Below are 72,089 nucleotides of genomic sequence, written 5' to 3'. Positions count from 1 at the left end.
GGCAAAAATCACGTGGCAAAATCACCAATTAGTAACCCGCTCTAGGCACACACAAATAATTAGTAACCTACTCTCGGGAACCCGTGAGAACCTGCTGGATTCCACCTCTGAGCTTATCCCTAACAACACGAGAAGACTCCTTTGTCTATACATTGGCTCCTTGAACCAAACGTACTGTTGTCAATGTGTTGCTGAAACAGAATCTACCCACACACAAAAAAGTAAACAGTGATTAACTATATTTAAGAGAGCATCTAATTAGCAAGAGAGGAGGGGAAAGAGATTGAAGCTGTTTATCGCCAATCAAGGTACATGTTAATTAATGTGAAAAATATAACGTGTCATACGAATTCATCCAAAACCTGGGAACATCTTGAAGATCTCCATTAGTTACCAGTGGAAAGCCACCAGAGTCATCCTCCAATGGAGAATGCATCTGGCTCCTAACTCGCTCTTTCTGTTAATAAATCAGCTATCACATCCTTCTGACTGCTGCCTGAATGACAGCTCAAATTAATTTCATGCAGGTTCTCCGTGCAGAGGTGAGGTCAAGGTATCTTTGGCTTCGTTCCTAAATTTAAGCACCAGAAGGTATCATCCGTCTGGCTAAAAGCAATCAATATTAGTAATTTATCATAATTTGCTCTGCAGGCTCCGCGTCTTCTGTTTAATCAAGCGTCATGTGGGGGGAAAGAAGCATTAACTCAGCAAGCACAGCATATACACTAATATAAACTCAAACTGCAACACTTCTTAGGGGTCGTTGACAAGCATCCTCAATGTGAACAGCGGTACTTCTATGGGGGGGGGGGATGAGAGAAACTCTAGCTTGGGTATCTTCTTCAATGCCAAACAGCATTATATCAACATCCATCATTTTGCATAAATCTGTCCATGATCCCTGCCCCACAAGAGGTCCAGCTAGCCTCGACCTGGTGGTTGACCCAGTAAGACCCAGGCAAGACATTCTGCAATTCCACAGGGCCTATAAGACAGAGTTGTTCCACCGGGCATATGGTTGAGGCAGCTATGATTTCCATCTTTTGGCCTCCCTCTTTCTTTCCACTTTACTTCCACTTTACTTTACTTTACTTCCACTTTACTTTACTTCCACTTTCTTTCCACTTTACTTCCCTCTTGTATTTTAGCTAGTATGATGTTTGTTAACTGCGTAAATTGTTTTCTTATAAACTGTTGCGAGCTGCCCTGAGCCCGCAAGGGGAAGGGTGGCATTTAAAACTAAAAAACAATTATTATATAATAAATTATGTGAGTAAACATTACTGGTCCATAAGGGACAGGAGTCAAGGAGAGGCACTTAACCCAGTTCTTGTCTGTGTAAAATGGCTGCCTTTTTGGCTGTTTTTCTGTCTGCAGTTCCTCTTTTAGCCACAGCTGAGTGGTGGTGCAAAACGTAAAGCTGTTCTTTATGCTGTCCAGTTGCCTGCAAAAGAACATGAATCTACCTTTTGGTTGTGCATTTTTTTTCTGTTTTTGTGAGTATTTTTGATGCTATTATTCCTGACAAATTTGTTTATTTTGTACTACATTTACTCCATTTGCATTGAATTTAGCTGTTCCATTCAAACTGTTCACATGCAAGTCCAGTATCACCATAGAGTAGGAGTAATTTGGATTTACTGTAACCTACTTATCCTTGGCCACATCAATCTCCATTGGAGACTTAGGAAGTAATATATGACAGCACCCTGTGGCTTAACAAACAAATATGAAATTGCTTGAACAGATTAACAAACTTTTAATCTTAACACAACTTTCTATCACTTAAGGATAAATAATAGTGAATATATAGTGAGTATGTATATATACAGCATATATATACAACTCAATTGTACAAACTCTTCAGTGCTATTTTAAGAAAAAGCACTCAGAACAGTTACCACCACTAACAGTGTCCAGTAATGAAAGAATAGCAATAAAGTCCAAACTATTAATCAAGCAGGGCTTCTTTCTCTCATCTGGCTGTCTGCATCTGATGTAGCTGCTGCAGGTCTTCCCTCAATTTGGGCCTGTAAAAAAATAAATCGTTCCCTCAATTAATTTGTAGGCCTTCCTTCTCCTGCTGCAGGCCCGATCAATTCAGGAGGGTGGGGCTCTTGCAGTTGGTAATAAGTAAGCAAGCTTACCAACTGTACATGTTCAGTGAGCTTTTATCCCCTGGGTCCTAAGATCCAACAAAACCAAAATCCGTGCCTTTTTCTCCTGTAAGGCTATTCAAGGCAGTTTACAAACTCCTTCCCTTCCTATTTTCACAACAGATACCCATGTGAGGTAGGAGCGGCTGAGAGAGTTCTGAAGAACTGTGACTAGCCCAAGGTCACTCAGCAGGCTCTATGTGTAGGAGCAGGGAAACAAATCCAATTCACCAGAGTGGAGTCCACCACTCATGTGCAAGATTGGGGAATCAAGCATGGTTCTCCAGATTCGAGCCCACCGCTCTTAACCACTAACCAGGTTGGCTTTCCCAACAACGTTTTTGGGATACGAGCTTTCAAGAATCAAAACTCCTCTTTTCAGATATTTTGACTTTCGAAAGCTGACTCCAAATATCTTGTTGGTCTCTAAGATGCAACTGGATCCAAATCTAGCTCTTTTCCTGCAAACCAACACAGCTAGGCTCTGAAACTCTGTTTATATTGTACGTGATGTTTTTAGACTGTGCACGGGCCATTAATCTGCAAAGCAAAAATAACATGGAAATTATATACGTTTATTGGCGGGGAATTAGTGCCAAGAAAATGGCTGAAAAATAAAGACTGCCACATTTGATTTGCATATGGAGAAAGTAAAATGCAAATAGAGATATTCAGAACCAATCTCTCGTTTCTTGTTGAAATCCCACTGTGTATGCTTAAGAACTGGCACTCAAAAGGTAGAACTACATGTGAACTGTCTGTTAGCAAAAGGAGGTATATCTGAGACTTTTAAGGAAACAGCAACTGAATGGAAAACTCCTGGTGTCCTTTTACCGCTGTGCTATAGAGAGTGTCTAAAATGCTTATTCTTATACAGGCTGACCAGACATCCCGCATTTGGCGGGACAGTCCCACCTTCAAACAATTTGTTCCACGGCCCGCAGGTTATTTCAATTGTCCCACTTTTTGGGAGGCTGCCGCACTGCCTTCTGGGGCACAAGGCAGTGCGGCAGCCTCTCGTGTGCGTGTGGCCGCAGGAGCACGGCCTTCTGGGGCTTGCCGTTTCCCACCCTGTCACAGGGCAGGAAACGGCAAGCCCCAGAAGGCCGTGCACTCCTGTGGCTGCGCACGCATGCGCACACGCGCGCGTGCAGCCACCTACTCCCGTCCCGGTTCACAAAGGTGACCATGTGGTCACCTTATGCTTATAGTTTGTAGCCGATTAACTGTCAGGGATGCCGAAGGAGTGCAGAGATGAAAAGAACAAAATTCTGCATACCCAGATTGCTCAGTTGGGCCTAAGAAACCAGGCAAGTCAGTGGTGCCCCCTGCAGGTTGCCTGCTGTTCTGAGCTGATCTCAGGGCTTCAGCAAAGTTAGAGGCCCCTGTAGGAATCCATGAATGCTCACTTTAACCCTTTGCCTCATTTGAAATGCTGGCAGATATCTTCCTGTAGCAAGAGGGCACTTCCTAGGTTTTTTAGTTAAGTGTTAAATTGAGAGACTGGATCCCCGGAGAGGCTTTCTGTGTGTTGTTCCTTAAGGATTAGCATTGCCAGCTCCAGGTTGAGAAAAATTGGAAGATTTTGGGAATGGAGCCTGAGGAGAGCAGGGTATTTCTGTGTTTCCTAGGCACACATTCAAGCACACTGTCCAATTTCTGCTGTTGTAACCCCCATGCTCAGAATGGGTTGACCCAGAAAGGGGTGGAGACTCAAATCAGCAGAAGGCTGCAGACCTCATGTAGTTGGAGGAGACAAGGCTACCAGACTCGGACCTTGGTTTGTATAAGCCTTTAACACGTTAAGGATTTTTTATGTTTGTATTGGGTGAGAGTTCTCCTGGAAACCTTCATCATGTTGAATCCTGTTCATCAAGCCCTTGGAGTCTTCAGGAGCCAACCCGCTTGCAAAGAAGAATTGGACTTGGCAGTATCAGTAGACTGAAAATACAAGGACTTGAAAATGTAACCTGAACGGGACCTTGAAGTGTGATGTTAAATGTTGATGTTATATGTTATATGTTAAGAAAGCAAACCATTTTGGTTTTTTTAAAATTTGTTGTTGCAAACTCATTCCAAGTTCTGCCCCACAGAACCCACAGATAGAGGTTACACTGTCAAGGTCCAGTTCTAGGGATCAAGCAGGACAAGGTGCAAAGACTCACAGTGGTCAATCCAAGGATAAGCCAAAAGCACAAGTCCAGAAATCCAAGCCGAGGTCAAAAGGAACAATGGTGATGACTTGGGAAGCTCTTTTGATACTGTGCTGCCTCTCCAGGATTGCAACATTACAGGAGCACCAGGCCAGCCAGAGCTGGTGAGCTGCACTGGACTCAGAAGAGCAAAAATTCCGCTGTCTTGATCTAAACTGCATTCAACATTTCCTGTAAACTGTGCAGCTGCGTTGCCACCATATTGGTGCTGCGCAGATAAGCGGCTGCCCTGTAGGGGGAGCTCTCCCAGGTGACTCAGTTCCACACAGACTCTAGGAAGTTCCGCACAGCACCGGGGATGATTTAGAAAAACTATTGACTGTGTGCATTTGCAAGTAAGCACCAGAAGAGTGCCAATACCCCCCCCCACTTTTTTTAAATTTGCATTTTGGAGTACTACGAATCCTTCCACTATTGAGCTGATCCACAAGACAGAATCACTTCCTTCCTTGAATTACATCTCAATAAAGACAGAGTGAATCAGGTGGTAAGGGATTAAAACTGGAGTATTCATGATAATCGCTTTCACCAGAATCTTGCAGTAAAAGACAAAGGCACTTCAGAGAGTTTTAAAAACTCCCCAGAAACCCTTGATGATACCCTCCACCAGATGTTCATCTGCCATCTTTTTCTTTTTCTCTGTTCCCTGGAGGCGAGGACTTTGCATCCCTGTTGACGGAAATCAAAATAATATGCTTTTTCGGGACTTTTTTTTTTGAGGCAAACTCAATCTTGCTGATAACTACGAAGAAGCACTGCCCAACCCAAAAGGACTTCCCTTTCTGTACTGTTTGCATTGGAGGGGGGGGGGAGAAATTAGAAAGTTAAGGTAATAAAGATGTGCGAGAGGAAGGCCATGGCAAACCACCTCTGCTTCTCACTCGCTTTGACAGCCCCAGGCGTGCATCACCTTGCCTGTTGGAGGAAATTGTTAATCTTGCACAGCAATCGTGGAACCCAGCCAGGTGGTAGGCTACTTTCTGGAGATGCATTTTGGGCAGCACACCCAGTGGTGGGATCCAAAAATTTTAGTAACAGGTTCCCATGGTGGTGGGATTCAAACTGTGGCATAGCACCAATGGGGCTGGGCGTGGCACGACGGGGGCGTGGCCAGGCATTCCTGGGCGGGGCTGTGGCAAGGACGCAGCTGCTGTTCCGGTCCTTGGGCGGGAAACGAATGCATGCAGGCGCAGGCTGCCACGCACGCCGGTGCACCTCCTGCTAGATTGCTTCAAGTTCTGCGCGCTACTGCTGAGAGGAGGGGTGTAACTGAGGCAAAAATCACGTGGCAAAATCACCCATTAGTAACCCCCTCTCGGCACACACAAATAATTAGTAACCTACTCTCGGGAACCTGTGAGAACCTGCTGGATCCCACCTCTGAGCACACCGATAGTGGAACTCAGCTGGGCAGCGCACCATTTTTTGAAGAACCATTTTACCGCTTAGGGGTGCAAGCCACAGTAGCCCATGCCTGGGCGTCCTGATGCCTGGTTTACTCCATCCCAAACCTCTTAAGGCGGTTCTGCCAAAGAGGGTTAGTTTGCTCCGCAGCTCCTTTCACCAACAGATCAGTTCCCAATGCACCAACCACCAGCTTAGCTATGACAGTAAACACACAACCATTAACACTGTCCAAAGGGGAGAGGTGGGTGGAAAACATGTTGCCACTCCATTCCAGCAGGAGGGGCCCAGGGGCTGGGCAATAAGGCTATTGACCGCCCCTCCTGCTGATCTCATGATGTTACCGCGCTGCCTGGGTAGCTTTTATTCTCCCAGATCAACCAGCTCTTAGCAGCGCAGAGGAACAGAAACAGGACCCAACACAGCGAGAATAGTGAAAAATAAAAATGCAACTGCCTAGCAGCTTTACAACAACTTTTATACCCTTTCTCCTGCCCAGGAGTCTGGGGGGAATACAGGACAGTCTACAACTATTCATTTACAGATACACAGAAACCAATTAGAGTCCGGAGGGCAGTCCCTTCTTGAATTTCGCGGCGGAGACGGGGCGAGGCGATGATGTAGGCACAGGCGGGAAAAACACAAAAGAGTCCTTTGGGTGCTTGGGGCCAGGAAACAAAACCTAACAACGACGGCACCTTATCTGCCTGCTGGTGGGATTAAGGCAGATGGAGGCGCTTCTTAAGAACATAAGAACATAAGAACAAGCCAGCTGGATCAGACCAAAGTCCATCTAGTCCAGCTCTCTGCTACTCGCAGTGGCCCACCAGGTGCCTTTGGGAGCTCACATGTAGGATGTGAACGCAATGGCCTTCTGCGGCTGTTGCTCCCGATCACCTGGTCTGTTAAGACATTTGCAATCTCAGATCAAGGAGGATCAAGATTGGTAGCCATAAATCGACTTCTCCTCCATAGATTTGTCCAAGCCCCTTTTAAAGCTATCCAGGTTAGTGGCCATCACCACCTCCTGTGGCAGCATATTCCAAACACCAATCACACACTGCGTGAAGAAGTGTTTCCTTTTATTAGTTCTAATTCTTCCCCCCAGCATTTTCAATGTATGCCCCCTGGTCTGGGGTCTCTTTTGTCAAACGTACATTGATGGTTTTAGCAAATGAAAGGGACATGCCCATGTGGAACAGGGGTGGATTCCTGCCTTGAGCAAGGGAGGTTCCATGCAGACACAAATACAGAATACAACTTTAATTCCTACATTCTACCTAATACAACTTGTTCCTATCTAACTTATAAAGCAATAAAACATAATTTTACCTTTATTAACAACAAGATCAGAAATGGAATAATTCATTTCTGACTCCGCTATCAATGACACCAGCTGGCATCATGATGCGGTTGCCCATGATGGACATGGCTGCTGCCTGCCTTCCGCCCTTCTAAGGGAAGGTGAAGCAGGGCCTCTTTGCCTTGCCCTTCCCCAGTCGGCAATGGCGGCCGCGGCGACTCGCAGCCGCTCTTTCTTCTTCTCCAGTTGGGTGTGTGTGTATAAAGTGCCATGAAGTCACCATTGACTTATAGTAACTCCTGGTGGGGCTGTCAAGATGAGTGAGGAGCAGAGGTGGCTTGCTGTTGCCTTCTTCAGAGCCTTCCTTGGTGGTCTCCCATCTACGTACTGACTCTGCTTAGCTTCCAGGAACTGATGAGAGTGGGCTATATCATACCTCTTTCCCTTCCCCTGTTCCAGCTATGACCTCTCCATTGATAAACTGTGCTGATGGTGCAGAAGCCAGAAGACCTTCACGTGAACTTCAAGTGACTTTGTCGCAGGACAGTGTGGGGCTCATGAATAAACAAAGGTGATAAATTCTCAGCTCGCAACCCTCAAAAAATGAACTTTAAGAATAAGATTAACGCCGAGTGCCAAGTGACCCCCCTCCCCCGATGACACAGATAGGCATTCAAGTAGAACAGCATAATCGGCTTTTTATTGAATGAGAACGAGTTGTATTTTGTTCCTGTAAAGAAGGCATGGAAAGGTCAGCTGGGAACGTTATCAGTGCTGTTTAAATGAGATGCTTGCTCGGTGTGACTGCAGAAAGGGTGTTGGTTTGACCATAGGAAAATGCTCTCAAGAAAGAAAATCAGATACAGCACAGTGGTTGCTCTTTCAGTCATTTGTATACTGAATCCTTCTGTAGAGGAACAAATCATGATGCTGAATTTTATGCATATGTAACAACACTTTGGCCCTTTATGCACTGCGGAAAGGGCGACCCTGCACCGGCAGGAATCCTTCCGGTGGAGGGGTGGGGGCCGTTTGCACGGGAGCGTGTGAGCGGCCCCCGCAGAGCTCCCTCTTCCCCGTCCCCCCCACTCACCTCATTGTCCTGCGTTGCCCTGCTGGACTGCTAAGACCCACCCACGTTGCCCCCGCAGAGCCGCCTCTTCCCCGTCCCCCCCACTCACCTCATCGTCCTGCATTGCCCTGCTGGACTGTTAAGACCCGCCCATGCTGCCCTCCGACCTCCAGGGGTTGGAGGACAGCGAGGGAGGGTCTCAGCAGTCCGGCAGAGCGACGCAGGACAATGAGGTGAGGTGGGGACGATGGGGAAAACAGCGTGTTCCTGGCGGTGCAGTTCGCACCGCGCCGGCAGGAACACGCTGTTTTTCAAAAACCTCCCTCCAGGAGGGAGGTTTTTTGGGACGGCCTGACACCGCCCTGGGGGAGGTGGAGGGAAGCCAGGTCGGCGCTGCTGCATTTCAGCAGCGGCGCCTGTGCGAACGGCGCCTCAGGGACGGCATTTTTGGGCCATGCGGAAACGGCCTTTGCCTTAATACAGAAGGAATTTGATGCTTCCTCTCCCACGATATTTTGTGAAGGAAAGGTTTTCCCTGTGAAGGAAGTTTAGTAGGATTGCCAAAACTGAGCCAAATAACTATTTGGAAACTATAATAGAAAATCTGAAGCAACTAAAGTGTTTAGCAAAATATTCCAAAAAAAGAAAAGTTTAATGATTTCTGTAACTTACTTTCTTGTAATTCTGTAAATAAATATTTCAGCTTGGGTTGTGTGTTAATAAACCTCAAGAGTCATTTAAGAGGGAAAGAATCAGCTTTGGATGGAAAAGTCAAAATCCCCTCACAGAACTGTCAGTAAATTCAAGAGGTAGCTGTAAGGGTATGGTTGACTAACCTTAGGTGTGTACCCGCTTGGTCTGCACTAGCCACCATTACAGTGGTCATGAGTAAATGCTTATGATGGGAGCAGTAACCTTAGTAGGAGGAAGAATGCCAGACTACAGAGATCAGCCATCGAGATCTCTGGGAATGTCTGAACGTGGAGCTGGCAACCCTAAATGGGAGTTCCTCTTAGAAAGCATCTCATTTAGGGGCCCATATAATCTGGAGCTGGTCCTTCCTATACCTAATCGCCACACACTTTGTACCTATTTTTCACACCGTCTTTTGTTAGGGCTCTGTCTTTATGTATAGTTTGCCTGCAACTTTGAACCACACAGTGCAGTGGCACGATTCGTTCTGCCCAGGGGCATAATGCCCACTGGGCAAGGTGGGCAGCTGCCCAGGGCATCACCTTGTGGGGGGCATCAAAATGCAGGGTTAATTTTTGAGTATTTTTAGTGGTTTTCCATTTTTGGCCTGCAGGGGGCGCAGTTTTAGGCTAGCGGCACCAAATTTTCAGCGTATCATCAGGAGACTGTCCTTATGCTTACGCTGAAATTTTGGTGCTTATATGTCTAAAAATGCACCCCCTGCAGGCACCAACGTCCTGGTGCAAAAAAAAATTGGTCGTGGTGGAGTGGCCGCCGATGGGGGGGCATCCAACTCAGGTTTTGCCCAGGGCTACAGTTTGCCTCATTACGCCCCTGGTTCTGCCATCTCAGTCTTCGGCAGTTGCAGTCTAGGGCTGATGGTTACTTGAACAGAAACTGAATGAGGTCCAGAGAGTTTGACGGATCAATCGAACCACAAATCACAACCATACTAGAGTTACAGGCCTTGGCTCCGGGTGTCCCCCGGCATCGCGTTTTGATCCTCTCCGCAGTGTAGCCTGCGGGGAGGCATTGTAAATAAGTTGCTGTCGCGTTGGGAAGATGCAAGGAAACAGGATGTTGTGGGAGGCTGGGCATTGTTGCTGGGGCACACTTTGCCGGGAGTCTTTGGAGGATTCAAAGTCAAAGAAGCAGAGCTCTCTGTAAAGCCAGCTTTTCTCGCTGAAACACAATGCCCTCTGCGTTCCTCATGACAGCTCTTCTGAACGGTCCTTTTTTGTACGTCTGAAAATGCCCTGCAGGGTGAAGCTAGGAACATGCTATCGAGTGATGGTTTACAGAAACTGAAGCACATAGACGGGCTTGTTCCCTTCCTGCAGACTATTGTTCTTTTTCTAATTCTGGACATCATACTTCAAGTACAAAAGGGTCTGAGCAGGGGCGTACCACCTAAGGGACCATATAGGGTCAAATGTCCCCAGGCTGAGGCCATTTAGTCACGTGGGGGCCAGAAAATCACCCCCACCCCTCGTCCTTCTCCCCAGGTCCATACGTTGACCATACACAATGCACTGGTGAGGGAGGGCAGCTGCGCATGGGGTAGGGGTGGAAAACTCAGGCCCCTTCCGCACACGCAAAATAATGTGTTTTCAAACCACTTTCACAACTGTTTGCAAGTGGATTTTGCCATTCCGCACAGCTTCAAAGAGCACTGAAAGCAGTTTGAAAGTGCATTATTCTGCATGTGCGGAATGAGCCTCAGATTTTCCACCGGGCTACATTTTCCCTAGATACCCTTCTGGGTCTGAGAGTTATATTATGGATTAACCACATTTCATTTATGAACAAAGATGACCCATGCCTTTTGAGCTAAGGCCACAATCCTGCCAGAGTTAAGGCCAGGACGGACAAAAGGAAATGCTTGGTTGCACAGTGGGTGATTCCAGGGTGGCATTTACTCCAGAGGACTCGGCGATGGCCACAATCATACATGGCTTTACAAGGAGATTAGACAGACTCTTGGAGAGGAGGGCTATCAGTGCCTATTAGCCATGATTACAAAAAGGAGCCTCTACATTCAGAGGCAGTCAACCTTTGAATCCTGGTGCCAAGCTTTGGAGGTTACCGCACAGAGAAGCCGCTAACACACTCATTAACAGCGTTTAGGATAGCAAAGAGGGAGAGAGAGCATGTCTTAATACATCAACCTTTATTAGGCATATTAAAATAGGCTCCAGAGCGTTACAGACATTTCTGAAGTACAAATCAAAAGTACATTCAAAACACAGACAGAGAAACTGTATCTAGCATTGGACATTACTTAGAAAGTTCTGTCACTTGTAAAAGAAATTTTGCTACTTTTTCCAAGAGCATGGCCTCTGTATTATTTAACAAAAGCTCCTCAACAGAGTTGTCAGAGTCTCCTTCAGGTTTGTCTAAGACCAGCCCAGGAGAGAAATTCCTAATACCCGCATATCTTGGACAGTCGAGTATAATGTGAGCAAGAGTCTCCACTTGGTTTTTACAGTGTGGACAGACCCGATCCTGGAGAGGGATAGATAGGTAGTGACCCTTTGTAATGGCCGATGGAAAAGTATTGCATCTGGCCCTTGTAATAATCCATCTCTGTTAGGCTTCAGTTAATAGTTCAAGATATTTGGCTATGTGCCCCTGTTCTGGTGCTATTCCGACAGAAAGGGGTGAGCAGAGCTTGCTAGTTCTCTTGCTAGCTAGGAAGAATCTCTGCATCTGACTTGTGAGAAGAAGCAGGCTATTAGACTTGAGATTATCAGTCTAAGGATAGACAAGAGGTGACACAAAAGTGATAGCGGAGCCAGAAGAGAATCCCACTCCTGGATTATGTTCGAACTAAAGATTAGAAATTTGTCTTGTTTTTGTGTTAGCTAGGTAGAAACTAACTGTATTAGATAGGAAATAGGATTTGTAAGTTTCCTTGCATTTGTGACTGTATGGAGCCTCCTTGGCCCAAGGCAGAGAGCCATCTCCGCTCCACCTGGGCCCATCCTATTCACGTGTAAAGGTTCCTGATACACGCGGACAAAAGGAGACCTCAGCCGAAGCGCCTCGCCCTGCCTAATCCCGTCAGCAGGCAGATAAGGAAGCTCTCGTCATCACTCTCTGCTTCCTGACCCCGGACACCTGGGGAAGCCTTTGTGTTTTCCCCGCCAGTGGACACGTCATCGCCTCGCCCTACTCTGGCGCGAAACCCAAGAAGGGGATGCCTATCGGACTCTGATTGGTTCCTGCATGTTGCAAATGAATGATTGGCGGTTTTGAATTTTGTTAATGAATGGTGGTGGGCCGTCTTGGATTCTCCCGGGCTCCCAACAGGAGAAAATGTACTTAAGGTGCTGTAAGGCTGCTAGGCGGCGCAGTTGTTGTGTGGAATGGAGGTGCTGACACTTAGGTCAGCATCTCAATAAATCACTTTATTTATCCGAGCCGTGTCGGGTCTTGCTTGGGTTCCTGGGCGCTGCCGAGAGTGGGATACTTCTGAGTAAGGAAAGTGTTTCCCAGAGCAGCACGGTAACAAAAGGACGGTGGGGTCACTAACTGTACAGGTCTCTCACTTGCTCGCCCCCTGCTGGGTCATCTTCTCAGTACCTTTGCGCATTAGACAGTGCAACGTCAAGGGAAAGCAGCTTCCGGCCCTGGGAGAGGCACACCAAGTAACCCCTTGTTTTTCCACCTCCCCCCACCTTAGAGTTCTCATTTTGCTTTTTGCAGCACCCTCCCTTTTCTGCCAGCTTCAGCAGCCGCCGTTCTTTTGCCACCAGTTGCCGAATATTCCCAGGAGTTTCCTCTGCTTGCAGCTCATCCAGTGGCCATTTCATTGTGACAAGTTGATTAATAAAGTTTGTTTTCCCTGACGATCCCACACATGTGTTGTTTTCCCCTTTTTTGTTTTTTGTTTTATTTTGAGGGAGGTATCTTCGTAGTTACAAAGACACTCACAACCACTTGGAGGGCTGGTTTACCTCCCATTAAGACTCATTAGATCAGTGGTGGCGAACCTATGGCATGGGTGCCAGAGGTGGCACTCAGAGCCCTCTCTGTGGGCATGCATAAACAAGTCCCCCCCCCCCCCGTCCCACATATCTAGGCTGGCCTGGGCCACTGAACTCAATTATTAGTATTAAACCTAAGACCTAGTTTTGGGGAAGCAGTGTAGGTAACCCTGTTAAGTGCTGTTAAACCCCACAGATTTTCATGTGAAGAAGTAAAGCACAATCCTTTACCTGGGAGTAAGCTCGGTTGCTGGCAATGGGGCTTGCTTCTGAGTTAACCCCTCCTAGGGCCGTGATTCACCCGTTGGAAGAGTTGCACGGTTGCTTCAAAGCAAAGCCACCGACTACCACCAAGCTTACTCCTGTAAGGAATTCCATAGAAGCAGAAATAAAAGGCTTTTTTGGTGTAAAAGGCAGTTTGTAGAACATCCTAGAAAGCTCACGCATTACCACAGGCGGTGGCAGGAATAGAGATCTCCCATAGAAGCGCATTGTTGTAACCATCTGTCCATGCCATCCTCTCCGGTTCCTATGGGACGCGGAGTTCTCATCTCTCGCATGAGATAAGGTCTCCGCCAGAGTCTCCGCCGCAGATGCTGGCCTATCGCCCGGGTTATGGAATGCAGTCAAGGCCAGGCGGCTGTCCCGCTCATCAACACCATTGAATCCTTTACACTCTGCCTCCCTTAAAAGACTTCTCCCCCAGGTTTGTCGCGGAAGGTCGCGATGGAAAAGCAGAAATGAGGGCAGGGCTAGTCAATTATTTTCGAATAAACTCCGTTGATTATGCCCAGAGGAATATCCCACCTAAGAGACTAAATATTGCGAACGCTATGCGATTAAAAGCGAGAGTCCAGGATGAAGCGTCAATTTAAGTGAATGCTTGTGGCCATTACCAATTGCATAGTCGGTGGGAGTCTCTCGGTAGTCGTGCCAGGCTTTATCGAGGAAAGCAGGGAGCCTCAGCAGAGCAAACTGGAATGGAAGACCAGGATGGATATTACTTAGAGAATTAGAGCAAGTCCAATCGGGCAGTGACATCATTAATCACTTTAGTAATCTAGAAAAGGTCCCACCTAATCTTTGCCCGGATTTTGAAAATTTATGCACGCTCTCTGAGATTTTTGGTAGATAAATACGCAGAAGCCTACTAATCGTAAAGGGAAATCGGCGCGTAGCTTATCGGCAAGAAGTTTTGGGAGATCTTTAGCCTGCTGTGAAGCATGGTCTGGACCATTTTCCAACCCTCGGTAGAGATGAAATCCACTGTTGAAACTCCGAGGATTCAAGCTTCCGCTCTTGAGGTAGTTGCGGCAACGGAGGAAAGGATCGAATTGGAGCACAATTTGAAGGGGTTTTTTTGTACTCCTATGAACCGCATTATTATAGGCGTATTCTGCAAACGGAATTAACTCTCTAATTCAATTGTCTTGGTGGTAGTTGGTGCTGGCTGCTTGTCATACTGCTCCAAGGTTGGGTCCCTATTCGTTCTCTGACCTGACTCGTCACTTTGAACGCGTGGTAGGCGGCGAATTGCGAAGTGCGCCCTCAACAAACCCAGAAAAACTTTCCAGAACTTTGAAATGAATTGGGGCCCGCGGGCTCGGAGACCACCTTAATGGCCAGGAAATTCTTAGGCGATAAATATGCTACGAATGAACAGGCGCAGCTTAACTTAGGAGGCCCGAGAGGATGGAAGCACATGGGATGAAATGGGCTTTGTTTAGAAAATAAGTCCACCACCCCCCCACAAGACTGTGTTGCCTTGACTTTCCTGGCAAATCCATAATAAAAATCCATGGGAGATGACTTCCCAGAGGCGAGAGGCCACCGGGAGAGGCTTCCAACAGACCATGGGGTTTTCTCTCCGGAGCGGTTTTGGCTCTCCGCATCAAACAGAGCAACCTTTAATAATATATGTCTCAATGTCGTCCTTAAGCATCGCTGCCACCAAAATTGGACGGCCGGGCCGTCTGCAGAGTTTTTAGGAAGCCAAAATGTCCAGCCAGTGGGCATCATGACAGGCTCCTCGAGAACCTTAGCTACCCCGGAGGCATGTACCAACAATCCCCCCTCGGCTACAAGCACCATTACCTCCAGAACAGTGTGCACTGGGAGTCACCTTCCTCGGCTGGGGGCTCGGCGCGGCCCCGCCTCCTCGAGGTTCACAAGTAGGAAAGGAGAGACCAGGCTGGGAATGGGTGGAGAAGAAGGAGTGGGACGCTCTGAGATCGAAAGTGACAGCCAGCCCCAATTGGGAGGAAGGAGAGAACAGTCGCGCTTGAATATCCGTGAAGGCAGCTCCACCCCTCGGGCGAAGCGAGGCGCATCAGCCAGTTTATTGGTTTTTTTCGAGGAAAAAATGGACAGTGAAAGAGAAGCGAAAAGAAATCGGCCCAGCGGAGTTGTTTGCTTATGGACATCTTGAGGGGGGTGGAGAGGCTGACCAAATTCTTGTGATCCCCACCAGGCAGAAAGGGGTGTTTAGCCTCCAGCCAGAGTAAGCCAAGTGGAAAGATGCTACTTTGATAGGTCGCAGTCTCTTTATCCCCTACAGTCCAGTTAGGCTCATACCGGAGAATTTCTTTGATAACAATAAGCACGGAACCAGCCTATCATCTTTTATTTCTCTGCAACAGGGCTGCTCAAAGCGCTTTGTCCGAGGGCATCCACGTGAACCACAAGCGGAAAGATCTGGGTCAGGGTGTTTTAGGATTAGGTTCGATTGGTAAAGCTGCTTTAAAAGCTGAAAAGGCTGTCTGACATTCTTGAGTCCAGGAAAAGGGGCCCGGCTTGGCAGCAGCCTGTGGATCTTTACCCTTAGTGCGTCACAGAAGGTCTGTGAGTGGGAGAGTCAGTTCAGTGAATTGGGGTATAAAATCACGATAGAAATTAGCAAACCCTAGGAAAGATTGGAGTTCCTTTTCGATTGGTAGGGGCGAGCCATTGGAGTGACTGCTTCAGCAGGATCATTTTTAGCCCCTCGGAGAGATCCGGTAAACCCAAATAGTCGATAGAGGTTTGGTGGTAACAACATTTAGAAAGTTTGGCAAAGAGGAGTTGTTGAGCAAAGCGCTTTCAATACTTCCAGACAATGCTTCATGCTCTTTCCATGGTTTGTAGAATAAATTAAAAGCGTCATCTAAGTACACCACTACTCCCTTGTATAATAGATCATGTAGAACTTCGTTGATAAGGGCCATAAAGCTCCGAGAGGCCCCACTTAGCCCAAATGGCATTATTAAGTATTCATACTGTCCAAATTTAGGTGTTAAATGCGGTCAAATGTTCATAGCCTTCCGCCAATCCTGACCCTGTAGTAAGCTTCTCTTAAGTCCAACTTAGTAAAAAAATGCGTCCTTGCCCAATGCATCTAAAAGGTCATTGATTAATGGCAAAGGGTATTTATTGGACAGGGAAACCGTGACATTGAGTCCTCGGTAATCCGTGCAGAGCCTTATAAGACCCATCCTTTTTTTAACAAACAATACAGGAGCAGCATGTGTGTGTTTGGTAGCCCGTCGTATGAACCAGCGGTGAAATCTTGTCCTAAGAAGGCACGTTCCTTCTCCTCATTGGGACTCATGCGGTAGATTCTACCTTTGGGCAGTTGCTCTGGCTCAACATATCACGATTTTGCAGTCAGTGATGTCTCTATGGGGTGGCTTGTCGATGCAGCATTCTTGCTCCTGAAATACTCTGGCTAAATCTTGGTAAGCCGGTGGAATGCCGGGTAGAATCGGGAACAATTAAATTCACGCTGATGAAGCCAGGGGGGGGGGTATGTCGAAGGTGAAGTTTTCCCCAATTCATGTGTTCTCCGCGAGGAGTGGGTCAGGGTGAATTCTAAAGATCCTTTCTTTCAAATGAATTTTGGTTCATGCAACAACAACCCGCAGCATGCCCAGAACTATGGAGTGTTTGGCCACCCGGCCAGAATAAAACTAATTTTCTCCCCAATGGTCGAAGCGAGCGGAGGAGGACCGATTCGCGTTTTGAACGCTGGGTCAACTTCGGTCCAGCCCGGCTCGAGAGGACTGCCGTCCATTTGGGTGAGAGCGGTATGGAAGCCTTCGCCAGGGGACTTCGGTCTAGTCCAGAGTTCCTCCGCCACCTGGGGCTCGCATTAAACAATGGGAGCACCCAGAATCTACAAAGAATGAAGGCTATAATAATTTCTGAAACCTTGGCCCGGGTTGGCCAGAAAGCGGCAGATAAGTGAATGGGGCGCTGCCTTCACTCACCGCGATCTGGAGTCGAACCCATATCCATAGGGGCTGAAGAGAGGCAAACAGCTGCTTCCCCTCCTCTGGAGTGCGCCAGGTAATCACGCCTTAGACAAGCCCGTCCGGAAGGCCGGATTCATGCGGGTGGCTTGGCAGATGGGGTCTTGTAGCGGCGAGGCGGTTGGCTTCTGTTTACGAGGGCAGTTGGCAGCTAGATGACCGGTCCTCCGCGATAAAGGAACACAATCCCAGGCGGCGACGGCGCCGGTATTTCAGTGGTTTCGGTAGAGGCTGCTGGGCTTGGCTTGGGAATTCGAACGGTGGTGAAGCGGCGGGTTTTGAAGTAGGCCCCCCGCACGCAGCGTAATCCAGCGAGCGCCACTTGAGATCCCCGTCGATCCAATCAGCAATAGTAGCGGGGATCCGGAATAAAGAAACACCGCTTCCGCGCCAGTTTGCCGTCGACAGCATCCGAGAAGTATTCACATTTCATGCGCTCAGGCTGCACTCAGAGAGAGTCGAGCAGCCGCGACTGAAATTCACGCAGGCAAATCTTCTGCAAGCGAAGCGGTTGCCTTGCTGAATAGGTTTTCCATGAATGCGGATGGCTTCATTTCTAAAAGCACCGGATCTTGAGGCGAACCCTTAAGGCTTGGAGGAACGCCGGGCTTCGCGTGCGCAGTATCCTCACCTTACCAGATCAAAAGAGTCACTAAACCAGTCGGCTGCACCCTCCATCTAAAGCCGGAACCGATGTCCCGTATTTTTTCAAGGCGTTCAGACGGTACAAATAGATGCCATAGTCCTCCATGTGGGCATCGAGGCTGTAGGATGAAGTAGGGAAGTTTGAGGCGGTCCCATCCCGAAGCGGGCGAGTATTGGAGGTCTAGCAATATCCTCTCTCACGGCCCTTGGCTAAAGCCCGGCTGGCGGCGTTAGCAAAGAGTTGAGCATTACAGCGGCGCGGGGAGGGCGGAGATGATTGAGTGGGGGTACCTGCCCGGTGCCGCTGGTGTTCTGGTGGGAGCCGGTCCTTGGAAGGTGCTTGAATCTTGGCGAGTAGCAGGACCCAACGCGGCGTAAGCCCCTCTGGCGTTAGCTGTACCAGTGACAGCGTAGACTCCAACAGGGCATCTTGTCCTGCTGCTTCTTCGATTCCCTCTCCAAAGTGGCTAAATCTCTCTCCTTAAGAGTAAAGGCATCACAGGTCGCGCGTAAAGCTGCTTTCTCTCGTTCCGGATTTGGCCGCTAATTCGTCTCAGTTGAACAGCCGCAGTTAGTTCACTTTATGCGTCATAAGGCCTTATGCGCTTTCGGCGTTGGCGCTGTAAGTCCAGTTTGGAGTGTTCCAGGACTTTATCATGGACTGATAGGTTCTGCACATATTGCCGCTTGCAGCGCCATCTTTGGCACGGTCAATTGGAAGTTGGATTTCTTTGCTTCGCTGTTCCCGGTCTCTTTGCAGGTTTCGCTCTTGCTGCAGCTAAGTCTCGTTCCTCTTCCCATAGCTGCTAGTGCGAGACCCGTAAGCTTCCTGGGCATCACCAGCGAAGTCGACCCACTTCACTCATCCCAGCTCTCTTTTGATGGGAGGGTAATAGATCGGATAAGGAAGGCGAGCTTTCTTGATTCCTCTTCATCAGAATGTAGAGACCTCGGTGCCCACACCCGGCTCCACGGGCACCTCATGGGTGCAACTGCTGATCCGGGATCTGCAGGGGTCCGATCGGAAGCTGAATACGGATACCCCTCCTAACTCCTCGTATATAGTCCCGGTTTCAGCGGTGGTCTTCGGACGGGCCCCAGTGCTATGCCACGGTGGGATTCTTGGGAACATCACCAAAATCACGAGTCCAGGAATCGTTCAATGGACTCCCCTGTGTTTGCGGCTGCTGAAAGGTGGTCAGACCCGTCTCTTCCGTGACAGGAGTTGGCCACATCTGGAGGTTTGTAATCCACACCGGCTTGGGCAGATATCCGAATCCATTGCAGGCTCGATCCATAGACAGCGCCCCAGCTTGACTCCATGCAAGTCCACATGATCGTCTTCTGCGTCCCTCGTCCCAACGGAGTAAAGGAAGGAGCTTCGTGTTGTCACGAGGGGCCGGGAAAAGAGTTACCAGCGAAGACCCGCTTCTCGCCCGGTTCCTCCAAATCCATAAGGGGAAAGCCGGAGCCCTTTCTTTGGAGGCTGCTACGCGCACCTTCCACAGATTCAGGAATGTTCAGCCTTCCATGCCAAAACACCAGAGGTCCGGGCTGCACTGGGAAGATAGATGAATTATGATTCGTGCCTCAATGGGAGGAATTCCATAGAGGCAGAAATAAAAGGCTTTGGTTGCTAAAAGACCGTTTATTCAGACATCCTAGAAAAGCTTCACGCATACACTGACGTGGCAGGAATAAGAGTCTCCGCCAGAAGCATGGTTATAACTCTGTCCATCCCATCCCCCCTCCCGATTCCCATGGGAACGAGTTCTCATCTCTCTCGCAGAGATAAGGTCTCCGCCAGAGTCTCCGCCGCAGATGCTGGCCTATCGCCCGGGTTATGGAATGCAGTCAAGGCCAGGCGGCTGTCCCGCTCATCAACACCATTGAATCCTTTACAACTCCCAATTAACGCACGCCTTGGAGCCAACCATTTTTCTAAACTTAAACCTCAGTATCCAGGTTAAATTGCCATGTTGGCACTTTGCGATAAATAAGTGGGTTTTGCATTGCAGTTTGGGCACTCGGTCTCGAAAAGGTTCACTATCACTGCATTAGATAGACCTAGCCTCTGCAGAGGCCAGGTCTCCCCATTACTTTCAATTGCAGGTAGACCAGCCCTCCAGAGCTTTGCTGGCAGATAGCCACGGGGTTGATATGGCCGTATCCTCTATTGACAGAGTGCCATGGTCCGACCATTATGCCCTGAAGGTACGGGTGGACATGCCCCACCGCCCCTGTCTAGGCAACTGACTGATTTATGTCCGCCCGCGGAGACTTATGGATCCAATTGGTTTCCTGAATGCTCTGCGGGAACCTGAATCTGCCGGCACACTCGATGAGCAGGTGGCTGACTGGAATTCCCGTTTAGCCGATGCCATCGAGGTAGTTGCTCCCCGGTGACCTCTGCGTCCACGTTCCCGGCTGGCCCCTTGGTATACTGAGGAGCTACGCCGGATGAAACTGGAAGTCAGGCGATCTACTAAGAAGGCGAAAGTGGAGGAAAACTTCGTGAAGGAGTAGGCGCGAACATCTTATGGGGCGTTTATGAAGGCCTATGAGTTGTAAAGCGATGAAGGGAGGGCAAAGAGAGTTTTCTTTTCCTCCTCTCTCGCGTCTGCTAGCTCGCCCGGCACAATTGTTTTACGTGTGATTAGATCTTTGACCTCCCATTACCTCAGAAGTCTGCAAATGACCAATTGGCTATAGGGCTGTGAGGGGCATTTATGAGCTTTTTCGCGGCAGATAAAGTCAGCGTCACTCCGCCATGGAACCTCCCTTCTATTTCAACTACAATTAGTGGCAAACTGGAGGCTCCCTTGCCGTCTTCAGGCCCTTTGTTTGGCCCGGGTTTGCCCTGCTCTCTGAGGCCGCTAGTCGACAGGGCCCTGGCTGCTGTTAGACCTACTACCTGTCCTTCTGGATCCGTGCCCCTCCTGGCTTGTCCAAAGTCTGCTGGGAGGAGCTACTGACCCCACCTAAGTTGAATATCATCAATGGCTCCCTTTGAGCAAGGAGTCTTTCCAGGTGGGTTGAAGGAGGCGATGGTCCGCTTCCACTCTTAAAAAAAAGACCATCGTTAGATCCTGGAGATCTGGCCCAATTACCGCCTTCCGTCACCGAGATCTTCGTTTCTGGGGAAGGTAATTGCCAGGAAAGTGGTGTTGGAGCAGCTTCCAGGGTTTCCCTGGAGGGACACATCGACCTTGGACCCCTTCCAGATCCGGCTTCCGTGCTGAGCATGGGGCCGGAGACCGTTCTTCCTTCGCCGTCTACGGAGAATGCGCTCGTGTATGCAGCTTGACCGAGGCGGATCGGCGCTGCTGGTGTTAGCACTAGATCTCACCGCAGCATTTTGATGTCAGTCGCACCACGATCTTTTGACCCACCCGCAGCCTGGCTGTTTCCGAAGTGCGGGGCACTGTCCTTCAGTGGATTGTCTCGTTTTCTCCGGGACGGACTCAGCAAGTGAAGATGCGGAGATCAGAGCCTCCCAGCGGGTGCCAGCTTCAGTCGCGGTGTGCCCCAGAAGTGCGCTTCTATCTCCGGGCTTATTATTTAATATCTATATGCGACCCCTTGCTCAGGTTGGTGGGAGACTTTGGGCTGATCTGTCACCAATGCGCTGATGACACTCAGCTCATTCTGTTGATGGAGGGGCGGCCATACGCCAGCCTGCAGCTCTACAGCACTGTTTGGGGGCGGTCGGCTGGTTGGTTGCAACAGAGCAGGTTAAAACTAAACCCATCGAAGGCGGAGATCCTCTGGCTAGGACGCTTGAAGGGGAGGGTTGGGGATTTCCAGCCGCGGTGTGGGGAGGAGCCTCTGTTCGCAGCCTGGGGTCCACCTGGATTCGTCTCTTTCAATGGAGACCCAGGTGGCCCATACAACTTCCGGGCTGCATTTTTCCACGCTTCGTCAGGCCGGCCAGCTGGCCCCTTCCTCTCCCAAGCTGACCTGGCCACTGTGATCCATGCAGCGGTCACCTCTCCAGGTTAGACTATTATAATTCGATTCTACAGCTGGCTGCCCTTGTGCCTGATCCCGGAAGTTGAAGCTGGTCCAGCATGCAGCAGCGTGCCTACTTACAGGAGGTGCCTACCGTGATCACATCCAGCCTGTATTGCACCAGCTGCACTGGCTCCCAGTGGAGTTCCGGATCATCCACAAGGTTTGGGTATTAACCTTTAAGGCTTTGCGCGGCCTGGGGCCCTGACCGTACCCGAGGACGCCTTACCCACATGTATGTCCCTGCACAGCCTCTGCTAAGCTCAGCAGGCGAAGCCAATTACCTAGTGGTCCCGTCCCCTCAATGATACGGCCCCTCAATGATACCTTTACGGCCCTGGCCCCAGCCTGGTGGAACACTCTCCCACCATCTGTCCGGGCCCTGCGGGATCTTGGAGAGATTCCGCGGAGAGACCTGTGCAAGACGGAATTGTTCCACCGGGCCTTTGGGAGGCCAGCCGGCTGATAGTGTCGCCCCTCCTGCCCTCCCTATTACCACTCTGGGAGCTACAACATCTATACACGCCACTCTCTCGCCGGGAGGGTTCTTATTGTTAGTCTAATACTGGGCCGCCATATGGTTTTATGGTTTTATCACCGAAGCTGTAATTTTATGTAATTTTATGTAATCTCTATATTTAATAATGCTATTGATTTTAAATGATATTGTTATTGCCATATTGTCGATAATTCTTGTTGTTCACCGCCCAGAGCCCTTAGGGGATGGGGCGGTTTTATAAATATAATTATAAATAAATAAAATAAATAAATAAAGATAGGACCTTATAATTGGCCCCTAAGCAAAGAGAGAAAGGTCTCCACTCAAAATATGTTAACATTTTTCCCCCTATAACAACATTCAGAGTCAAGACAGAGTTACCTTCTTAGGCAATACTTTTAAATAACTTTTAAATAATTTTTAAAAAAATTAAAAAAACCGAACTACTTTAATTTCTCAAGGGTATATCCAAAACAAAACTTACCCCAGGTCTTTTCAGCTTTAATTTTTAAATATATTATAGCCGCCATTTTGGGAAATGAAGATCTCTTTTATACCTAGAAACAATGACTTCTGGTTGCGGCATTTCTAGCTGACTAGCACACAATAGAATGAAGACAGGAAAATGGAGCAGTCAGTCCCTTGGACTACAGTGTCTCTGTAGAATAAACTGACCCGGGCTAAAGGGGAGGAAAAGTGTGTGAAGACTTTGGAGAAGAAGAAAGCAAGCAAGAGCTTTCTGAAACAGCAGGAAAGGAGATCTGAAATAGTAGGGAAATTGCTCTTCAAACATTGTCTAGCCCGTGGCGTCGCAATCTTTGAAAAGGCCAATTGCTTCAGACTTTGTGCCTTCAGGTTGGAGAGTGAAAAGGTCCTTTTCATTAGAATCAGCAGGAAGGAGTTTGCCGTGGGAGAGTGTCACAAAAGCCTACACCCTGGAGTCTCCAGTGTGCGTGTGAGGCAGCTTCTGGCACACAATTACGCCGCATTAAAAGGGATACAGAGCAAAACAAGGATCAGAGAGACAGAAAGGGAGAGATTTGAGATATCAGTGCGCTGAGTGAGCTGCACGTGAGTTTGAGGAGAGCGTTTGAGGAGAGTTGGTTGGGGTTTGAGGTAGGGTTACTGTGCCAACCTCCAGGTGGGGGCTGGAGATCTCCTGGAATACAACCAACCTCCAAGTGACAGAGACCAGTTCACATGGTGAACATGGCTGCTTGGGAAGGTGGACTCTACAGCATTATAGCCAGAGGTGGGATCCAGCAGGTTCTCACAGGTTCCCGAGAGTAGGTTACTAATTATTTGTGTGTGCCGAGAGGGGGTTACTAATCGGTGATTTTGCCACATGATTTTTGACTTAGTTACGCCCCTCCTCTCAGCAGTAGCGCGCAGAACTGCGTGCATTCGTTTCCCACCCAAGGACTGGCGCAGCGGCTGCAACCTTGCCACAATGAATTTGCCACAACCTTGCCACAATGAATTAATGAATTTCGCAGGGCCTGCAAGACGGAGCTGTTCCAGTGGGCCTTTGGGAAGTCCAGCCGCTGATGCCCCCCTCCTTTTTATAACATCTGTGGACCCTGCCATCCTCCCCCTCCCTCCCTTTCCCCTTCTCTCTCAGGGGATTATTAGTAGGACGCCATCGGTACATTTGATATTAAGATGCTGCATTTTAATGGGGTTGATTTTAACATATAGAGCCATATCTAATGATTATTTAAACCTTGATACTATGGATTTTATTTGTGCTCTATCTATTTGCCTGTTCACCGCCCTGAGCCCTCCAGGGGAGGGCGGTTTATAAATATTATAACAACAACAACAACAACAACAACAACAACAACAACAACAACAACAACAACAACAACAACAACAACAACCTTGCCCCCCGGAATGCCCAGCCACGCCCCAGTTGTGCCCCGCCCAGCACCATTGGCACTATGCCACAGTTTGAATCCCACCACCATGGGAACCTGTTACTAAAACTTTTGGAACCCACCACTGATTATAGCCTACTGAGATGCCTCCACAAACCTCACTTTCATTAGGCTCTACCCCCAATATCCCCAGGTATTTCTCAACCCACAGCTGATATCCCTAGTTTGAGGTCAGTTTGCCAACTCTGAGTTGGGTAATTCCTGGAGAACTGGGGGTAGAATCTGGGGATGGCAAATTTCATAAGTGACGGGACCTCAGCAAGGGATAAATAACATAGCGTCCTCCTTCCAAAGCTGATAGAAGATCTGACACCACCCAGTTCTTTAGCAGAGAAAATGCAGCAGAGTTGTATAAAAAGGAGTTTTAATAAAGTTCTAAATGTAAACATCCAGGCTACAAAAATGCATTCACAAAAAGAGGAAGACAAAATAGTCAAGGGCTAAAAGGCGCCTGTGAATTACCACGAGGCGGAGTAGCTGATCATGGTGGGGGATTGGAACGAGCCCAGCTGGCACTGCCCAGGCGAGGCTGGAACTGGAAAGGGAGCCACCATGGGAAGGGGCAGCGTCACCGGAGGAAAGGAGGAGCGAGCCGAGGCTTTAAAGGGACTTGCCCTCCTTTGTTCAGGCCATGTGCTTGCCAGCCAATGATTTGCCCACCCATCTCACCCTGCTTTTATATGTTAATGCATGCTGTTATGTCATAGCCTAGTTCGCGGCGGTTTGGTGCAAGGGTATTGATCTGGAAGGGGAAGGGGGTTAGGGAGCCGCGCCTTCCCCTTGGGAACAGCAACAGTGACAAGAGGCGACCGCCATGTCGAACCGGGCCAAAAGGGGGAACATCTCTGGCCAGGAGCAGCCGCCCGACAGAGCCCCACAGTAGATCGAAGCTCGGGACCGGGCACCCACCCTGCTGAGCTGTAGCATGTACCCGCATGACCAGATCCAGACCCATGCTTAGCCTCACGCTTCTGCTCAAAAAAATGGCTATGGCCAATTTATTACCCCAGCAATGGTGTGATGTGTATCATTATAGAGAGGCCTCACACAAGAAGTGATCCACCCTCGGGCAGCAAAAAGCACTGGCAAGCAAAGAAGCTTACACAAATAAGTTAACAAGGAAAGAATATAGCAACGCAGCACAGCATACAATGATACAACGTAAGGACAGGGAGCAAAAGGTAGAGGAGAGGAGGAGAGGTAAGGAGCATGGAAAAGCTACTCCATAAAATGCAGCATTGAAGGTCATCCTCAATCAACCAATAAACTGCCCAGCTGCATTAATATACAGCAACCAAATGGTGCAACTATCTTGCTCCTGCAATTACTTACACGAGGGATGGCAAATATTCTAACGAAAGCATCCATTTTCTCTTGGGAGAAGTGATCTCTGATGTCTGAGGATCAGTTGTAATTCCAGATCTCCAGAAGTTGGAGATCTCCAGACCTTAATTTGAGGGGAATTGTCGATTTAGCTGAATTGAATGAGTTTAGCTCCTTTGATGGATTCCAAACCAAACCAAAACGTAAACCCTCCTAATCTGCAGATCAGCAAAGTGGTATATTGATTCATGGGTTAAAAGATTGGTTGAAGTTAATTTCTTTTCATGAAAAAAAGGTGTTTGAGTTGGAGCAATTATCTGTTTAGTGCAATATACTGTTTGATTATATATTGCCACCAAGATTGTTCTTTTAATGGGCACTTTATATGTGGCTTATGCATTATGTTTAATTTTTAAAAAATACTGTAATCTTGAGGATTAGCAAGTTCTCTTGCACAGTGGAAAATTAGTTTTGGAAGCATATCTGTGTTGGTCAGTAGTAAAAATTATGCCGGTGGAGGGGGGAGGCATTCGTACGGGAGCATGCGAGTGGCCCTGCAGAAGCCGGTGCAGAAAAGGTGACTTCGCACGGAGCTGCCTCTTCTGCATCCCCCCCACTCACCTCGTCCTCCAGCGTTGCTCTGGAGGCCATCAGGGACCCGCCCACGCTGCCCTCCAACCCCTGGAGGTCAGAGGGCAGCGTGGGCAGGTCCCAGACGGCCTCCAGAGCACGCTGGAGGACGAGGTGAGTTGAGGGGATGGGGAAAGCGCCGTCTTCCCAGTGGTGCGATTTGCACCACGCCAATGGGAAGACGGCGTTTTAGAATAACCTCGCTCAACGAGCAAGGTTATTAGGAGCGGCTTCACGCGATCCAGCAGCACCTCCTGTGCGAACAGCTTCCCAGGCACGGCATTTTTGCCGTCCCTGGGCCACTGTAAATGGCCCGTGCGGAAAGGGCCTAAGATTCAAGTCAGTAGTGCTTTAGCAACCAACAAAATTATCAGGGTATAAGATTTTGAAAGTCAAAGCTCCCTCTATCATTAATTCATATTTGAATCTGACAATAGAGGTGTGCAATTGAGGAAAAACCCCTCAAAATACCTTAGTGATGTTTTTATGGGGAGGGGGAGTTCCTGTGAAAAAGGTGGCAGTTTAAAGGTATCTGAAAAGTGGATCCCAAATCTTGTCCAAAAATTCAGCATGATGTGGGCTGCCTTGACTCACTGCTAATGCTGCTATCTTCCAGCTCCACAGAGACCTTGGAGGCACCAAGGATTTTTCAGGTCTAAAAAACCCCAAAAATTTTCAAACAACCTGAAAAAGCCAATATTGGGATTTGGCTTTTTCGGCTTTTTCGAAAACTTCCGAATCTACTGATCTAAAACCTGAAAAATACTGATTAAAAAGGTGCACACCCCTATCGAACAAGATGAGCTTTCACTGTTGAAAGTTTATGCTATTGCATAGTGGTTAAGAAGGGTAGACTCCAATTTGGAGAACTGGGTTCGATTCCCTGCTCCTCCACATGAGTGGCAGACTTGTATCTATTTCCCTGTCCCTTTCTATTCTCCTGCTGGTGGGGGGCATCTCGGGTGGGTCTTTCCACCCGAGATGCCCACTCTATTGCTAGGAGTCAGGAACTTTAAAATCAATCACTTCCTGTGCCGTCCTCCTCCATTTTTCTCCAGTGTAGTTCCTGACTCTAGTAGGAGTGCAAGGATTTTTCCAGGGCTCCTTCACTTTTGGTGATTTGGGGAGTTCTTTTTTACTGTCCTCCGTGTTCATCCCATTGTGTGTGTGTGTGTGTGTGTGGGTGTTGTTTTGCTTCATCCGTCGTGGTCATTGTGTGCTCGTCTTCTTTTGCATCTCTGCTCTCCTCCCCCCCTTCACTTTCAATTCGGCCGGAAGTGTTTTTTCCTGCTCTCGCAGGGCACGGGCGCCATTTTGGGGGCTTGTTTTTGGCGCGCACAGCTCCTTTTGGCGGTTCTAGTCCTGTTCACATATTGTAGCGATCAGATGTACATCTGTTTGACCACCAGAGTGGTATAGTGACTAAAGGCTCGGATTGGGAGGTGGGAGACCCAGGCTCAAGTTGTAAGGAACCAGTAAAGTCCAGGCCAAAAGTAAATTTTCAAGTTCTTTATTGAGCTGGCATTCTAAGTCGATCACAAGCAATGCAGCAACTGACCCCCCAACGTTCGAACAGCCTCTTTTATGGGCTCCCCACCAGTTCCCGCCAAAGTTAGATAAACACCTTTAGTTCCCATCCGAAAACCTCCTTGAAACAGTTTCACACAGACAGGCAAAAGAAACAGGAGATACAGATACTAGAAACACTCCCCATTTTACTCTTTTAAAAAATAAGAAATTGTCTCTTTTTTAACTTACATGTTATTTTAATGAGCGCGTGAAAAACTGAGCCCACATGAAAAAAGATGTACGTGTAACCTCTAACTGTGGGTTCTGTGGGGCAGAACTTGGAAGGAGTTGCAAAGAACTAAATATAAAACAAAATGGTTTACTTCCTTAACAAAAAACACTTTTAACATTAACATTTAACATTAACAATTTACAGTCCTTTTTGGTTGCATTTCAAGTCCTTATATTTACAGTCTGCTGATAATGCCAAGTCCAATTCTTCCTGCTGGTGGTTGGCTTATGAAGACTTCAGAGGCTTGGTGAATGGGATCCAAGATGATGAAGGTCCCCAAATGAACTCCCATCAATTACATACATAGCAAGCCCGGAAACAATAAATTCTAACATTTACAAATATAGCAAAAATAAACAACTCCCTTCCCACTAGTTCCTAACAACTTTGCAGTTACCTGAAACAAGGTGTTAAGAGCTTATAAAGGATTAAATCAAGGTCCCAGCCTGGTAGCCTTGCTTCCTCCAACTTCACCAGTTTTTGCAGCCTTCTGCTGCTTTGAGTCTCCACCCCTTTCTGTGTCAATCCATTCTGAACATAGGGGTTACATACGCACCCAATAACACCTATCGTGACTTGAATCCAGTGATGCACAAACAAAAACATAAATGGACTTACAGTCGCACAGTTCTACTTGAGCAACATTTGGGTACTGCTTTCCACCCCATGTATTATAGTGCCCAGAAATTGGTTGCACAAGATCTTCCTCAAGCAGAACTTTGTGCATGTTTTCTTCTGGCAGACATAAATCCATCGATTACATATTGGGTTGTCTCTTTTATGTATTTGGCGTAGGAGGTTAAGAGCTCGTGTATCTAATCTGGAGGAACCGGGTTTGATTCCCTGCTCTGCCGCCTGAGCTGTGGAGGCTTATCTGGGGGATTCAGATTAGCCTGTGCACTCCCACACACGCCAGCTGGGTGACCTTGGGCTAGTCACAGCTTCTCGGAGCTCTCTCAGCCCCACCCACCTCACAAGGTGTTTGTTGTGAGGGGGGAAGGGCAAGGAGATTGTAAGCCCCTTTGAGTCTCCTGCAGGAGAGAAAGGGGGGGATATAAATCCAAACTCTTCTTCTTCTTCTTCTATTTATGGATTAAATTAAGGAAACGGTTGGCACATGTCAACCCTGAAAAATAGATTTACCAGTTTTCTGTTCATGGAGTTGATTATTGTGTTTTATTTTATTGTACATTTTATATTATTGTTTCTGTTTTATTAATATGATTTTATGTTAACATCATAACATAAAATCATATTAATAAAACAGAAACAATAATATAGTCCTGTGGCTATAACACTTGATAAATATAGTCCTGTGGCTATAACACTTGATAAATACTAATTACTGAGAAAGTTGCGTAAAATGTATTTTTATGTACTCTGTTTTATGTATTTTATTTAAATTGTAAAGCACCTTGAGCTCCTAAAGGAAGAAAGAGAGATAATAAATGTTTTCAATGGATAAAATAAAGTTTTTTTTAAAAAAAAACACTAGGGAAAGTTATGTGTGAAATTTCCTCCCTTCCAGTGAATTCAAAGGCTAATATTTCTCATAAGAAGTCAAAATGCCACTGTTTTTACCTACAAGGCAACCATTCTCCATTTTCTAAGCTACTGCAAGAGTGGGTTTTTCTTCTAATAAGCCTAGAGCTGCTTTTAAAATAGAGGAACTCTTTATTTTTTATTTTTTCCCCCTGAGTATTATCAAAGTGCTGGCATATCTTGTGGTGTTATTCGGAACTCCAAAGGATTTTTTGGGGACTTTTTTTTTCAAAATCTCAGGTGAGGGCTTACGGCTGTTTGAGGAGATTTGCATTTAATTTTCCTTTCAGAAACCTTTGTGGAAGGTGGCGGGGGGAGGAGAGTGGGAATTCTGTAACACACAGTTTATCCATCAGACAAAACCTTGCTTTGAAACAGTCCATCATCTGAATATTAAACACATTTTCCTGGCAGAATATCCCTGGGCAGATGGCTAAATGTAAAACCACAGAGTTTCTGGTGATTCCTAGAACTACCTGTGTCACAGGCTTTTAAATTTATTAATTTATTTAGGTATGTATACATACATACTTACATGCGTACCAAGTGGGGGACTTGGGATCAGGGCCGTTGACCCTGTGCAGATGGCTAAGTGTAAAACCATAGAGTTTCTGGTGATTCCTAGAACTACCTATGCCAGTGATGACGAACCTTCTTGAGACCGAGTGCCCAAATTGCAACCAAAACCCCACTTATTTATCGCGAAGTGCCAACCTGGCAATTAACCCGAATACTGAGGTTTTAATTTAGAAAAAAAGGTTGGCTCCCTCTTCCTCCGCCCCACCTGCTCGATCAGGGGCCAGCCTGCTCTAGCCTCCAGCAAGTCCCACGCGCACCGGTCTGTGCCTCTCTAGCATCTCTTGCCTCCCTTCTTATGCCAACCCCTCCAGACGTAGCCACCGGGAACTACAGGGCACCAGGCCTGCCAGCCAAGTCCTCCCTGCTCACCGCAGTGCGTGCACGACATACTCAGCCTAGATGTGTGTCTGGGGGAGGTGATTTTCTGCCCCCCACATGACAAACTCCGTGTGGGCATGCCCACAGAGAGGGCTTCGAGTGCCACCTTTGGCATTGTGCCATAGGTTCGCCATCACTGACCTATGCCACTGGCTTTTAAAATATATTTATTTATTTATTCATTTATTTGCTTTGTACCAGTGCCTTAATACGTTACCTTACAGCAATACACACATACATACATACATACATACATACATACACATATATACATACATACATACATACACATACATACATACATACACACACACATACATACATACATACACATACATACATACATACATACATACATACATACATACATACATACATACCAAGTGGGGGACTTGGGATCAGGGCCATTGACCCTGTGCAGATGGCTAAGTGTAACACCATAGAGTTTCTGGTGATTCCTAGAACTACCTATGTCACTGGCTTTTTAATTTTATTTATTTATACCAAGCAGGGGGACTTGGTTTTTTTTTTTTAAAATATTTTTATTGATATTTCGGAATTATTACAAATTTATAATGTATACTTTATATACATCCTCCATATCTTTTTTCCCCCTTTTTCCCCTCCCCCTCCTTCTTCTTCTCTTCTTTAGATGCGCAGCAGCAGGTCCATTCTTTTCAATCTTCTTGTCCATTTTTCTTCTGTAATTCCAATTTCGTTTAGCCAGTCTTTGAATTCCATCCAAATCTCCCTCATGTCCTTTTGTTTTCCTTTCTTGCCATATTTGATTTCTTGACATTGTATTCGAAAATTTCTAATTCTGTATTTGCTCCCATATATGTTCAACCATTTCTGCATTGTTCAGGGATTTTTTTGTCCTTCCCACTTTAATGCTATTACTGCATGGGGCGGCTTTGATCATGAATCTGAAAAGTTTTCTTTTTTCTTTGTCTTCTATTATAATATAATCCCACTATGCCTATAAATAGTGTAAATGCAAATATATTTATCTTTATTCTTACTCCTTTACATATGTTTCTAAGTGTATTTTGTCACATTTTCCCACATGCACTTCTATACATTTTCAGCCACATATGGGTATGTATATATTGCATTTTTATCTCCACAATGCCAACATTTCGGACTGAGTCCACTTATCATATATGCCAACTGTTTCGGTGTTCTATACCATTTTAATATTAATTTCTTCTCTAGTTCTGCATATTTATCTATTTTTATTTTATTTATATTGTCTATAGTCCTTTTAATAAGATCTATGTCTTTCACTCCATCTTGTTGCCATTTTTTCCATTGTGATTCTTATCATAAATCCCTTGATCTTCTATCATCGTTTTGTATGAAAAGCACCTACAGATTTATCACCTTTTCCTCATATATTTTTATACAACTTTTCATTATACACTCTTCCTCCCTCCTGGAGGCTTTAGTAGGGGGACTTGGGATCAGGGCCCAGCCTGTGCACGATTTGCAGCCTGAGCATCAAACATAAGTGCTGGTATGTTTTTGTATAAAACACCTAAGATTTATCCTTTCTTTTCCTCATATATTTTTATACAACTTTTCATTATACACTCTTCCTCCCTCCTGGAGGCTTTAGTAGGGGGACTTGGGATCAGGGCCCAGCCTGCATATTTGCAGTGCCTGACATCAAACATAAGTGTTTTGCAGTCTTTGAGATGAACTGCTGTATGTTAGCCTGGCAGACAAATTTCAGAATTTCCCCTTTGGTTCTTGTTAGGTCTCAAACCTTACACCAATAAACGAACTCTGTATTGTCGACTAAGCCCTTTATGGCTGGATCATCTCGGCTAGCTGTATTGGGGTTCTCGAGCTTTATATCAGAATTTAACCAGATAAAGCCCCTGACATTTCACCTGGGTTTCCTGTCCGGACAGGCAAAAAGATCCTCTAATAGATGGTAAGAAATGTCAGGAGAAAAATTGCTGGCGAACATCACATGGGAGTGTTGTGTGGTTTCGGTTCTATTGTGCTGCCGTGTTCTAGTAGCATTCTCTCCTGACATTTCACCTTGCTCTAGCTGTGGCTGGCAAAGGACATCCTCCATAACCAGAAATACGGGCCACAGGTATAGCCTTGCAGGTGGAAATGTCGGGAGAAGAACATGGGAATCTCCACAACATCCACAAGCAGGACTCTAAGTATGATGTTGCATCTGAGTAGTGTTGATTCATGAGCTGCATCAAGCCCAGGGTACTCTGTGTTGATCAGTAGTGTTGATTCCTTGGGGCATCGAAGCGCAAAGCTTGGAACCCAAAGCCCAGTTATTGGAAAAGCCAGTTTACTGACAAACCTGGCCTTTACCAGCATCCCGTTTACTCCCTGGTAAGTGGACATGACAGAACCTGGCCTTTGCACATCCCGTTTGCATCCCTGAGTGAGTCCTCTGGCTCCCATTTCCCAAGAGCTGTGAAGAACAGTCCCCGGGCTAAGGCACCCCAAGGTTGGTGGCAGATAGTATGAGAGGGCAGCAGTGGTAGGAGGTTAAGTAGCTCATGTATCTAAAGAAGCCTGTGAGGAACAGCTCCGATTCACCCTGAGCTCTAAGGCACTCCCCAAGGTTGGTGGCAGATAGCATGAGAGAGGAGGCAGTGGCGAGGAGGCGTAAGAGCCCTGGGCTGTGGAGAGCTTATCTGGGGGGGAATTCAGTAATTAGCCTGGGCACTCCACACACAGCCAGCTAGGTGACCTATGGAGGCTGGTCAGGAAGTGTATCTAACTGGTAGAGAACTGGGCTGACTTTGAGATGTTCAGGAACTACAATTCCCATCAGCCCCTGCCTGCATGGCCAATTGGGCCATAAGTTATCTGGGGAAGGAGTCCTACTGATTAGCCTGAGACACTCCCCACTGACAAAACATCGGAAACTGGAACTTGTTAGTCCAGGGTGGGAATCTGTGTTTCCAGATAAATTAGATGGAGCATCCTGATCAGTCTTCGCCAGCATGGCCAAGTTACGGCTGGGTAGGGGCTTTGACAACTGTAGTTCCTGAACATCTGGAGAGCTGCAGGTTCCCTACCCCTGGGCTAGTCACAGCTTCTCGGAGCTCTCTCAGCCCCACCCACCTCACAGGGTGTTTGTTGTGAGGGGGGAAGGGCAAGGAGTTGTAAGCCCCTTTGAGTCTCCTGCAGGAGAGAAAGGGGGGATATAAATCCAGACTCTTCTTCTTCTTCTTCTTCCTGCCCCCACGAGATAACGGATGCAATTCTATTTCCCATGGGACCTGGGTTCCAGGGGAAGCCTAATTATCTACAAAGCATGTGAAGCCATAAAGTAAACATCAAGGAAAGAATGCTCCAAATTGCAGTGGCTACCTACGACAGGCTGGTTACATGTATTTTTAGCAGCATTGGTTAATTGTTGCAAGCAGTTAAACGGAGGTAGAATGCATCTCAATCACATGGATACTATCTCCCTGACACTCTCCCCACTCCCTCAGGATCCTGGTTTTAATTTTGCTTCTCCTTTGTGCAGCTCAAACCCATGATGCTTTATTGTTGTGCCATCTTCTGTTTCCCCATATCCTGTTCTGCCCCTCAAAGGCCATTTTTTCAATGTTGTGTTGTGCATCCAAGTTTCGTTAAGTGCTGTCAAGGCACAGCTGGATGTATAGTGACCTGTGCAGATAAACTTGTAAGGGCAACAGCAAAACCCAGAGAAGTGAAAGTGTCGGCCAAAAATACAAAAACTCATCAAAAAACAAAACAAAATGGTGAATGTTCACCCACTGTGGTTCATGTCATAAGAACATAAGAACATAAGAACATAAGAACAAGCCAGCTGGATCAGACCAGAGTCCATCTAGTCCAGCTCTCTGCTACTCGCAGTGGCCCACCAGGTGCCTTTGGGAGCTCACATGCAGGATGTGAAAGCAATGGCCTTCTGCTGCTGCTGCTCCCGAGCACCTGGTCTGCTAAGGCATTTGCAATCTGAGATCAAGGAGGATCAAGATTGGTAGCCAGAGATCAACTTCTCCTCCATAAATCTGTCCAAGCCCTTTTTAAAGCTACCCAGGTTAGTGGCCATCACCACCGCCTGTGGCAGCATATTCCAAACACCAATCACACGTTGCGTGAAGAAGTGTTTCCTTTTATTAGTCCTAATTCTTCCCCCCAGCATTTTCAATGAATGCCCCCTGGTTCTAGTATTGTGAGAAAGAGAGAAAAATTTCTCTCTGTCAACATTTTCTACCCCATGCATAATTTTATAGACTTCAATCATATCCCTCCTCAGCCATCTCCTCTCCAAACTAAAGAGTCCCAAACGCTGCAGCCTCTCCTCATAAGGAAGGTGCTCCAGTCCCTCAATCAGTGGGTTATTCCTCCAGATGTTTAACCAGATCCACAAAGACTGGAGCGGCAGCTGTTGAATCTCTACCCACGGTGCATCAGCACTCGCCAGGACATGAATCCATAGCCTTAAACTTTATTGTGAGGGATCTGGACAAGGATTTAGACTAAACATCACCAACACGTTCAGCACGAAGGTGGATAATCTGCTGAAACAGCAAAGAAGGCTTTGAACAGCAAATAATAGACTGGCCGAGTCCTACGATGAACTCCATCCCCTACGAAAACGTCTAGTTCACTCTTTCTGTCTACTCTGAGCAGCTACTCTGTATGCTGCTCTTCTTCCCTACCTGGGCTTCACACAGTTACTGTTTCTGTACTCACAGGATCTGACAGAGTTTGAAGACCATCGCCAGCACCACCGCCTGTTGTTGTCCCGATGACCTCTCTGCGACTTGCTGATGCATGAACAATTATTTGGCAGCACCCTGGGAAACTGCCTTCAGCAACTTCCTGTGTTTCCATTTGATCAGTGTGAAATCCTCTTGACTGAAAAAAAAAAGGGAGAGAATTCTTGTTCTTGAGAAGAAGCCAAAAGGCAGCACAAAAGCACCGTTGGGTAGGGTTGCCAACTCCACGTGGGAAATTCCTGGAGATCCCGGTGGGGGGGGGGGTGGAGCCTCAGGAGAACAGGTTTTGTGAGTGTGGGATCCTCTGGACTATAAAGTACTGGTTCTCAAGTCCATTTGGCAGAGACAAGCTAGTCCAAAACAACTGATTTTTATCTGCAAGAAAGGAGCGGCCATGACTTAGAAGAGAGAAGAAGAGTTTGGATTTATATCCCCCCTTTCTCTCCTGTAGGAGACTCAAAGGGGCTGACAATCTCCTTGCCCTTCCGCCCTCACAACAAACGCCCTGTGAGGTAGGTGGGGCTGAGAGAGCTCCGAGAAGCTGTGACTAGCCCAAGGTCACCCAGCTGGCGTGTGAGGGACTGTACAGGCTAATCTGAATTCCCCAGATAAGCCTCCACAGCTCAGGCGGCAGAGCTGGGAATCAAAACCAGTTCCTCCAGATAAGAGTGCACCTGCTCTTAGCCACTACGCCACTGCTGCTCCTTAGCGCAGCCGCCACTGCCGGCTGGGAAAGGACACAGTGAGGGGAAGCCAGGAAAGGGCGGAAGCAGGAGAAGGGACATGCTGATTGAGGGCAAAGGAGGTGACATTGTGAAGTCGTAATGTCACTAAGGTGGGGCAGGGCCGGGGCACCTTCTGTGGGGCCCAGGACCGATGTTCCGCTCAGAAGCCCCTGGGGGTGCCTTTAAGGGAGGGCTAGGGCTCAGTGGTAGAACATAAGAACTAGCCTGCTGGATCAGACCAGAGTCCATCTAGTCCAGCACTCTGCTACTCGCAGTGGCCCACCAGGTGCCTTTGGGAGCTCACGTGCAGGATGTGAAAGCAATGGCCTTCTGCTGCTGCTGCTGCTCCCGAGCACCTGGTCTGCTAAGGCATTTGCAACCTGAGATCAAGGAGGATCAAGATTGGTAGCCATAGATCGACTTCTCCTCCATAAATCTGTCCAAGCCCTTTTTAAAGCTATCCAGGTGAGTGAAGCTTATCACCACCTCCTGTGGCAGCATATTCCAAACACCGTAATCACACGCTATGGAAGAAAGCGTTTCCTTTTATTAGTCCTAACTCACCCCCCCCCCAGCATTTTCAATGAATGCCCCCTGGTTCTAGTATTGTGAGAAAGAGAGAAAAAATTTCTCTCTGTCAACCTTTTCTACCCCATGCATAATTTTATAGACTTCAATCACACCTCCCCTCAGACGTCTCCTCTCCAAACTAAAGAGTCCCAAACGCTGCAGCCTCTCCTCATAAGGAAGGTGCTCCAATCCTTCAATCATCCTCCTTGCCCTTCTCTTCCTGTAAATAAATAAAGATCCCTTGCAAAACATCAGTTCCCAGGGTTACCTGGAGTAAGGGAAGAATTACCAAAGCTGTCTATGGAATGAGCTGTCCTCATCGGGTTTTTTTGTGGCAGCGAACTGCTGAGTCAGATGCGCATACAGAAGGAAACCAGATATGAAAAGTGCATCGTTAGCTTCTGAAAATTCATGATCCGGTCATACAAAATCTGAGAGGGTATTGACATTTAACACTCCCTCTTTCTCGATTCAGTTTTAAAGTCGGTAGCACCAAACATCAATTTTGTATCGCTTTAAAGTTACCCCCCCAAAGGTCAACTTGGTGATGCTGTGTGAGGCAACAGAGAAGGCTGTAGGCTTCTTCTGAACAGACACCCGTTTTAATGGTTGATCAGGACGAAAGGAAAGAGAGTCATAGCGAGCGCTTGATAATGCGATTCAATTACCACCAGAGAGGGCCTGAAGTCCCCAGAGAGACCCATCTTCTGCTTACTGTAAGCAAACCCAAACAAATCTTCCCAAGTGTAACATGCTACTCAGCCATTCTCAGCCTCCGTTCTCTTGTATTGTGTCGGCTTTTGGGTGGGGGGGGGGGGAAGAAGCCAGATCTAATAAAAATCACAGGGGTTTTTATTCATGCTTTCTTTTTTTACTTTTGTTACATTGTTGAGTCGGGCTATGGTTTAACATTGGAATCGCAATCTGAATGCATTGCTCCTGTGTGTGTGTGCTCATGTGTGAAGTGCCTTTAAGTCGCAGCTGACTTATGGTGCCCCAGCAAGGGGTTTTTGAGGCAAGTGAGAACCAGATGTGGTTTGCCTTCCTCTGCCACTGCCTTCTTCTGCAGAGTCTTTTTTTCCAAGTACTTCTTACTTACCATCTGAGATCTGAGAAGATCAGGCTATAGAAGAAGAAGAGTTTGGATTTATATCCCCCCTTTCTCTCCTGCAGGAGACTCAAAGGGGCTTACAATCTCCTTGCCCTTCCCCCCTCACAACAAACACCCTGTGAGGTAGGTGGGGCTGAGAGAGCTCCGAGAAGCTGTGACTAGCCCAAGGTCACCCAACTGGCGTGTGTGGGAGTGTACAGGCTAATCTGAATTCCCCAGATAAGCCTCTACAGCTCAGGCGGCAGAGCTGGGAATCAAACCCGGTTCCTCCAGATTAGATACACGAGCTCTTAACCTCCTACGCCACTGCTGGTCCCAGTGCTATATCATACCACCTTCCCTGCATTGCCCTCTAAGTACAGTTCTGGACTCCACAATTCAAGAAGGATATTGACAAGCTGGAACAGGTCCAGAGGAGGGCAACCAAAATGGTAAAAGGTCTGGAATCCATGCCGTACAAGGAGAGGCTTAGGGAGCTGGGGATGTTTGGTTTGGGGAAGAGAAGGTTAAGAGGTGACATGATAGCCATGTTTAGATATTTGAAAGGATGTCATGTCGGTAAGGGAGCAAGTTTGTTTTCTGCTGCTCCAGAGACTAGGACCAGGAGTCATGGGTTCAAGGTGAAGGAAAAGAGATTCCTTCTGGGATGGGGCGGTATAGAAATTTAATCAATCAATCAATCAATCAATCAATCAATCAAGGATCAAGAGAGCTTACTCAGGTCAAATAGTGCATGGGCTCTTGTTCTGAAGCAAACACCTCACACATGAGGACTTAAAATATTTTTTTAAAATTTTATTTAATTATATTTAAAAAGGAAAATAGTTTTTTCAGCGCACCATCGGGGAGAATCTGCCCACCTGCCATTTTGTGCAGGTCACCAAGCAGGTTGGGGGTAGATTCTCTGAGCGCCCGGCAGGGTACAAAGTCCCCCAAGAACGTTTTCTCCCCATGGCAGTGCGTATGACCCATCTACAGCAACATGTTCACTATTGCTAAGCCGTTGGCAGGGAAGACCTTTGTTCTTTCTTTTTCTTCTGTGTGTTGCACATGCACAGCTATGCAGGTGCAGCCAATCAGATTGTGGGACAGTCAGCATGGCTGTGGGGGTTTCTTTCTGTATGCCGGCACAGCTACACATATGTAGCAGGAATTTTTTTTTTTTTAAAAAAAAGACAAAGGTCCCCGTGTGAAGGGGCAAAAGCAACCCGGATTGTTTCTATGGGCTCCAATTCACTCGCTCTGAAACGGGTAAAGGTTACAGACCTCTATGAACAGTGGAAAGGAAAAACGGGTTCCTTTTATAATTAATCTGAAAACCTCCGCTTTCATACAATGTGATGCTGTGTGAGGAATCCGCCATTATCTACTCTGAGGGCCCTTCTGCACATGCAGAATAATGCACTTTCAATCCACTTTCGGCCAGTTATTGTTTCGCAAGCTGATTCTTTTGCTATTCCTAGCATAGTAAAATCCTAAAGCCGGAACATTGAGCGATTGGTCAACTTCATCGACTGATTTGAAGCCTAGTTAGGTTTCAGGTGAAACACAAACAACCTCAAACCTGGTTAGTTTGTGTTCTGAAACCTGGCTAAGACAGTAGTGGGGATTCGACCATTGAAAGTGGATTGAAAGTGGATTATTCTGCATGTGCGGAAGGAACCTGACAGGCAGTGACTCTGTATCAGATCCCCCCCCCCCAAAAAAAAACCCAAATTCTTGAACTGAAGATGCTGGGGATTGAACCGGGAGATGTTCTTCATGCAAAGCGGGTGCTCTACCACTGAACCACAGCCCCTCTACCTTCTAAACATTACTCTTTGAAAAAGACATTTCCCCGTACAAGTATACCTTTCGAACATTTAATACGTTGCTGTGTGCCTGGTGCTACTTCTGCAAAGATCCCAAATGAGGTAGCTTTTTGACAGATTCTCAAAATCCTCCTCCTCTCCAGCCCTGCGATAAAGGCGCAGAGAACTCCTGCTTCCAGGCTGCTTCACAAAAGTGTCTTCGAGTGTAAAGAAACACCTCCTGGTGTCCGCAGAGAGAGGCAAAGTGTGAAAAGCTGCTCCGAGCAGTTAAAAGATGCACGCCTCGTGGACATCCTCGAAATTAGTCATTTTAAGCCCCTGAAGCGTGAAACAACATCTGCATGGGCTGTGATCAAACACAAATGCAAAAATTAAAAATGAAACGCGCCGCTATTGAGTTCGGATAAAGCCCAGCGCGCAATAAACAGAATGCGGCTTCCTTCCAGTCTTTTCATCTTCGTTCTGCTTCTGTCGGTCTATTAAATTTTCTCTCCCCGCCACCCCCAGCTGTGTTCCATTTCCCTGACTCTTGGTACCTTTTCTCTCCACAAAGCCTGCAGCGTGCTTTTATTTCTGACTCTCGCCAAGCACGTTACTGGCTCTAGCCTTAAGTACAGTTCGTTGCTCTGGGCCTAACGCAAGCTGGTTTCAGCCCACATGCTACTGAGGAGCCGAGAGAGAGACTTCCGCAGCAACGGATTGCAATTTTTTAATATTTTCTTTCTGTATTGCATTTTTACCCCGCCAATCTCCCGAAGGACTCAAGGTGGCTTACAAGTAAATATATATAAAAACAATACAATAATATGAATAGTAGAAAAATATAAATATTATAAACATTTTTTAAAAATGGCTTAATGGTTCAGGGCTGGATACAGTACGAACAGCGGTGCCATCTTGTGAGGCGGTTGAGAGCTAACTGTGGAGTTGCTGACGAGTCCCACCACACGAAGAAGGGCCTTGATCTGAGTTTCCCAAATTTCAGGTAGGAATACTGAGGAAGGATAATGGCTGCTAGCTTCGCCTTAAAAGTTAGGGGAACAACAAAAAGAGATGTCAAATGACGTTACTATGGTAAAACCATAGAGTTTTCAGTGATTCATATCCTTGGAAGTGACAAAAGATAATTCTAGGATTAGCTAAAAACTCTGTGGTAAAACTGTGCAGCTTTTTGGTGATTTTTGGAGCTAGCCTCTGTCGCTTCCAGTAAGAATGTCTGATAAGTACATGAGGCTGCATTTTTTAAAGAAAAAAGATCTGCTCGGAGCAACCAATGGGCCCTGGGGTGGGGGCAGGGATTCTCCTGCCCCCCACTGGGGGCTTAACAGTTCCAGACTTTAGTCATACAAATTGGCCCCAGGTCAATTGCTGACAACAGTGTTGGTGCAGTACAATTCTATAGTATGTGCTTGGATGGCAACCTTTGTGGAAACACCCTGCTTGGATTCCTATATAGAGCCCTGTTTGGATTCCATTATATAAGGTGGGATATATATGTCACAATGTATTCAGTTGGGGTGCTGTCTGGTTTCTGGGCTGTATGGCCGTGTTTTAGCAGCATTCTCTCCTGAAGTTTCGCCTGCATCTGTGGCTGGCATCTTCAGAGGATCAAGATGCCAGCCACAGATGGAGGCGAAACGTCAGGAGAGAATGCTGCTAGAACACGGCCACACAGCACCCCAGTGATTCCGGCCGTGAAAGCCTTCGACAATACAATGTATTCAGTTTTTTTCAACAAATGGTGGCAATCCCTAGTTTTAAAAGCTTTTCAGTTTAGTGCCTTCTAAGTAAAAAATCTCCTTTGGGGACTGACTTCTCCTTTTTTGCTGATAATTTATTTATTTATTTATTTATTAATTCGGCTTTTATACCGCCCGATCCCCGAATCTGCAAAACGAGAACCTAACAGTAGTGGCAGTAGTGGTTAAGAGCAGGTGCACTCTAATCTGGAGGAACCAGGTTTGATTCCCTGCTCTGCTGCTCGAGCTGTGGAGGCTTATCTGGGAAATTCAGATTAGCCTGAGCACTCCCACACACGCCAGCTGGGTGACCTTGGGCTAGTCACAGTTTTTTGAAGCTCTCTCAGCCCCACCTACCTCACAGGGTGTTTGCTGTGGGGAAGGGGGAAGGGGAAAGAGATTGTCAGCCCCTTTGAGTCTCCTTATAGAAGAGAAAGGGGGGATATAAATCCAACTCTTCTTCTAATAACGTGGTCAGTGGGGTCTGAGTAGGTCAATTCCCCCACCTCTTCCTGTTTCTTCTTTCTCTCCTTTGATGTAGTGGTGTAGTGGTGGATTCTAATCTAGAGAACTGGGCTTGATTCCCCACTCCTCCACCTGAGTGGCAGAGGCTTATCTGGCGAACCAGACGTGTTTCCACACTCCAGCATTCCTGCTGGGTGACCTTGGGCTAGTCACAGTTCTCTCTGAACTCTTTCAGCCCCACCTACCTAATCCCCACTTGGCCATGGAAGCAGTTGGGTGATCTTGAGCCAGACGCATAGATGCAAATTCATATCATCTGTCAAGGTATCTCTTTGTGTGCTGAAAACTGCAGTACCAAGAACACTTTCCTGGGAGCAATCCCTGTTGAATGAAATGGGACTTACTTCTGAGTAGGGCTGCTTAGGACTGCTGCTTGAATCTTATGTGTCAGGTTAAAAAAAAGCTAGTAAAGTGTGGACTAGATGAGGCTACTGTGAGATGGATTTGTAATTGGTTGACCAACTGAACCCACAGAGTACTCATCGATTGCTCGTCTTCATCCTAAAAGGAAGAGACTCGGAGGGTACCACTGGGTTCTGTCTTAGGCCCAGGGCTATTCAATATTTTTTATCAATGATTTGTATGATGGAATAGAGGACATGCTAATCATAAGAACATAAGAACATAAGAACTAGCCTGCTGGATCAGATCAGAGTCCATCTAGTCCAGCACTCTGCTACTTGCAGTGGGCCACCAGGTCCCTTTGGGAGCTCACATGCAGGATGTGAAAGCAATGGCCTTCTGCTGCTGCTGCTGCTCCCGAGCACCTGGTCTGCTAAGGCATTTGCAATCTGAGATCAAGGAGGATCAAGATTGGTAGCCATAGATCAACTTCTCCTCCATAAATCTGTCCAAGCCCTTTTTAAAGCTATCCAGGTTAGTGGCCATCACCACCTCCTGTGGCAGCATATTCCAAACACCAATCACACGTTGTGTGAATAAGTGTTTCCTTTTATCAGTCCTAATTCTTCCCCCTAGCAAATCAAATTTCCAGATGACACTAAATTAAGCAGGGTAGCTAGTACCCCAGAGGACAAGGTCAGAATTCAAAATGACCTAGATACATCAGAGAGTTGGGCCAAAACCAAGAACGTGAATTTCAACAAAGAGAAATGTAAGATACTCCACTTAGGCAGGAAAAAAATTGAAATGCAGAAATGTAAGATAGGTGACACTGGGCTTGGATTACAGCACTTGTGAAAAGGATCTAGGAGTCTTGGTAGACCGTAAACTAAGCATGAGTCAACAGCGTGCTAAGGCAATCAATTCAATTTTGGGCTGCATCAATAGCAGTATAGTGTCTAGTAATAGTACCACTCTACATTGTGTTGGTCGGCCTCACCTGGAATACTGTGTCCAGTTCTGAACACCACAATTCAAGAAGGATGTTGGCAAGCTGGAGCGAGTCCAGAGGAGCGAGACCAAAATGCTCAAAGGTCTGTAATCCATGCCTTATGACAGTGGTGGTGAACCTATGGCACGCATGCCAGAGGGGGCACTCAGAGCCCTCTCTGTGGGCACGTGCGCACAGAGTTCATTATGTGGGGGGAGCAGAAAATGCCCCCCCCACATCTCGGCTGACCTTGCTTCTGAGTAAACCCTCCTAGAGTCATGATTCACCTGTTCGAAGTGTTGCACGGTTGCTTCACAAAGCTTACTCCCGAGAAACGTGTGCCTCAGAGCAACCTGTTTTTTCCTAAAGCAAAACCTCAGTATTCAGGTTAAATTGCCGTGTTGGCACTTTGCGATAAATAAGCGGGTTTTCGGTTGCAATTTGGGCACTCGGTCTCGAAAAGGTTTGCCATCACTGCCTTATGAGGAGAGACTTTGACCCCTTCCACACATGCAGAATCATGCTCTTCCAATACACTTCCAATCCACTTTGTAGCAGTGCGGAATAGCAAAATCCACTTGCAAACAATTGTGAAAGTGGATTGAAAGTGCATTATTCTGTGTGTGCAGAAGAGGGCTTAGAAATCCATGCCCTATTAGGGAGACTTGGGCATGTTTGGTCTGGAGAAGAGAAGGTCAGGGGTTGACATGATAGCCATGTTTAAATATTTGAAGAGATGTCGTGTTGAAGAGGGAGCAAGCTTATTTTCTGCGGCACAAGACTAGGACAAGAAGTAATGTGTTCAAACTACAGGAAAAGAGATTCCACTAAACCTTAGGAAGAACTTCCTGATAATGAAGGCTGTTCAACAGGGGAATATGCTGCCTCGGAGGGTGGTGGAGTCTCCTTCTTTGGAGGTTTTAACAGAGGCTGGGTGGCCATCTGTCAAAAGTGCTTTGATTGTGTGTTCCTGCGTGGCAGGGGATTGGACTTGATAGCCCTTGTGGTCTCTTCCAAATGTATGATTCAATGAGTCTATGTTTGGGAGATAATTAATTCATAGGATCCCTATGAGTCTGTAGTGACTTGATAGCACTTAAAACACACATATGTGCGTATGTCCAGAGGTGGGATCCAGCAGGTTCTCACCAGTTCCCGAGAGTGGGTTACTAATTATTTGTGTGTGCCGAGAGGGCTTTTCCGTTAGAAATTCCATTAGGTCCAAAAATCATAAAGTCCTGTTATTTCCTATGTGGCTGGTTAGCGAAGGTAGAAAACGGGATAATTTTCCCCTTTGGGCTGTTTTAAAAACATGTTTTAGTAATATGGTAAAGTTCCTTGTTTAAGGAAAGTATCCTTCTTTTGATTTCTAGAAACAAAATTAAGTATTTGAAAGTATTAAGTATTTGACAGGCAGCCAATTAGAGGAGAAGTAGTTGACGATAGGACTTGCTATAATGAGTTTAAATTATGGACAGAAAGATACCAGCTGGAAATTAGGAACTTTTTTTTTTACAGTAAGAGTTTCTTACAGTAACAGAGAAGCTATTAATGCCCCGCCCCCGGAATGCCTGGCCACGCCCCCGTCGTGCCCCGCCCAGCCCCATTGGCGCTACGTCACTGTTTGAATCCCACCACCATAGGAACCTGTTACTAAAATGTTTGGATCCCACCACTGTGTGTGTGTGTGTGTGTGTGTGTGTGTGTGTGGATGTGGATGGACGAATGGAAAGACAGGTATATCCATGCATTTGGCTGACTTTGTTGAGTTTTGGGGAGGGGTTACCTAAGAGGGTTTTTCTCCCCAACCCCCAACAGTAGCGTACTTTCCTCTGTTTTGTTGGATTTAAGTGATAAACAGTTTTTACATGTTGTCTGCTATTTTGTTTCCAATTACAGGGTTTGATGATGTCCCACACTTCTGATTTTCTCTGGTTGCTACCTGCCCTTGGAACCTTTTGCTGAGAGGCAGCATATACATTCTATAAATAAATAATACAGAGCTCTGAAATGAAAGCTCTCATCTGACCTTTTTTCGAATTCTTCCTAGAGACTCCTCGAGGCAATGTCTGATTTGGAGAGATGCTGCCTGAATCCCCACACCATAGGGGGAAAAAAAATTAGTGGGATGTCTGATTTGAAGGAACCGTCTCCTTCCCACGTATTTAAAGCAGAGATGCTCAAACAGCCACCAGTTCAGCCCATGTTCTCTTCTCCAGTCATACACAAATTATAGTTTTTCATCAACAGTTCATCTCTTCACAAATCCATCAAGACTCTTTGGCAGATTAGTGGTGGAAAGTGTCATACAGTTGCAACCAAATCATGGAGAGCCATTGAAGTTGAGGTCCCATGCACACTGTTAGAATTCTGACACAATTGGCTCCAGCTGCAAAATGGCCACCACAGGAGGTGCAGTGGGCTAAAAAATGGCCGCCGCAGTGAAGCGTCTTGTGTCATGGTGGCATTGCTGTAAAAGCAACATTTTAAAAATCTGTATAGCCAATCATATCTCCAATGGCCTATCAGAAGCCTTGCTGGGCAAAATCCTCACCTAGCCCATCCCACTTTCTAGGACAAGCACCAGACAAGGTGTTGGTGACCTCCAGTGGTGGGTTCCAAAAATTTTAGTAACAGGTTCCCATGGTGGTGGGATTCAAACTGTGGCGTAGCGCCAATGGGGCTGGGCGGGGCATGATGGGGGCATGGCCGGGCATTCCAAGGACGGGGCATTCCTGGGCGGGGCTGTGGCAAGGACACAGCCACTGCGCCGGTCCTTGGGCGGGAAACGAATGCACGCAGGCGCAGGCTGCCACGCGGGCCGGGGCACCTCCTGCTAGACTGCTTCAAGTTCTGCGCGCTACTGCTGAGAGGAGGGGCGTAACTAAGGCAAAAATCACGTGGCAAAATCACCAATTAGTAACCCCCTCTCGGCACACACAAATAATTAGTAACCTACTCTCGGGAACCTGTGAGAACCTGCAGGATCCCACCTCTGGTGACCTCCACGGTGCCCGTTGGGGTCATGCTAGGGATCCCTGCCATAGATTTTTCAAGGCAAGAAACTTAATAGAGAGGTTGTCTGCCTTAGCATAGCAATACTAGGCCCCTTCCGCACATGCAGAATAATGCACTTTCAATCCACTTTCACAATTGTTTGCAAGTGGATTTTGCTATTCCACACACCTGCAAAGTGCACTGAAAGTGGATTGAATTATTCTGCGTGGGTGGAAGGGACCCTAGACTTTCTTGGTGGCTTCCCATCCAATTATCAGCTGGTTGACTTTGGACTAGCTAGTTTTTTCAGAACTCACACATGTCCACCTACTTCACAAGAGGTGTCTGTTGTGGGGAGGGGAAAGGAAAGCATTTGTAAGTCACTTTGAGACTCCTTATGACTGAGAAAAGTGGGGTATAAATCCAAACTCTTCCTCCTTTGTATTGTCAAAGGCTTTCACGGACAGATTCAACTGGTTGTAGTGGGCTTTCCAGGCTGTGTGGCCGTGGTCTGGTAGATCTTGTTCCTAACGTTTCACCTGCATCTGTGGCTGGCATCTTCAGAGGTGTATCACAGAGGGAAGTGTGTTCAGAGGGAACAGTGTGTAACAGACTTCCCTCTGTGATACCCATCGGAAGATGCCAGCCACAGATACAGGCGAAATGTTAGGAACAAGATCTACCAGACCATGGCCACACAGCCCGGAAAACCCACAACAACCAGTCTTCCTCATTTCCTCCTCCTCCTCCTCCTCCTCCTCCTCCTCCTCCTCCTCCTCCTCCTCCTCCTCCTCCTCCTCCTCTCCTCCTCCTCCTCTCCTCCTCCTCCTCCTCTTCTTCTCCTCCTCCTCCTCCTCCTCTTCTACTAACTAGGGCCAATATTGCTTACTTTCTGAGTATTTAGATCAGGGTTCTTTGCATGCATTCAAATAGTTCAGTAAACTTGAGGGTAGTTAGCAGCATTTTCTAGAGCGGCATTTTCACACAGTCTGATAGGAGCTCTAGATGTTTGTCTCCTCCACAAGTCCGTCATTATGGCCCACCCCTCGGCAGCCAGTTGTACCCATAAACAATTGACGGAAAAAAATCAATGGGTGTACAGGTTTAAAGAAACAGGTGTTTTTAACGAAGCCTGATCGTTCCTTGCTCTTTCAATCTAAGTTACGCAGGTTCCTTCAGGCATGAACATTTTTGAACAGCCAAAAGGGTGACGTAGTTTCTCTTCCCACATCATTAAATTATACAACCTGACCATCCATGACCCTGGGAGAAAATCGATTTTACCTACTGTGTGAACACAAAAAAGACCCCTGAAAAGCAAGGAAATAAAACTCAGCGCCGGACCACCACTGAGCTCCGAAGGTGGTGATCTGAAAAGATCCAAGGCTTTGCTCCTGAGCGATCACAGCTGTCAGACATGGTATATTCGATTGCTTGTGAAATTTGTGGCGTTCTTATTCAAAAAACACAGCCCAGAAAAATAATCCTGTTTCTCTAACCTTATTTGGAACGAAGGAGGAATACATGATTTCTCTAGTCCTGGTGCATGGCCTTGATATAACTATACAGTGTTGTTGTTGTGACTTGCCAAATCTCCTCCTTCTCTGCCACTGCAGGAAAATTTCCCTGGTTTCTAAAGGCCAAATTTGTAGTCGGACATATTGCATAGTTTAATCCTAAGGGTGTGTGTGTATCTCTCTCTCTCTCTCTCTCTGTGTGTGTGTGTGTGTGTGTGTGTGTGTGTGTGTGTGTGTGTGTGTGTGTGTTAAAGTCACTGTAGTCCAGCATTGTCCTCGCTGGACTTCAGTGACTTTAGCAATCATATGGAACTAAAAAAATGGTACCAAATTTTTATGGCAACTCTGGATTGACTTTTATGTTTTGGTGTTGCTTTTTTTTAACTTTTACTTTGGTTTTACTTTTACTTCCGAATGAGAAATTTGTCAAATTTGTCAAAGCAAATAGGCACATAATTTCTGTGTTCATTGTTTGTCTGCACATTTATGTGCATCTCCAAACAAGGCCAAATGTTAGTTTAATGGTAGGTAATACTGCTTTATTTTTATATTTATTTATTTATTTATTTATTTTATTAGACTTTTATACCACCCCATCCCCGAAGGGCTCTGGGAGGTGTACAACATACAAAAATACAATATAAAATAAGTAACCATTTAAAGCAGCGATAATTTTTTTTCAGTTCCTGTTCCAATTATATAAAAAACTCAGCAAGTTAAAGTGGCATCCAGCATTCCAGTAATAAAAATCCCTCCCCCCTCAGAAAGGGAGGCATGGCGAGTCTCATTAGATGACATGTGGCCCAGTTGTCAAGGGCCGAAGGAAGGGGGCACCACTAGCGGCTGGTTCCTCCAAAGGCGGCTGGTTCCTCCAAATATATCATACTACGTCGTGTAGTGGTTAAGAGCAGGTAGATGCTAATCTGGAGAACTGGGTTTGATTTCCCACTCCTCCATCTGAATGGCACAGGCTTATCTGGAAAACCAGATGTGTTTCTGCACTCTTTACAATCCTGCTGGGTGACCTTGGGCTAGTCACAGTTCTTCGGAACTCTCTTAGCCCCACCTGCCTCAGAAGGTGTCTGTTGTGGGGAGAGGAAGAGAAAGGAGCTTGTAAGCCACCTTGAGTCTCCTCACAGGAGAGAAAAGTGGGATATAAATTCGGTCTCTTCTTCAGATAGATGAACTGTGCCAATTTTCAAATAAGGCAACAACATCCATTTTAGAGAAAGGAAATACGGTGTTGTCAAATAAATGAACAAGTAACTTTACAATGCTGTTTTCTCGAACAGTTTCCATTACAACTTTTTAATAAGCTCGCAGTATCACCTCATAGATGAGCGAGTGTGAACCAGTCGAGAACATGACGTCTTCACAAACAAGCAAACGGTTCCAGCGAGGTTCGGGAAACGACAACGCACCGTTCTAAATAAGCTGTTATCGGTTCCGCTTCAGAAGGTGGATCCAGGTGCCACTGTACGGCATGCCTTTAACGCTTCATTTTTAAAAGCACCTGACAGTTTAGTACAAAACGGTATTCATGGCTTGCAAAACTCACAAGAGAACAATTAGCCAAAGTAGGGCAAATTATCTCTGACAGTTGTGTGATAATACAAACTCTGAAGAGTTGCGTGCGGAAAAAAAAATTACGAGGAAGAAAAAAAAAACAAAGGCTTTATATTTGTTAGTTCTTTTGTCTGGTTCCTCAGAGATTACTTTCTTTTTCCCACAATGAAGTTATTAATTAGTTGTTCTACAATTTACCCCGCGGTGGGAGAAGACTGGAAGTATCGCGGAAGAGACCGCCGACAAAATTATAACAAAGGATCTTAAAATGTCACCGCGGAAACAGCCCAGGACATTTTGACGCCTGAGGCAAAAAAAAAAAAAATGTAAATTGAGCTCTTTCTCCTGGTGGTAAAAATGTAATAATAAATTAAGATAATTGACAATTCGCCGCACTTTCATGAATTTGTCAAGTTTTTGATTTTTAAGGGCTCGTGCATAGTTGGGGCAGACATTTTGGATCCATCTTCTCTCTCTGGCACCTTTCCTGTTTTGCTTCCATTCAGGCTATTTCTCTGCCACTTTGAATAATGCTTCAACAATTAATGCAAAAAAACTGGAGTCCGTTTTTATGGCAACAATTGTATTGATTTCATTTGTGTTGTCGATTGCAAAACCGGTGACTGCTACTTTGTTCGGAATTGGGCGGACCAATATCAGAAATTGGCATTTCCATACTGGAATGGTCTGATCACCAACTCCGGTAGCTGCTCTAGACACTCTCCTATAACTCAGGTGGATTCCGCATGAGCTAAAAATAGCACTGAGCTAAAAATAGCAGTGTGAAAACTATTTTCACACAGCTGTTTTTGGCCCAGGCGGAATCCGCCTTAGTGAGGAGACAATTCTCTCATCCCAGGCTGAAAAGTGAATGCCACCAAGTGTGTGGACTCAGAACCCACCAACCAGATCATCTGTGGCCAGTGGTGGGATCCAAAAATTTTAGTAACAGGTTCCCATGGTGGTGGGATTCAAACAGTGGCGTAGCGCCAATGGGGCTGGGAGGGGCACAACGGGGGCGTGGCCGGGCATTCCAGGGGAGGGGCATTCCTGGGCGGGGCTGTGGCAAGGACGCAGCCGCTGCGCCGGTCCTTGGGCGGGAAACGAATGCACGTCGGCGCAGGTTGCCACGCACAGCGGTGCACCTCCTGCTAGACTGCTTCAAGTTCTGCGCGCTACTGCTGAGAGGAGGGGCGTAACTAAGGCAAAAATTAGTAACCCCCTCTCGGCACACACAAATAATGAGTAACCTACTCTCGGGAACCTGTGAGAACCTGCTGGATCCCACCTCTGTCTGGCCCTTTCCGCACATGCAGAACAATAGATTTTCAATCCGCTTTCACAATTGTTTGCTATTCCGCACAGTAAAATCCAGCTGAAAAGTGCAATGAAAGTGGATTGAAAGTGCATTATTCTGCATGTGCGGAAGGGACCCAGGAATGCACACTTCTGAATTAACTGAACTATTCCATACTTTCAACCATGGTTGACAGCAGAAATGACCTATAAAATCATTACACAGGCAGGTTGTTAACTACGAGTAGGGAAAGTTGGGGGTATGGCTTCCCTGGGGGCAGTGGAAACATCAAGGGGGTGGTGAGGAATTTTGGAGCAGTGTGGGGGGGGAGTAGAGAATTTTGGGATGGTAGGCAGCAGTGGGATTCAGCAGGTTCGCACCACTTCAGCAGAACCGGTTGTTAAAATGGTGCTTGTAAACAACCAGTTGTTATGTATTGTCGAAGGCTTTCACAGCTGGAATCACTGGGGTGCTGTGTGGTTTCCGGGCTGTATGGCCGTGTTCCAGCAGCATTCTCTCCTGACGTTTCGTCTGCATCTGTGGCTGGCATCTTCAGAGGAGAAACGTCAGGAGAGAATGCTGCTGGAACACGGCCATACAGCCCGGAAACCACACAGCACCCCAATCAGTTGTTAAATTATTTGAATTCCCACCACCGGAACCGGTTGTTAAATTATTTGAATCCCACCACTGACGGTAGGGCAGCAGGGATTCCTGGACCAGATGTGGGGGGGAAAGTCTTGTCCTATCCTTACCATGTGGTGACTGGTGAGTTTTCAAGGAAAAGCAGTGGCACTCTCCTCACTGTGTAGTTGTGTGTGTGTGTGTGTGTGTGTGTGTGGTGTGGTGTGGTGTGGTGTGGTGTGGTGTGGTGAGCCAAGGCAAAGAGCCCTGTCACAGCTGCTTTGCAAGGTAAGAGTTATTTTGCAGAAGAGCTCTCCTTGCTGTGTAGCCCGAGGGGGGGGGGAGAGCCAAGGCAAAGAGGAGCCCCATCACCACTGCTTAGCAAGGAAATAGTTTTTTAAAAAGAAAAAGCAGCGGCTCTCTCCTCTCTGTGTAGCCTGTGGGACAAGGGGTGCACGTGGCACTATGAGCGTGTGTAGCTGAGGGAGAGGCTGGCCAAGTGGAGGACGGCTGCAGGGTCAGGGTGGCCTTACTGGCTGGCTGCTTTGTGAGGCAAGATGTATTATTTAAAGGGAAAGCAGCGGTGCTCTCCTTGCTGGGTAGCCACGAGGTGGGGGAGTCAAGGCAAAGGGCCCCATTGCCGTTGCTTTGCGAGGCAAGATTTTTTTAAAAAGAAAAGAAAAGCAGCAGCACTCTCGTCACTGTTGTTTTGAATTTGAAGTAGCCCCAACACCAAGAAAGAGTTATTCATATGTACGTGGGGGGGGGGCACTAGGGAAGTGGCCTGGGAGCCAGGAAGGCAGTACCCCAAAAGTGTTTGGGAACCATTGTCTAAGAGGGTAGCAACCATTTGTTAATTTTTTTTTACTTATCTAATCTGGAGGAACCGGGTTTGATTCCCAGCTCTGCCGCCTGAGCTGTGGAGGCTTATCTGGGGAATTCAGATTAGCCTGTGCACTGCCACACAAGCCAGCTGAGTGACCTTGGGCTAGTCCAGGGGTAGGGAACCTGCGGCTCTCCCGATGTTCAGGAACTACAATTCCCATCAGCCCCAACCAGCATGGCCAATTGGCCCCAACCAGCATGGCCAATTAGCCCCAACCAGCATGGCCAATTGGCCCTACCCCTGGGCTAGTCACAGCTTCTCGGAGCTCTCTCAGCCCCACCTACCTCACAGGGTGTTTGTTGTGAGGGGGGAAGGGCGAGGAGATTGTAAGCTCCCCTTCCTAGCAGTCTCCCCTGCAGGAGCAGGGGGGGGGATAAGAAATCCCAAACTCCCTCCCTCCCTCCCTCCCTCCTCCTCCTCCTCCTCCTCCTCCTCCTCCTCCTCCTCCTCCTCCTCCTTCTTCTTCTTCATCATTGATTTGGGGTGCCAGGCTAAGCCTGAGAACCAGCAGAGCTTCATGGGTGGGAAGTTAAGGGGTAAAACCATAGAGTTCCCAGTGATTCCTAGAGTCATCCTAAATTTCCTCTGGGTTTTACCTGACTGTGGTGTCATGGTACACACAATGGCAACGTATTTTTAACGTTTTCTCCCATTGTATCCTCCGGCTGGAGATCTCTCCCTACAGTGAGATACATGGCTGCCCTGGGGGTCAATAAACACAGTTTTTAGGTTCCCTTTTATTTTTTAATTTTTGGAATTTATACCCTGCACTATACAGAGCAACTCACAAAATTAAAAGCAGTACATTTTAGAAGAAGAGTAGTAGGTTGTTACAAGCTTACAAGCTTACAAGCTCCTTCCCTTCCTCTCCCCACAACAGGCACCTTGTAGGTAGGTGGGGCTGAGAGAGTTCTGAGAGAACTGTGACTGGCCAAAGGTCATCCAGCAAACTTCATGTGGAGGAATGGGGAACTGAACTAGATTTTCTGAATTAGAGTCCATTGCTTGTGGAGAGTGGGATTCACGTCCAGTTTTCTGATTAGAGTTAACCAGTCATGTGCAGGAGTAGGGAAACAAACCCAGTTCTTCAGATTAGAGTCTGCCACTCTTAACCACTCCACTACGCTGGCTTTATTCTTCTGCTTGCTGACACGGTTCATGTCGTGAATTTGTATGCAGAGTTTATTAGTCCAATTTAAATTGTCATATTCCGAAAGCAAACCTGAGCTGAAATATGTCCCCATTTCCTCTGCAATTGGTCATTTAGACCGGGCTCTGCCCTTGTGTAGCAGAAGTGGAATAGGCAGATTTTACAGCTACAGCAGAATGGCATCTGCCAGAACCGGCTGCCATTTGGGGACTCAATCAAAATTTGAGATCAATTTAGACTTTTCTGTTCCAGCAAAGTACGAACAAGAATTTCAAAAAAATGCTATATTACTTTCAATATGTTTGGCTCGAGTTCTCAGGTTGGGGAAGATGTGTCTCTAAATCACCATCTTGTTTCCCCCCATAATTTCTTGAGAGGGTGAAATATTCGCAGCAACGTCAAAGGCAATTATTGCAATTATTTAAATAAGATTTGTGAAATATCCTCAGGAAGTGTGACAAGCTGGAACGGGTCCAGAGGAGGGCAACAGAAATGGTAAAAGGTCTGGAATCCTAGGCAGGCCTACAAGGTTGCCGGGATGGGTAGGAGAACAACTTCTAAAGTAGAACCCCCTATCCACCCACCATGGGCCTGTCTGGTAACCCGTTGTGAGTTTTCTGGGTGGTGTTGCTATGGTCTGTATGACGACTGAGGCTGAGATTAAGCTTGGGAGAGCCACTCTTATCTCACCTCGATCTCGGGTTCTTTTCCCTCCTATTAAACTCCAGACCAGCTGATTGTTCAAGGATTTATTGTAAAAGTTCAAAACAAAGAAATAAAACATAAAGGCATTTAGAGATTGCTCAACTGGTTACATTCCTTTTGGTTCTTTGTCCCCATTCCGGGAACCCATGGCCCAGAGATGCTTCCCTGACCACATCTCAAGATGGAATTCTAAAACCTTTGTTTTCCCCTTCTCAGGAAAACTCTGTTCAGGCCACGAGGTAACTTAGGCCTTTGAAGTTTCATCCTAGCACCTCTGCATAGTTTCCTGTCCTCCCTTCAGGAGATCAAAAGGCAAAGATGCTTTTCACAGTCATATGTGACTTCCCTTTACTGTAGTGATAGCATCTTCCATGACAGTCTGGTAGTTTTTGCTGCTAACTTTTCACTCGCCTCTATGGCGGGCATATTCAGAGGCATGTCACATATGTTTCTCTCCATGGCACTTTGGTATCTTTGGTGCATGGAGAGAAACACATGTTGTTGCGACATGCCTCTGAAGATGCCAGCCACAGATGCAGGTGAAATGTCAGGAGCAAAAACTACCAGACTACAGCCACACAGCCTGGAAAACCCACAACAGCCTATTGATTCTGGCTGTGAAAGCCTTTGACAGCATAAAGAAGAACTTCTTCTGACCCTTTCTTGACTGTTGGCTCCTTCTGCATGGTGGTGGCTAAGGCTAAGGCTGCCTGGTTGCCCACTATGGCAACCAACTGTCAGGCTCTCGAACGTGGAAATAACAGAGACCGTAGGAAAGTCCTAAAGCAGTTTATTTCTACAACGCGTAGAGTAACAGAGAAAGCTGAATCTAAGCTCTCCCACTTAGATCCAGCGATTATATCCTTCAATCCCTCCCCCATTTGATTCCCACCAAATGTGTTTCACAAAGTGTATAACATTTGCACTACAGAGCTTCAAGAAACCTGGGAACGTTCGCACCTTCCCGCAGGAGGGCTGGCGCCAGGGAATTGCCAGGGAGGGGTGAAGGAAACAGGAAAGCATTTACAGGAAACATTTGCAATTCCCACACAGCAAGACATCTAAGCACTGACAGGCATGGACCTGACACCAACCATCCCTAGCGTCCATGTTCCTGCTATGGCTCACTAGACCAGAGGGCGCAAAATAGAGGGGCAGGTACTTCACAATACCTTGACATTAATTCTAGTTTTGGGTCCAGAACTGACACTACAGTATTGCATAACAGTTCAGGAATTCCCCAAAACTCTTTAACGAAACATACAGACATTAAGGAAATTCATAGATCAACATTGGAACCATGACTTCACTTCCAGGCCCGACACTGGAAGGGATTTCATGGCATCAGAAAATGCTAGCTTACAAAATCTCTGCCCTCACATTGCTCCTAATGGGTTGCCAGCCAGGGCAACCCTAGTGGTGATTGTCACATCTGGCAACCATCCCCAGCTGCTTTTTGGGTAGGCAACCACCAGTGGTTACATCAAGTAGTAACGGCCACCATGACTTACTGTCTGAATGGGAAGGGGGACGAGAAAGAGGCAGTGGAAACAGTAGTATACTTAGTAGTGAAGGGCCCCCCAGAAGATATCTTGGCTAGACTTTGAAGACAGCCCTGCTCATGCCTTGTGATCCACCACTAAGCCACATATGGCCCACCCAAACCATGTAGAGACCCACCAGGTGTTCCATTCTTCACCTGACCGTGCTACCTGTCAAAGTCTGAGAAAGAAAAGGGTTTGGGTGCTGTGTGGTTTCCGGGCTGTATGGCCGTGTTGCCAGCCACAGATGCAGGCAAAACGTCAGGAGAGAATGCTGCTAGAACACGGCCATACAGCCCGGAAACCACACAGCACCCCAGTGATTCCGGCCGTGAAAGCCTTCGACAATACAAGAAAAGGGTTGTCAGGCTCCCAGAAGAACACAGTATGTGACTTGTCTGTGTTCAGCTTGATAAGTTACATATTACAAAGACAAATGTAATATGAGCCCTCCGGGGGAGGCCGGTATATAAATAAATAAATAAATAAATAAATAAATAAATAAATAAATGAATGAATGAATGAATGAATGAATGAATGAATGAATGAATGAATGAATGAATGAATGAATAAATGAATAAATAAATAAATAAATAAATAAAATTTGGTGTGACATGATTGTATGAAATCATTCATGGATGTGTAGCTTGAATATTTATTTATTTATTTATTTATTTATTTATTTATTTATTTATTTATTTATTAGGTTTATAGGCAACCCTGAGGGCTCCAGAGGCGGTGAACAATAATATAAAAGAAGCACAATCAATTAAAATACAATATAAATATAGTTAGGATGGCTCTGATAAAAATAAACCTTACTCTATTAAAATGCAGCATTAAAACTTTAGTTCCAGATGGCGCCTGCTATCATTCCCACAAAAGCCCCAGAGTGGGGGTTTATAGGTCTTCATGAAGAAGAACAAGAAGGGAGGGAGGGAGGGAGGGAGGGAGGGAGGGAGGGGGCCCCTGTCAACGGCTAGTCTCCCCAAAGGCTATATGTCATATGTCATATATTTCTTTGATAAAACATGAGTCACATGTTTTTACAGTGTCTCTACCCCATTGTACACCAAAATTGTACACCGGCATTATTCCCATGTAAATAAACGGCCAGCTAATGTGCCCTTATCTTGGGCACCTGCATTTTTGTGACTCACAGTCATATTCTTGGATCTTCTGCTTTCACACTGGCCCATGCATCAAGTCTTGGAGTCTCAAGCAGCACATTTCTATCATCTGGTGCGACCTCACCTCTCTTGTCTCTTGTTTTCTGTAAAAATACTCTCATCTGGTGCAAATTGCTTCATCTATATATCTAAGGGACAGAGTCAGCAAGCCATAAAGGATTCCTAATTGTGTCCTTTAATGGTAACCTCACTACAAAAAGCAGCCATGGGGTGTGATATGGATCAGAGGTATGGCACTGGCTTTATCCCTGCATCACTTGCCCGATCAAAATTGCGGCTATTTCTCCACGCTGCATTTACTCTTGCTAGGGAAAAAACACAGGCAACCAATATGGATGCCAGTCTTTTTCTATCTACCAGGGCTAGAGAAAAAAGGCAGGCAACCAATATGGATGTCTGTCTATTTCTATTCTATTCTACCAGAGCTAACAGCATACCAGAGAAGCCACTTTGAACATGGCAATAGTGCAGGGGCAGGGAAAGTTAAAACCTCCATCCTCAGAGTCACGTCCCAATCCATATTGGGCTTGACTGCTTTTTGTAGCTTAATTATACATAGAATCATAATAGAACTTTGGGACCGCATTACCCCATATGCCCCTACTCTGCTGAGCGCAGAGGCCAATTTGCTGGTGGTTCCTGGCCCCTCAATGATGCAGCTGGCCTCCACCCGGGCCAGGGCCTTTTCAGCCCTGGCCCCTGCCTGGTGGAACTCTCTCCCTCCAGCTGTCCGGGCCCTGCAGGATCTTGATGAATTCCGCAGGGCCTGTAAGACTAAGTTGTTCCGCCGGGCCTTTGGAGTGTCAGTGTTGCTGATTGAAGTGCCCCTTTTATTCCTCCGGTTCGGAGTTCCCATTGTCATCTACGGGATCCACTTTTCTGTTTTGTTTCCCCCCTCTCTGGGAGGGTTTTAATTGGGGTTATTGTGTGACGTCATCTTTGTTAATCTTATCGCTGTGTTTTAATTTTAATTTTAATGGGGTTTGTTTGTATGGGTTGTAAGAGGAAATTATGTTGTACACCACTCAGAATCCTCTGGGGGTAGGGCGGTATATAAAACAAAAACAAAACAAAAACAAACAAACTGGAAGGGGCCATGTAGGCCCATCTGGTTCAGAATGAAGGGAGACATTCATTCATTCATTCATTCATTCATTCATTCATTCATTCATTCATTCATTCATTCATTGGACGTCTAACCTACCCTTTCTTGGCCAAGTCAAGCTCCGTTCTTCTCCTTCTTAGTTTCTCCTTCCTCTCTCTCCCCCCTCTCTATCTCTTCTCCGTCCCTTGTGACCCTACTGCCTCCTCCTTCCACGCTTCTCCCTCTCATTCCTTCCACTTTCCCACCCGTCCTCCATTCTCCACCTCCCAGCTTCCACAATGCCCTCCCACGTCCCGTTGTGCAAAGCCTCACCCACCCAGCTCTCTCCTCCTCATAAGGCCTCCCAGGGGTTCTGGGACGTTCCCTGACCCGCCCCCGCCCTCCGCTGAAGGCCCGACGAACTCCAGCTGAGCTGCGTCATGGCCACTTCGCTGCTCTTCCTGTGGCCTGTTGACGGTCCCTCACGTGGGCGTGCCCTTGCCGGGTCCAGCCGCCGGCTCGCAGCAGGCCCCGCCCCCCTGCTGAAAGAGTCTGGGTCGAGCCGTTGCGGTGACCCCCGGACAATACCTAAATAGAACATTTCAGGGCACTTCCGCACATGCAGAATGATGCACTTTCAATCCACTTTGCAGCTGGATTTTACTGTGCAAAATAGCAAAATCCACTTGCAAACAATTGTGAAAGTGGGTTGAAAGTGCATTATTCTGCATGTGTGAAAGTGCCCTCAGTCTTACAGGTTTGCAGAATAGCATCAAATCCTGCAGGCCCACGTCTCACTTGGAGGAGAATTCCATCAGACTGGATCTAGAGCTGAAAGTAGGTGCCATACAGTCTGGGCTTTGACTCTGCTACTAGGGTTGGAGATTCGGCCAGTCCAAATCCGAATTTTTACCGAATCTGCACTGATTCGGACGGATTCGGACGAGGAGGGGCCGAATCTGAACTGTCCGAATCCTAACAGATCCGAATCCATGGGATTCGGATCACCAGCCGTAATCATGCTTTTATTTTTTTGGGGTTTTTTCGACAGCTTGGGCCTGCAGGGGGGGCGCATTTTATATCATATCTGTAATTAGGGTTATCAGGAGACTGTCCTTATGATACCTCCTCCATGCTTGGTGAGGTTTGCTTGGGTTAGTTATGGACCCCCTCAAAAGGGTGTCCCTATCTCCCATTCTTTTCCAATGGGAACTAAGGGAGATGAGGGCTACCTTTGAGGGGTCCATAACTTTTGCCCTCCTGAACCAAACTGCACCAGTCTTGAGGTCATCAGGACAGTCTCCTGATGATACACTGAAATATTGGTACCGGGATACATCTACAAATGCACTCTGCAGGCACCCCCAGAAATTTGCACAAGATTCTTTGTTCTGCAGTGACTTAGCTGCATTAAGCTGTCAATAGGGAAATTCTGATAGAGTGGCTGTGGAGTGCACATTTTTTCATGGTAACCCACAAAACTTTCTGTGGTATCTTCAGGGAGAGTCTCTGGATGACACCATCCAGGTTTGGGGAACTTTACCAGGGCAGTGAGATGATCCCCACCTTTGGGTCCCATAGACTAAACCCCTGAGCAAAATTCCCAAACCTGGATGGTGTCATCCAGAGACTCTCCTGAAGATGTGACCATACCTTCAGAAATGTGCACCTCACAGCCCCTCTCACCAAAAAATTCCCCCCCCATTGACAGCAATACAGCCAAGTCAAATTGCAGAACAAAGAATCTTGGGCAAATTTCTGGGGGGGTGCCTGCAGGGGACCTGATTTTGAGATGTATCGCACCAAATTATTTCAGTGGGTATCATCAGGACTGTCCCGATGTTGCCCACCAAGTTTGGTGCAGTTTGTCTAAAGGGACCCTCAGTAAGTGCAACTATCCCCATTACCTAGTAGCTGATAGGTACACTCTTGAGAGTCCTTCCTTCTGAATTAGAACTGCAACTGAATCTCTTGGGGCACTCATCAGACAGTCTCCTGATGATACCCCTGAGGTCGGCCTAGTTTTAAAATGCTGGTTTGCGTGTTTCACCGCTCACTCTCACTCCAGCAGGCTCTCATGTGCAGGAGCGGTGAAACATGAAACCGGAATTTTGAAGTTAGTGGCACTAAATTTCAGGGTATCATCAGGGAGATCACTGTCCCACCCCCTGTTTGGTGCATTGGTTCAGGGGGGGCAGTTATGGACCCCTCGTGGGCCTCTATCCCCATTGTTTCCAATGAGAGCTAAGGAGATGGTGGCTACCATCTTTGAGGGTCCATAACTTTGGCCCCCCAAACCAAACCCCACCAAGTTTAGTGCTTACTGTGACAACCTGATGATACCCTGATACTTTGGTGCTGGATATGTCTAAAAAATGCGCCCTCAGAGTATACCCCCCAAAATTCTGCTCCAAGATTCTTTTTTCAGAAAGTGACTTCTGCATTGTTACCAATGGGGTTTTCAGTGGGAGCTGGGTGCACATTTATCACAGGCCAACACACAGCTCAGGGTATCTCTGTGAGTTGATGACACCATCCAGGCTTGAGGAACTTGCTTATGGGGGCAGTGGAGATGGACCCTACCCATAACATTGGAACCCCTTGGAAGCAACGGTCACTAAAACCTGATGGTGTCATGAAGAGACCTCCTGAAGACACCCCAAGTTTTGTGGGCTTCTACCATGAGAAATGTGTGCACTCCACAGCCTCCCACAGAATTTCCCATTGGCTGCAATGGAGCCAGCCAGCCACTACAGAGAACAGAATCTGGGAAATTGTTTGTGACTATGAGGGGGTGGCTCAGAGCTACCATCACCAGAATTACAGGGTATCATACTAGTACTGTCCCTATGATCAATAAACAGAAGTTTGTTCAGGGGTTCAAAGCTATGACCTTAAAAGTGTAGCCCCCATTTCCCGTTAGCTTCCATTGTCAATGGGGATGGGGCACCCCTTTTGAGGGTCAATAACTTTGCCCCCCCTGAACCAAACTGCACCAAACTTGGGGAGAATCATCAGGACAGTCTCCAGATGATATCCTGAAAGTTTAGTGCTGCTAGCTTTAAAATTGCACCCCCTGCAGGCCAAAACGTGTAAAACAATCTTCAAAAAATTCAAAAAAATAATAAAATGGACCCGAATTTTTCGGATTTACCCGAATTTTCGGGCATATCCGAATCGGCTATGATTCGGATTCGGGCATACAAATCATTTTATGCCCCAAAATACCCAAATCCGAATTTTACCGAATTTTTTTAGTATTGACCAACCCTATCTGCTACTTCTATCAGGAAAGCTTCTCTTTGTAGTCTGGAGATCAGATACAACTTGGGAAGAACGCCAACCCCTCTGTAGAGTTCGTTAACCCTAAAATTTGGGTGAGAAAAACTAGAAGAAGGGATCTAAACCATCCTCCATGTAATTTTATTGATTGGTTGGTTGGTTGATTGACTGACCACTCTTCTCCATGGTGGGCAGCTTACAACAAATTAAAACATCAGTCCTTGGCATGGCATCCCAATGGCATTATAGCCAGCCAATTAAGAGAGGTGGGGGAAAAGAAAGGAAGGAAGGAAGGAAGGGAAGGAAGGAAGGAAGGAAGGAAGGAAGGAAGGAAGGAAGGAAGGAAGGAAGGAAGGAAGGAAGGAAGGAAGGAAGGAAGGAAGGAAGGAAGGAAGGAAGGAAGGAGGGAGGCAGGCAGGCAGGCAGGCAGGCAGGCAGGCAGGCAGGCAGGCAGGCAGGCAGGAAGGAAGGAAGGAAGGAAGGAAGGAAGGAAGGAAGGAAGGAAGGAAGGAAGGAAGGAAGGAAGGAAGCAAGGCAGGCATCCAGGCAATAGCATTATAGGCCAGCCATGATTAAGCAGGCAGGTATAGAGGGAGAAGGAAGGAAGGAAGGAAGGAGGGAAGGAAGGAGGAAGGAAGGAAGGAAGGAAGGAAGGAAGGAAGGAAGGAAGGAAGGAAGGAAGGAAGGAAGGAAGGAAGGAAGGAAGGAAGGAAGGAAGGAAGGGCATCCCAATAGCATTATAGCCAGCCAATTAAGAGAGATAGGGGAAAAGAAAGGAAGGAAGGAAGGAAGGAAGGAAGGAAGGAAGGAAGGAAGGAAGGAAGGAAGGAAGGAAGGAAGGAAGGAAGGAAGGCAGGAAGGCAGGAAGGCAGGAAGGCAGGAAGGCAGGAAGGCAGGCAGGCAGGCAGGCAGGCAGGCAGGCAGGAAGGAAGGAAGGAAGGAAGGAAGGAAGGAAGGAAGGAAGGAAGGAAGGAAGGAAGGAAGGAAGGAAGGAAGGAAGGAAGGAAGGAAGGGCATCCCAATAGCATTATAGCCAGCCAATTAAGAGAGGTAGGGGAAAAGGAAGGAAGGAAGGAAGGAAGGAAGGAAGGAAGGAAGGAAGGAAGGAAGGAAGGAAGGAAGGAAGGAAGGAAGGAAGGAAGGAAGGAAGGAAGGAAGGAAGGAAGGAAGGAAGGAAGGAAGGGCATCCCAATAGCATTATAGCCAGCCAATTAAGAGAGGTAGGGGAAAAGGAAGGAAGGAAGGAAGGAAGGAAGGAAGGAAGGAAGGAAGGAAGGAAGGAAGGAAGGAAGGAAGGAAGGAAGGAAGGAAGGAAGGAAGGAAGGGGATAGGAGAAAGAACAGGAATCCAGCTCTACTGGAAATGTCCTTCTTGCCCTCGACCACAAGTCTGGTGGAATAGCTCCATTTTTCAGGCATTGCGGAACCGTACCAGATTCACAGTATTGGAAGAGAAGGACTTTTGCACTGTTTCCTGCCTCATCGACAGAGGGGGGTTTACTAGTAAGCCAGATGCTAGATAGGGACCTGGGGATTGTCACCTTTACTCTATCATGCTGGCACTATCTCTTTGATGTTAGACTGATACTCTTAAGGAGTTCCTTCCTTCCGCTCTCTCTCTCTCTCTTTTTCTCTCTCTCCCCAACTATCTACAGCACCTTGTGCATAGAGAGGATGGCTGCTTTGTGCATCCATCACCATCCAGCTAGATTAGAATAGAATAGTGAACCTATCTATCTACCTTTCTATCCAGAATGGAGTTCACTAATAAATACTCTTTTTATTAGATTAGAAACTACGAACGGCTCTGACTTCCCTTTGTGCGAAAAGCTCGCGCGCAAGTTTGGGATCCACTCCATTGTGCTTAGCCACAGTGCACTCTGCTCGTTGTGAGACGGTTAATCTCTACGAGGAGATTATCCAACACACAGCACCCTTAATTTTTAAAGCCATGGAGAGTTTCAGAACTAGCGTTTCCAAAACCACAAAGTGAATACTGTGTTAGCTCTGTGTCCACCTGATTCAAACCTTGTGAGTCAATCAGGAACTGATATGGCTGACCGCTAATTTCTCTCTTGAAATTGAATAAATTTCATGGGGAATGGGTGGGCGTATCACCCAGATACATTTAGGTATCTTTCCCCATTCGTGATTTTCCTGTCCAAAGAAATACTGGAAATAAATTCCTCAGCCCACCACGAGGAATTATAACTGCTCCGGCAACGTCTGTTGTTAACATGCACACCCCTGGCTTCGCATCTGAACATCTTATGCAAAATGCAAAGCTTTTAGTGAGATTTCAGTTTAACAAATTACAGTTTGTCACTCTAATTTATGAGCGCTATGTAAATATGGCGAATTTTTGTAGCCGAGGCTGCTTAAATTGCACACAAACTGCTAATTATGTGGTTTTTCAGCTGCGGGATATGCAGATAGCTACAGAGAAGGAAAGCACCGAGGACTGGATTTCCAAAAAAGATGGCTGCTTATTATTTGCAGCAGCAGATGGATTTTTAAAGAAGAAACTTCAGTTCAGAACACCCAGGCCGAAGTATATTCTCCAGTCAAGCATATCAGTCAGGGGAGGGGCCTGCTACTAGAAAAAGAAAATGTTGGATTTATACCCCACTTTTCTCAACCACAAGGAGTCTCAAAATGGCTTATAAACTCCTTCCCTTCCTCTCCCCACAACAGACACCTTTTTTCCCTTTTTTTTGGTCTCTCCCATAATACTTTTTATTAATTTCCTTCTTTAAAAAAACACATTGGACATAAAACATACATGAAACCATTGAAACACGTAAGACATCCACAAATATTAACATGTAACAAATGACCCACATTTACAGTCACCCAAACATAATCTATCCTACCCCAACTACCCATAACAATAACACATAATTCAATACATCTAAATCAAATCAGTTACTTCACTATTCTTTGGTAATTTATTCTTTAGCTTTAATAAACTTAAATATCATATACTATACTAAATCTGTATTTTTTTTTTCATATTCCATATTTTTTAAACGATTTCTTAACCTGCAAATATACCTTGTATTTCATAATGCTATATGACATTCATATTTTAATTTAAATAAATTTCTTTTTTTATCTAGGCCCTAAGATAAGGGCCCACAACAGACACCTTGTGAGGTAGGTGGGGCTGAGAGAGTTCTGAGAGAACTGTGACCGACTCAGGTCAGAGTGGCCTAGCAGGCTTGATGCGGAGAAGTGGGGAAACAAACCAGGTTCATCAGATTAGAGTCTGCCGCTCCTAACCTTACACCACACTGGCTACTACTATCCTGCATCCTATAAGCACTTTTTAAAAAATGTCAGCACGTCACATTTGAGTTACGGTGACCCTATGGGGTTTTCAAGGCAAGGAACCATTCAGAGGTGGTGATGGTGGTGATGGCCATTCGGAGGTGGTGATGACCACTAACCTGGATAGCTTTAAAAAGGGCTTGGACAGATTTATGGAGGAGAAGTCGATCTATGGCTACCAATCTTGATCCTCCTTGATCTCTGATTGCAAATGCCTTAGCAGACCAGGTGCTCAGGAGCAGCAGCAGCAGCAGAAGGCCATTGCTTTCACATCCTGCATGTGAGCTCCCAAAGGCACCTGGTGGGCCACTGCGAGTAGCAGAGTGCTGGATTAGATGGACTCTGGTCTGATCCAGCAGGCTAGTTCTTATGTTCTTAGAGGTAGTTTGCCAATGTCTGGCTCCATTCACCTAGCATTCCGTGAAGGTCTCCCATCTAAATACTAACCAGGGCTAACCCTGCTTAGCTTCTGAGATCTGATATGATCAGGTTAACCTGGGCTAACCAGGCCAGGGTCTGTATTTTGAATGATATTTCAGATACCAGTTTTCCAACAGAAAGTTAGCCAGTCTCATCATTTTTTTCCATAATGGTCAAGTACTGTAATGTTGTGTGGTACTCTTCAAAGCGTTCAAGAAAGTAGAGAATCACCCTGTTAATATCTGTTTGTTAACTTTCTCATAGAGTTCCACTCTTTTTTACATCCTTTTCATGCCAATCATCTCATTGTATTTTTCTTTTTGCATTTGGCAGTTTCCTGAGTCATTGCAATGTCTCTTTATGTATACATTTGTCAAGTGTTGTACAATTAATAATTAAATCCTGTGTCAAAACGCAGGTATGCATAATGTCCCCCCGAACTGTCTGCCCCCCGCCTCCGCTGCCTGCAGGGAGGCGGGGGGCAGCCAGCCTGCAGGGAGGTGGGGGGCAGTGCGTCACAGTGGGTGGCCCAGGAGCCGGCCTGCTGCCATGGTGCCCAACCGAGCTGCCCAAACCCCTCCCCCCAAGGGCCTGGGGAGGGAAGGAGGCAGCTTGGATGAGCACTGTGGGAGCTGGCTGCCTTTGTCTTTAGGTGCCTCCTCTGCGCTGACCCAGCTCTTCTGAGGAAAGGAGGGGGTTGGGGGCGATTTTGCCCCCCTGCCGTTGAGCCCGGGGCAATTTGACCCCCCTGTCCCTGTGGGCGGTACGCCCTTGATTCTGTGACTTTCGGAGGGATGTTCCCGAGAGATTACAGCAATGGTGGTGAACCTTTGGCACTCCAGATGTTATGGACTACAATTCCCATCAGTCCCTGCCAGCATGGCCAATTGGCAGGGGCTGATGGGAATCGTAGTCCATAACATCTGGAGTGCCAAAGGTTCGCCACCACGGGATTACAGGATCAGGTTAGATGGATAAAAAGCAGGTTAAAGGGGAGATGCAAAGAAGTAGACCATTGGCCCTGGGATTCTGCCCCATTGTAGTTTGGGGATTTCCACTGAATATCTTCTGAGCAAAACACTGTTAGCGGAGAAAGGTCAGACTCTCAAAATGGGCATCTGTCTGGAAAGATGAGAAATTCAAAATCATTTCCTTTTCAGAGTTCCCTTTAAGAAAGCCACTGAACTGTTTATCAGGCTATATTTACACTGATTTTCTTACTCCCCCTCCCCCACAGTTGAATAGCAATCCTGATTTAGTTAGTAATTGTTAGGATTGTGAGTGGTAAAACGCACCACCATTCATTGCCCGTTTTATAGATTATTAAATATTTAAATCCTCTCCCTGTAGCCATGAGTCAGCAGACTAAAACTTTAATACATTTCACTGCCTCCAGCGCTAAAGCTCTTTTACTGTATGGCGGGGAAGGGAATTATCCATGATCCCAGTGTCCCCCTTCCACTGTCATATTTGAACACCTCATAATCTTTAACGTATTAACCCATCCAATGAGGCAAGACAGGGCTGTTATCTTCCTTTTACAGCCAGGTGACTGAGGTATTGGAACCCGAAAAGGTGCCAGGTGAGGCAGAAATCAGTTGGGTTTTTAAACCCCAACTGGAACAGCTACTCTGAGCCATTTTGTCATGCAGATCCTAAATATTATGGCAATTACTCAGGATATGACCACACTGTAAGTCATACTGCTTTTTGAGGTTGGTACTATGAAGACATAGAGGTATACTGGTTGTTATCATGAAACTCTGGTAAATCTTGTTCCTAATGCTTCGCCTGCAACTGTGGCTGGCATCTTCAAAGGTGTATCACAGAGAGAAATCTGTTACACACTGTGTCTAGTGAGAAGGGAATGTTTAGTGGGGTATATACTGTCCATTGCCCAGGGTGGGGAACCAATCAGTAAGTGTTTGGGTGGAACTTGCTATGCAAAGGTGTGACTGAGTGCATTGTATTGCGGGTGGGGTTATCAGTCCATTTACATTTGTAGTCACATTTGCATTCCCTGCAGCAGCAGCAGTACTGGTGAATGCAAATCCTGTGTTTGGGTGTAGTCCATTGTCCACGAACTTAGTATGTCCTTGGCCTTTGATTCTGGTGTTTTTAAGTACTGGTAGCCAAGCTTTGTTAATTCTCAGAGTCTCTTCTTTCTCGTTGAAGTTGTCTTGATGTTTGTGAATTTCAGTGGCCTCCCTGTGTAGTCTGACATAGTAACCTTCTGAACTGTCCAGAATTTCAGTGGTTTCAAATAAAATGTTATGTCTGGTTTTGTTTAGGACATGTTCTGCTACTGCAGATTTTTCAGGATGGTTAAGCCGACAGTGTCTTTTGTGCTCCTTAATACGAGTCTGAATGCTGTGGGTTTTTTTGTATGTTGTTTCCCCACTCCACCACCTGAGTAGCAGAGGCTTATCTAGGGACCAGATTTGTTTCCACACTCCTACATTCCTGGTGGGTGACCTTGGGCCAATTAACAGTTCTTCTGAACTCTCTCAGCCCCACCTATATCACAAGGTGTCTGTTGCGGGGAGAGAAATGGAAAGGAGCTTGTAAGCCACCTTGAGTCTCCTCACAGGAGAGAAAGGTGAGGTATGAATGGAATGGAATGGAAATTTTATTTATATATTGCCCTCCCCCGAAATCCAAACTCTTCTTCTTCTTCAATTCTGTTTTGGTCAAAAGAGAAATTCAAAAGAGGAAAAGCAGAAAGGGTGGTTCTGCAGGATTTCAGGATTGTACTCTATACATGTTCAGAGGCAGGCAGTAACTTCCCAAGATTCCAGCTCTCTTGTTAAAAACCTGCCTGGGCTGATTGCTTAGCTTTCATTGTTCAAAACACCTTGTTACAAGGATAGTTGGATTAATGACAGGATTAAAGGCTTTACACTTATGAGAAATGCTCAGTTTATCAGTAAGTTGTTACCAGGGATATTCTCTTGCTTTTCTGCTTGTACAAGGGTGAAGCTTGAGTGCAGGATCTAGTGTGTAGGGGAGGGGGGAATGTGTCTTGTTTTCTTTTCAGAATGCCCTTCTTTGGATATAGCCATTGATTCCTCTTCTCTTTTTTTCCCTTTTTGAAGAAATGTTTCCCATTCGTTACTCTTCTATTTTCCTTTGAAGATAAATAAGTGCACCCTTTTGTAACTTCAACCTAGGCAGTTCTTTTATGATACACATCACATGGCAGCGCTCGAATAGGAGGACAGAAAGCTTTGGGAAGACGTCATCTGCCTCCAAGACAGACCAATGGATGAATAGTCGGACGAACTTGCAACTTCTTTTTATTAGCATAAATTAGATGTGTCTTGGCTTAGAGCTTGATAGGTAAATTCCCAAGTGCACTTTCCCACTGTATCTTGGATGGTAAACATGTCTATAGTTACTTTGTGTTGTTCAAGCAGATATAAAAGTTCTTTATTTCTGGGTCATGTCATTATTGAGCCTGCACAACCCAGAAACTGGCTCTTCCCATTTGCTTTACAGGTCAGCGGATAAATTGCCCATTTTTAATATTTTATAAATGTTACTTAACAAATTTCAGCCTGGAGGAGCACTAAAAGGAATTTCCTTAGCTCTCGGTGCAGCTGAATCCCCCATCCCAGTATTTAACAGATTAAAAGATTCTTTCTTTCTATCTATCTATCTATCTATCTATCTATCTATCTATCTATCTATCTATCTATCTATCTATCTATCTATCTATCTATCTATCTATCTATCTATCTTCTATCTATCTATCTATCATCTGTCTGTCTGTCTGTCTGTCTGTCTGTCTGTCTGTCTGTCTGCTTCCTGTCTGTCTGTGTCTGTGTCTGTCTGTGTGTCTGTCTGCCTGCCTGCTGCCTGCCTGCCTGCCCGCCTGCCTGCACGCCTGCCTGCCTGCCTGCCTGCCTGCCTGCCTGCCTGCCTGCCTGCCTGCCTGCCTGCCTGCCTGCCTGCCTGCCTCTGTCTGTCTGTCTGCCTGCCTGCCTGCCTGCCTGCCTGCCTGCCTGCCTGCCTGCCTGCCTACCTACCTACCTACCTACCTACCTACCTACCTACCTACCTACCTACCTACCTACCTCTCCACCTCCCTCCCTCCCTCCCTCCCTCCCTCCCTCCCTCTCTCTCTCTCTCTCTCTCTCTCTCTCTCTCTATCTATCTATCTATCTATCTATCTATCTATCTATCTATCTATCTATCTATCTATCTATCTATCTATCTATCAATCAATCAAAAATTATGCCCCATCTCCAACTCACGTCTTTAGGTGCCTTACACAAGTTAAAAACAATAAAAAAACCACAATAAAACTTCATGAATAAAATATAACAATTAAAACAACAATAAAATAACACTAAAATAAACCCAACCTTCAGACCAGCAGCTATGTAGGCATTTTTAGGGAGGCTAACCAAATGCCTGGGCAAAGGATCTTTGCCATGCACTTAAACTCATAAAGAGTAGGTGCATGTCAGTTTTCCGAGGGGAGACTATTCCAAAGCCTGGGGGCAACCACAGAGAAAGTCATCTGCATTCCTCCACTCCATACATCAGTGGGGAGAGGTGCCACCAAGAGTGTCTCCCCCCATGACCTCAGTACCCAGGCAGGTACACATGGGCACCAATGCTCCTTCCAGTAAACAGGGCCCAAGCCATTTATGGCTTTGTATGTCAATTTCAACACCTTGGATTGGGCCCAGAAACAAATTGGGAGCCAGTGCGGTTCCTTCAAGAAGAAGAGGATAAGGAGGAGGAGTTTGGATTTATACCCCCATCTTTCTCTCCTGTAAGGAGACTCAAGGTGGCTTAAAAACTCCTTTCCCTTCCTCTCCCCACAACAGGCACCTTGTGAGGAAGGTGGGGCTGAGAGAATTCTGAGAGAACTGTGACTAGCCCAAGGTCACCCAGTGTCAGAACCTCCTTTGACCAGAAAGTTGAAACACTGGTTGGTGAACAAAGATTTCTTTATTGCAGGCAAGATAAGTCCTGTACAGTGCCAAGAAGTCTCTGCCAGTCCAGCAGAGACTTTGATAATATAAAGCAAACAAAACCCTTTCCCCCTACCTCCGTTCAATTCCACAGCTGCAACAACAGACCGAGGTATGTGGCCTTCACTAGCTAGCAGAGGAGATAAGAAGAAGCAGAATAATAATTTCACATAACAGAGTCACACAGACCAGAGCTCCCTTCCCCCTACATCCAAGCCAACTTGACACCCAGCAGGAATGTAGGAGTGTGGAAACACATCTGGTTCACCAGATAACCCCCTGCTACTCAGGTGGAGGAGTGGGGAATCAAACCCAGTTCTCCAGATTAGAATCCACCTGCTCTTAACCACTACACCGCACTGATGTGCGTCCAGCCCTATGTACCAGTTAACAGCCTAGTTGCTGCATGCTGCACCTGCTCCAACTTTGAGACCATCTTCAAGGGTAGCCCCACACAAAGCACATTACAGTAGTCATCCTTTATATAGAACGGTATCCTTCATATAAAGACTAGTACAAATGCAGAGATCATTCATTCTGGCAGTCATTCCCAATAACTCTCACTCTAAATCACAACACATACATCTTTCTCAAACCGTGTGTTTTATACTTGATAAACCGTGAGTCACGGCTCTCCAAAGCCAGCTCATAATTTGGCTTAATAAAAGAATGCCAAGTTTAAGTTAGGTGGTTGGTCTCCAAACAGCTTAGCAACAGGAATAATTATCTCCAGGAAATCATATTTCCCAGCACCTAAAAGGAAAGAGGTGGTTTGATAAATTTCAAAGTCTGTTAAGTGAATGTGGAGAAATCACAGACAGGTGAACTTGAAGTAGCGAACAATGGATGGAGATAACTTTGTAGGATTTGAGGAGAAGTTCAGGTCTGTTTTTTTAAATAGCCTAGCATACCTGGTTGACCTTGTGATGAATTCTAAAAAGCCCCTCTTCCATCTGTGAACACCTCTACCCCTTGGCTAATCTCTCTCTCTCTCTCTCTCTCTCTCTCTCTCTGTGTGTGTGTGTGTGTGTGCGTGCGTGTGTGTGTGTGTGTGTGAAATTCTTAGATATGTCAGTTTTATTGTAATTCTATCAAGCATCATGTAGAGGTTAAGAGCTGGTGGACTCTAATCTAGAGAACTGGGGTTAATTCCCCACTCGCCCACATGAGCAGCGGACTCTTATCGGGTGAACTGGATTTGTTTTTCCACTTCTACATTCCAGTTGGGTGACTTGACCTAGTCAGTTCTTTCTGAACCCTCTCAGCCCCACCTATCTCGCAAGGTGTCTGTTGTGGGGAGAGGAAGGGAAAGGAGTTTGTAAACCCTTTTGAGTTTCCTAACAGGAGAGAAAATGTGGGTATCCAAACTCTTCCTCTTTTTCTTTCCTCCAGAATGCTCTTTATGACTCCCTTCAGCTTCTTACAGCAATCCTATTTTTTAAACAAAAATATGTTATTTATAGTTTGCTTTTCTCACAGTGACTCAAGGTGGGCTGCGCATAGTGAGTCAGTATAATCGACAAAATGGGACATTCAATAAATAATATATTAGGGTAGAAGAAGAAGAAGAAGAAGAAGAAGAAGAAGAAGAAGAAGAAGAAGAAGAAGAAGAAGAAGAAGAAGAAGAAGAAGAAGAAGAAGAAGAAGAAGAAGAAGAAGAAGAAGAAGAGGAGGAGGAGGAAGAGGAAGAGGAAGAGGAAGAGGAAGAGGAAGAGGAAGAGGAAGAGGAGGAGGAGGAGGAGGAGGAGGGTATAAAGGTGGATTTATACCCCACCTTTCTCTCCTGTAAGGAGACTCATGGTGACTTACAAGCTTCTTTCTCTTCCTCTGAGACTAGCCCAAGGTCACCCACCAGGAATGTAGGAGTGTGGAAGCACATCTGGTTCACCAGATAAGCTTCCTGCTGGGCGACCTTGGGCTAGTCACAGTTCTTCGGAACTCTCTGCGCCCCACTTACCTCACAAGGTGTCTTTTGTGGGGAAAGGAAGGGAAAGTGTTGGATCCCTTCCAGTCCGGCTTCCACCCTGGTCATGGGACCGAGACGGTCTTCGTCTCCATTGTGAATGAACTGCGGTGCCAGCTAGACAGCAGCAGTTCGGCACTGCTGGTGTTGTTAGATCTCACCATAGCATTCGACATGGTAGATCATGACCTTTTGGTCCACTGCCTTGCCAAGATAGGAGTGCGGGGGACAGCCTTGAGCTGGATGAATCATTTCTCAGAGACCAAGGACAGAGGGTGATGTTGGGAGAGGAGAGTTCCAGGCAGTACCCCATTGATTCTGGGGTTCCGCAGGAGGCAATCCTTTCCCCGATTCTTTTTAACATCTATATGCACCCCCTGGCCAAGCTGGTCTGGAGTTTTGGGCTGCGGTGTCATCAATATGCAGATGACACTTGCTTGACCTTACAATGGCGGATCAGCTGGACTCAGCCCCTGAGATTCTCCAGTTTGGATTTTTAGTTGGAGCCCAAGGAGCCTGAGGAGGGCAGGGTTTGTGGA

This window comes from Sphaerodactylus townsendi, linkage group LG04, assembly GCF_021028975.2.
Source record: "Sphaerodactylus townsendi isolate TG3544 linkage group LG04, MPM_Stown_v2.3, whole genome shotgun sequence".
NCBI lineage: Eukaryota > Metazoa > Chordata > Lepidosauria > Squamata > Sphaerodactylidae > Sphaerodactylus > Sphaerodactylus townsendi.
Note: the sequence above shows the minus strand (reverse complement) of the source record.